The following is a 72,089-nucleotide window of genomic DNA, read 5'->3' on the forward strand; positions in this document are numbered from 1 at the left end:
GTAAAAGTAGAAGTACTCAGATCTTGTAGTAAAATTAGAAGTAATAAGATCTTGTAGTAACAGTAGAAGTACTCAGATCTTGTAGTAAATGTAGAAGTACTCAGATCTTGTACTTGAGTAAATGTAGAAGTACTCAGATCTTGTAGTAAAAGTAGAAGTACTCAGATCTTGTAGTAGAAGTAGAAGTACTCAGATATTGTAGTAAATGTAGAAGTACTCAGATCTTGTACTTGAGTAAATGAATAAGTACTCAGATCTTGTACTTGAGTAAATGTAGAAGTACTCAGATCTTGTAGTAAATGTAGAAGTACTCAGATCTTGTAATTTAGTAAATGAAGAAGTACTCAGATCTTGTACTTGAGTAAATGTAGAAGTACTCAGATCTTGTAGTAAATGTAGAAGTACTCAGATCTTTTAGTAAATGTAGAAGTACTCAGAGATTGTACTTGAGTAAAAGTGGAAGTACTCAGATCTTGTAGTAAAATTAGAAGTACTCAGATCTTGTAGTACATGTAGAAGTACTCAGATCTTGTACTTGAGTAAATGAAGAAGTACTCAGATCTTGTACTTGAGTAAATGTAGAAGTACTCAGATCCTGTTGTAAATGTAGAAGTACTCAGATCTTGTACTTGAGTAAAAGTAGAAGTACTAAGATCTTGTATTAAAAATAGAAGTACTCAGATCTTGTACCTGAGTAAATGAAGAAGTACTCAGATATTGTACTTGAGTAAATGTAGAAGTACTCAGATCTTATTGTAAATGTAGAAGTACTCAGATTTCGTACTTGAGTAAATGTAGAAGTACTCAGATCTTGTAGTAGAAGTAGAAGTACTCAGATATTGTAGTAAATGTAGAAGTACTCAGATCTTGTACTTGAGTAAATGAATAAGTACTCAGATCTTGTACTTGAGTAAATGTAGAAGTACTCAGATCTTGTAGTAAATGTAGAAGTACTCAGATCTTGTAATTTAGTAAATGAAGAAGTACTCAGATCTTGTACTTGAGTAAATGTAGAAGTACTCAGATCTTGTAGTAAATGTAGAAGTACTCAGATCTTTTAGTAAATGTAGAAGTACTCAGAGATTGTACTTGAGTAAAAGTGGAAGTACTCGGATCTTGTAGTAAAATTAGAAGTACTCAGATCTTGTAGTACATGTAGAAGTACTCAGATCTTGTACTTGAGTAAATGAAGAAGTACTCAGATCTTGTACTTGAGTAAATGTAGAAGTACTCAGATCCTGTTGTAAATGTAGAAGTACTCAGATCTTGTACTTGAGTAAAAGTAGAAGTACTAAGATCTTGTATTAAAAATAGAAGTACTCAGATCTTGTACCTGAGTAAATGAAGAAGTACTCAGATATTGTACTTGAGTAAATGTAGAAGTACTCAGATCTTATTGTAAATGTAGAAGTACTCAGATTTCGTACTTGAGTAAATGTAGATGTACTCAGATCTTGTAGTAAAAGTGAGTACTCAGATATTTTACTTGAGTAAAAGTAGAAGTACTCAGATCTTGTAGAACAATTAGAAGTAATAAGATCTTGTAGTAAATGTAGAAGTACTCAGATCTTGTAGTAAATGTAGAAGTACTCAGATATTGTACTTGAGTAAAAGTAGAAGTACTCAGATATTGTACTTGAGTAAAAGTAGAAGTACTCAGATCTTGTAGTAAAAGTAGAAGTACTCAGATCTTGTAGTAAAAGTAGAAGTACTCAGATCTTGTAGTAAATGTAGAAGTACTCAGATCTTGTAGTACATGTAGAAGTACTCAGATCTTGTACTTGAGTAAATGAAGAAGTACTCAGATATTGTACTTGAGTAAAAGTAGAAGTCCTCAAATCTTGTAGTAAAAGTAGAAGTACTCAGATATTGTACTTGAGTAAAAGTAGAAGTACTCAGATCTTGTAGTAAAAGTAGAAGTACTCAGATCTTGTAGTAAAATTAGAAGTAATAAGATCTTGTAGTAACAGTAGAAGTACTCAGATCTTGTAGTAAATGTAGAAGTACTCAGATCTTGTACTTGAGTAAATGTAGAAGTACTCAGATCTTGTAGTAACAGTAGAAGTACTCAGATCTTGTAGTAAATGTAGAAGTACTCAGATCTTGTACTTGAGTAAATGTAGAAGTACTCAGATCTTGTAGTAAATGTAGAAGTACTCAGATCTTGTAATTTAGTAAATGAAGAAGTACTCAGTTCTTGTACTTGAGTAAATGTAGAAGTACTCAGATCTTGTAGTAAATGTAGAAGTACTCAGATATTGTACTTGAGTAAAAGTAGAAGTACTCAGATCTTGTAGTAAAAGTAGAAGTACTCAGATCTTGTACTTGAGTAAAAGTAGAAGTACTCAGATCTTGTAGTAAAAGTAGAAGTACTCAGATATTTGGTTCGAGTAAAAGTAGAAGTACTCAGATCTTGTAGTAAAAGTAGAAGTACTCAGATCTTGTAGTAAATGTAAAAGTACTCAGATCTTGTACTTGAGTAAATGAAGAATTACTCAGATCTTGTACTTGAGTAAATGTAGAAGTACTCAGATCTTGTACTAAATGTAGAAGTACTCAGATATTGTACTTGAGTAAAAGTAGAAGTACTCAGATCTTGTAGTAAAAGTAGAAGTACTCAGATCTTGTAGTAAATCTAGAAGTACTCAGATCTTGTACTTGAGTAAATGTAGAAGTACTCAGATCTTGTAGTAAAAGTAGAAATACTCAGATATTGTACTTGAGTAAAAGTAGAAGTACTCAGATCTTGTAGTAAATGTAGAAGTACTCAGATCTTGTACTTGAGTAAATGAAGAAGTACTCAGATATTGTACTTGAGTAAATGAAGAAGTACTCAGATCTTGTAGTAAATGTAGAAGTACTCAGATATTGTACTTGAGTAAAAGTAGAAGTACTCAGATCTTGTAGTAAAAGTAGAAGTACTCAGATCTTGTAGTAAATGTAGAAGTACTCAGATCTTGTAGTACATGTAGAAGTACTCAGATCTTGTACTTGAGTAAATGAAGAAGTACTCAGATATTGTACTTGAGTAAATGTAGAAGTACTCAGATCTTGTAGTAAAAGTAGAAGTACTCAGATTTTGTACTTGAGTAAAAGTAGAAGTACTCAGATCTTGTAGTAAAAGTAGAAGTACTCAGATATTATGTTTGAGTAAAAGTAGAAGTACTCAGATCTTGTATTAAAAGTAGAAGTACTCAGATCTTATAGTAAATGTAGAAGTACTCAGATATTGTACTTGAGTAAATGAAGAAGTACTCAGATCTTGTACTTGAGTAAATGTAGAAGTACTCAGATCTTGTAGTAAATGTAGAAGTACTCAGATATTGTACTTGAGTAAAAGTAGAAGTACTCAGATCTTGTAGTAAAAGTAGAAGTACTCAGATATTGTAGTAAATGTAGAAGTACTCAGATCTTGTACTTGAGTAAACGTAGAAGTACTCAGATCTTGTAGTAAATGTAGAAGTACTCAGATCTTGTAGTAAATGTAGAAGTACTCAGATCTTGTACTTGAGTAAATGAAGAAATACTCAGATATTGTACTTGAGTAAATGTAGAAGTACTCAGATCTTGTAGTAAATGTAGAAGTACTCAGATCTTGTACTTGAGTAAATGTAGAAGTACTCAGATCTTGTAGTAAAAGTAGAAGTACTCAGATATTGTACTTGAGTAAAAGTAAAAGTACTCAAATCTTGTAGTAAAAGTAGAAGTACTCAGATATTGTACTTGAGTAAAAGTAGAAGTACTCAGATCTTGTAGTAAAAGTAGAAGTACTCAGATCTTGTTGTAAAATTAGAAGTACTCAGATCTTGTAGTAAAACTACTCAGATATTGTAGTAAATGTAGAAGTACTCAGATCTTGTAGTAAATGTAGAAGTACTCAGATCTTGTACTTGAGTAAATGTAGAAGTACTCAGATCTTGTAGTAAAAGTAGAAGTACTCAGATCTTGTAGTAAAAGTAGAAGTACTCAGATATTGTAGTAAATGTAGAAGTACTCAGATATTGTACTTGAGTAAATGAAGAAGTACTAAGATATTGTACTTGAGTAAATGTAGAAGTACTCAGATCTTGTACTTGAGTAAAAGTAGAAGTACTCAAATCTTGTACTTGAGTAAATGTAGAAGTACTCAGATCTTGTAGTAAATGTAGAAGTACTCAGATCTTGTACTTGAGTAAATGTAGAAGTACTCAGATCTTGTAGTAAACGTAGAAGTATTCAGATCTTGTACTTGAGTAAAAGTAGAAGTACTCGGATCTTGTAGTAAAAGTAGAAGTACTCAGATCTTGTTGTAAAATTAGAAGTACTCAGATCTTGTAGTAAAAGTAAAAGTACTCAGATCTTGTAGTAAATGTAGAAGTACTCAGATCTTGTACTTGAGTAAATGTAGAAGTACTCAGATCTTGTAGTAAAAGTAGAAGTACTCAGATCTTGTAGTAAAAGTAGAAGTACTCAGATATTGTAGTAAATGTAGAAGTACTCAGATATTGTACTTGAGTAAATGAAGAAGTACTCAGATATTGTACTTGAGTAAATGTAGAATTACTCAGATCTTGTAGTAAAAGTAGAAGTACTCAAATCTTGTACTTGAGTAAATGTAGAAGTACTCAGATCTTGTAGTAAATGTAGAAGTACTCAGATCTTGTACTTGAGTAAATGTAGAAGTACTCAGATCTTGTAGTAAACGTAGAAGTATTCAGATCTTGTACTTGAGTAAAAGTAGAAGTACTCAGATCTTGTAGTAAAAGTAGAAGTACTCAGATATTGTACTTGAGTAAAAGTAGAAGTACTCAGATCTTGTAGTAAAAGTAGAAGTACTCAGATCTTGTAGTAAATGTAGAAGTACTCAGATCTTGTAATTGAGTAAATGAAGAAGTACTCAGATCTTGTACTCAGATCTTGTAGTAAATGTAGAAGTACTCAGATCTTGTACTTGAGTAAATGTAGAAGTACTCAGATATTATACTTGAGTAAAAGTAGATGTACTCAGATATTTTAGTAAAAGTAGAAGTACTCAAATCTTGTACTTGATTAAAAGTAGAAGTACTCAGATATTGTAGTAAAAGTAGAAGTACTCAGATCTTGTAGTACATGTAGAAGTACTCAGATCTTGTACTTGAGTAAATGAAGAAGTACTCAGATATTGTACTTGAGTAAATGTAGAAGTACTCAGATCTTGTAGTAAAAGTAGAAGTACTCAGATCTTGTACTTGAGTAAAAGTAGAAGTACTCAGATCTTGTAGTAAAAGTAGAAGTACTCAGATATTGTGTTTGAGTAAAAGTAGAAGTACTCAGATCTTGTAGTAAAAGTAGAAGTTCTCAGATCTTGTAGTAAATGTAGAAGTACTCAGATCTTGTACTTGAGTAAATGAAGAAGTACTCAGATCTTGAACTTGAGTAAATGTAGAAGTACTCAGATCTTGTAGTAAATATAGAAGTACTCAGATATTGTACTTGAGTAAAAGTAGAAGTACTCAGATCTTGTAGTAAAAGTAGAAGTACTCAGATCTTGTAGTAAATGTAGAAGTACTCAGATCTTGAACTTGAGTAAATGAAGAAATACTCAGATCTTGTACTTGAGTAAATGTAGAAGTACTCAGATCTTGTAGTAAAAGTAGAAGTACTCAGATCTTGTACTTGAGTAAAAGTAGAAGTCCTCAAATCTTGTAGTAAAAGTAGAAGTACTCAGATATTGTACTTGAGTAAAAGTAGAAGTACTCAGATCTTGTACTAAAAGTAGAAGTACTCAGATCTTGTAGTAAAATTAGAAGTAATAAGATCTTGTAGTAACAGTAGAAGTACTCAGATCTTGTAGTAAATGTAGAAGTACTCAGATCTTGTACTTGAGTAAATGTAGAAGTACTCAGATCTTGTAGTAAAAGTAGAAGTACTCAGATCTTGTAGTAGAAGTAGAAGTACTCAGATATTGTAGTAAATGTAGAAGTACTCAGATCTTGTACTTGAGTAAATGAAGAAGTACTCAGATCTTGTACTTGAGTAAATGTAGAAGTACTCAGATCTTGTAGTAAATGTAGAAGTACTCAGATCTTGTAATTTAGTAAATGAAGAAGTACTCAGATCTTGTACTTGAGTAAATGTAGAAGTACTCAGATCTTGTAGTAAATGTAGAAGTACTCAGATCTTTTAGTAAATGTAGAAGTACTCAGATATTGTACTTGAGTAAAAGTGGAAGTACTCGGATCTTGTAGTAAAATTAGAAGTACTCAGATCTTGTAGTAAATGTAAAAGTACTCAGATCTTGTACTTGAGTAAATGTAGAAGTACTCAGATCTTGTAGTAAAAGTGGAAGTACTCAGATATTATACTTGAGTAAAAGTAGAAGTACTCAGATCTTGTAGTAAAAGTAGAAGTACTCAGATCTTGTAGTAAATGTAGAAGTACTCAGATCTTGGACTTGAGTAAATGTAGAAGTACTCAGATCTTGTAGTAAAAGTAGAAGTACTCAGATATTATACTTGAGTAAAAGTAGAAGTACTCAGATCTTGTAGTAAAAGTAGAAGTACTCAGATCTTGTAGTAAATGTAGAAGCATTCAGATCTTGTACTTGAGTAAATGTAGAAGTACTCAGATCTTGTAGTAAAAGTAGAAGTACTCAGATATTGTACTTGAGTAAAAGTAGAAGTACTCAGATCTTGTAGTAAATGTAGAAGTATTCAGATCTTTTACTTGAGTAAAAGTAGAAGTACTCAGATCTTGTAGTAAACGTAGAAGTACAAGATCTTGTACTTGAGTAAAAGTAGAAGTAATCAGATCTTGTAGTACATGTAGAAGTACTCAGATCTTGTACTTGAGTAAATGAAGAAGTACTCAGATATTGTACTTGAGTAAATGTAGAAGTAGTCAGATCTTGTAGTAAAAGTAGAAGTACTCAGATCTTGTACTTGAGTAAAAGTAGAAGTACTCAGATCTTGTAGTAAAAGTAGAAGTACTCAGATATTATGTTTGAGTAAAAGTAGAAGTACTCAGATCTTGTAGTAAATGTAGAAGTACTCAGATATTGTACTTGAGTAAATGAAGAAGTACTCAGATCGTGTAAACGAGTAAATGTAGAAGTACTCAGATCTTGTAGTAAATGTAGAAGTACTCAGATAATGTACTTGAGTAAAAGTAGAAGTACTCAGATCTTGTAGTAAAAGTAGAAGTACTCAAATATTGTAGTAAATGTAGAAGTACTCAGATCTTGTACTTGAGTAAATGTAGAAGTACTCAGATCTTGTAGTAAATGTAGAAGTACTCAGATCTTGTACTTGAGTAAATGAAGAAATACTCAGATCTTGTACTTGAGTAAATGTAGAAGTACTCAGATCTTGTAGTAAATGTAGAAGTACTCAGATCTTGTACTTGAGTAAATGTAGAAGTACTCAGATCTTGTACTTGAGTAAAAGTAAAAGTACTCAAATCTTGTAGTAAAATAGAAGTACTCAGATATTGTACTTGAGTAAAAGTAGAAGTACTCAGATCTTGTAGTAAAAGTAGAAGTACTCAGATCTTGTACTTGAGTAAAAGTACTCAAATCTTGTAGTAATATAGAAGTACTCAGATATTGTACTTGAGTAAAAGTAGAAGTACTCAGATCTTGTAGTAAAAGTAGAAGTACTCAGATCTTGTAGTAAATGTAGAAGTACTCAGATCTTGTACTTGAGTAAATGTAGAAGTACTCAGATCTTGTACTTGAGTAAAAGTAAAAGTACTCAAATCTTGTAGTAAAAGTAGAAGTACTCAGATATTGTACTTGAGTAAAAGTAGAAGTACTCAGATCTTGTAGTAAAAGTAGAAGTACTCAGATCTTGTAGTAAAATTAGAAGTACTCAGATCTTGTAGTAAAAGTAGAAGTACTCAGATCTTGTAGTAAATGTAGAAGTACTCAGATCTTGTACTTGAGTAAATGTAAAAGTACTAAGATCTTGTATTAAAAGTAGAAGTACTCAGATCTTGTTGAGTAAATGAAGAAGTACTCAGATCTTGTACTTGAGTAAATGTAGAAGTACTCAGATTTTGTTGTAAATGTAGAAGTACTCAGATTTTGTACTTGAGTAAATGTAGAAGTACTCAGATCTTGCAGTAAAAGTAGAAGTACTCAGATCTTGTACTTGAGTAAAAGTAGAAGTACTCAGATCTTGTAGTAAAAGTAGAAGTACTCAGATCTTGTAGTAAAAGTAGAAGTACTCAGATATTGTACTTGAGTAAAAGTAGAAGTACTCAGATCTTGTAGTAAAAGTAGAAGTACTCAGATATTGTACTTGAGTAAAAGTAGAAGTACTCAGATCTTGTAGTAAAAGTAGAAGTACTCAGATCTTGTACTGGATTAAAAGTAGAAGTACTCAGATCTTGTAGTAAAAGTAGAAGTACTCAGATCTTGTAGTACATTTAGAAGTACTCAGATATTGTACTTGAGTAAATGAAGAAGTACTCAGATATTGTACTTGAGTAAATGTAGAAGTACTCAGATCTTGTAGTAAAAGTAGAAGTACTCAGATCTTGTACTTGTTTAAAAGTAGAAGTACTCAGATCTTGTAGTAAAAGTAGAAGTACTCAGATATTGTGTTTGAGTAAAAGTAGAAGTACTCAGATCTTGTAGTAAAAGTAGAAGTACTCAGATCTTGTAGTAAATGTAGAAGTACTCAGATCTTGTACTTGAGTAAATGAAGAAGTACTCAGATCTTGTACTTGAGTAAATGTAGAAGTACTCAGATATTGTAGTAAATGTAGAAGTACTCAGATATTGTACTTGAGTAAAAGTAGAAGTACTCAGATCTTGTAGTAAAAGTAGAAGTACTCAGATCTTGTAGTAAATGTAGAAGTACTCAGATATTGTACTTGAGTAAAAGTAGAAGTACTCAGATCTTGTAGTAAAATTAGAAGTACTCAGATCTTGTAGTAAATGTAGAAGTACTCAGATCTTGTAGTACATGTAGAAGTACTCAGATCTTGTACTTGAGTAAATGAAGAAGTACTCAGATATTGTACTTGAGTAAATGTAGAAGTACTCAGATCTTGTAGTAAAATTAGAAGTACTCAGATCTTGTACTTGAGTAAAAGTAGAAGTACTCAGATCTTGTAGTAAATGTAGAAGTACTCAGATCTTGTACTTGAGTAAATGAAGAAGTACTCAGATCTTGTACTTGAGTAAATGTAGAAGTACTCAGATCTTGTACTTGAGTAAAAGTAGAAGTACTCAGATCTTGTAGTAAAAGTAGAAGTACTCAGATATTATGTTTGAGTAAAAGTAGAAGTACTCAGATCTTGTAGTAAAAGTAGAAGTACTCAGATCTTGTAGTAAATGTAGAAGTACTCAGATCTTGTACTTGAGTAAATGAAGAAGTACTCAGATCTTGTACTTGAGTAAATGTAGAAGTACTCAGATCTTGTAGTAAATGTAGAAGTACTCAGATCTTGTACTTGAGTAAATGTAGAAGTACTCAGATCTTGTAGTAAAAGTAGAAGTACTCAGATATTGTACTTGAGTAAAAGTAAAAGTACTCAAATCTTGTAGTAAAAGTAGAAGTACTCAGATATTGTACTTGAGTAAAAGTAGAAGTACTCAGATCTTGTAGTAAAAGTAGAAGTACTCAGATCTTGTTGTAAAATTAGAAGTACTCAGATCTTGTAGTAAAAGTAAAAGTACTCAGATCTTGTAGTAAATGTAGAAGTACTCAGATATTGTACTTGAGTAAAAGTAGAAGTACTCAGATATTGTACTTGAGTAAATGTAGAAGTACTCAGATCTTGTTGTAAATGTAGAAGTACTCAGATTTCGTACTTGAGTAAATGTAGATGTACTCAGATCTTGTAGTAAAAGTAGAAGTACTCAGATATTATGTTTGAGTAAAAGTAGAAGTACTCAGATCTTGTAGTAAAAGTAGAAGTACTCAGATCTTGTAGTAAATGTAGAAGTACTCAGATATTGTACTAGAGTATATGAAGAAGTACTCAGATCTTGTACTTGAGTAAATGTAGAAGTACTCAGATCTTGTAGTAAATGTAGAAGTACTCAGATATTGTACTTGAGTAAAAGTAGAAGTACTCAGATCTTGTAGTAAAAGTAGAAGTACTCAGATATTGTAGTAAATGTAGAAGTACTCAGATCTTGTACTTGAGTAAACGTAGAAGTACTCAGATCTTGTAGTAAATGTAGAAGTACTCAGATCTTGTAGTAAATGTAGAAGTACTCAGATCTTGTACTTGAGTAAATGAAGAAATACTCAGATATTGTACTTGAGTAAATATAGAAGTACTCAGATCTTGTAGTAAATGTAGAAGTACTCAGATCTTGTAGTAAAAGTAGAAGTACTCAGATATTGTACTTGAGTAAAAGTAGAAGTACTCAGATCTTCTAGTAGAAGTACTCAGATCTTGTACTTGAGTAAATGAAGAAGTACTCAGATCTTGTACTTGAGTAAATGTAGAAGTACTCAGATCTTGTTGTAAATGTAGAAGTACTCAGATATTGTAGTAAAAGTAGAAGTACTCAGATCTTGTACTTGAGTAAAAGTAGAAGTACTCAGATATTGTAGTAAAAGTAGAAATACTCAGATCTTGTAGTAAAAGTAGAAGTACTCAGATATTGTACTTGAGTAAAAGTAGAAGTACTCAGATATTGTAGTAAAAGTAGAAATACTCAGATATTGTACTTGAGTAAAAGTAGAAGTACTCAGATCTTGTAGTAAAAGTAGAAGTACTCAGATCTTGTAATGGATTAAAAGTAGAAGTACTCAGATCTTGTAGTAAAAGTAGAAGTACTCAGATATTGTACTTGAGTAAAAGTAGAAGTACTCAGATCTTGTACTTGAGTAAATGAAGAAGTACTCAGATCTTGTACTTGAGTAAATGTAGAAGTACTCAGATCGTGTAGTAAATGTAGAAGTACTCAGATATTGTACTTGAGTAAAAGTAGAAGTACTCAGATCTTGTAGTAAAAGTAGAAGTACTCAGATCTTGTAGTAAATGTAGAAGTACTCAGATCTTGTAGTACATGTAGAAGTACTCAGATCTTGTACTTGAGTAAATGAAGAAGTACTCAGATATTGTACTTGAGTAAATGTAGAAGTACTCAGATCTTGTAGTTAAAGTAGAAGTACTCAGATCTTGTACTTGAGTAAAAGTAGAAGTACTCAGATCTTGTAGTAAATGTAGAAGTACTCAGATCTTGTACTTGAGAAAATGTAGAAGTACTCAGATCCTGTTGTAAATGTAGAAGTACTCAGATCTTGTACTTGAGTAAAAGTAGAAGTACTAAGATTTTGTATTAAAAATAGAAGTACTCAGATATTGTACTTGAGTAAATGAAGAAGTACTCAGATCTTGTACTTGAGTAAATGTAGAAGTACTCAGATTTTGTTGTAAATGTAGAAGTACTCAGATTTCGTACTTGAGTAAATATAGATGTACTCAGATCTTGTAGTAAAAGTAGAAGTACTCAGATATTGTAGTAAAAGTAGAAGTACTCAGATCTTGTAGTAAATGTAGAAGTACTCAGATCTTGTACTTGAGTAAATGAAGAAGTACTCAGATCTTGTACTTGAGTAAATGTAGAAGTACTCAGATCTTGTAGTAAATGTAGAAGTACTCAGATATTGTACTTGAGTAAAAGTAGAAGTACTCAGATATTGTACTTGAGTAAAAGTAGAAGTACTCAGATCTTGTAGTAAAAGTAGAAGTACTCAGATCTTGTAGTAAATGTAGAAGTACTCAGATCTTGTACTTGAGTAAATGTAGAAGTACTCTGATCTTGTAGTAAAAGTAGAAGTACTCAGATCTTATACTTGGGTAAAAGTAGAAGTACTCAGATCTTGTAGTAAAAGTAGAAGTACCCAGATCTTGTAGTAAATGTAGAAGTACTCAGATCTTGAACTTGAGTAAATGAAGAAATACTCAGATCTTGTACTTGAGTAAATGTAGAAGTACTCAGATCTTGTAGTAAAAGTAGAAGTACTCAGATCTTGTGCTTGAGTAAAAGTAGAAGTCCTCAAATCTTGTAGTAAAAGTAGAAGTACTCAGATATTGTAGTTGAGTAAAAGTAGAAGTACTCAGATCTTGTAGTAAAAGTAGAAGTACTCAGATCTTGTAGTACAATTAGAAGTAATAAGATCTTGTAGTAACAGTAGAAGTACTCAGATCTTGTAGTAAATGTAGAAGTACTCAGATCTTGTACTTGAGTAAATGTAGAAGTACTCAGATATTGTAGTAAATGTAGAAGTACTCAGATATTGTACTTGAGTAAATGAAGAAGTACTCAGATCTTGTACTTGAGTAAATGTAGAAGTACTCAGATCTTGTAGTAAATGTAGAAGTACTCAGATCTTGTAATTTAGTAAATGAAGAAGTACTCAGATCTTGTACTTGAGTAAATGTAGAAGTACTCAGATCTTGTAGTAAATGTAGAAGTACTCAGAGATTGTACTTGAGTAAAAGTGGAAGTACTCGGATCTTGTAGTAAAATTAGAAGTACTCAGATCTTGTAGTACATGTAGAAGTACTCAGATCTTGTACTTGAGTAAATGAAGAAGTACTCAGATCTTGTACTTGAGTAAATGTAGAAGTACTCAGATCCTGTTGTAAATGTAGAAGTACTCAGATCTTGTACTTGAGTAAAAGTAGAAGTACTAAGATCTTGTATTAAAAATAGAAGTACTCAGATCCTGTACCTGAGTAAATGAAGAAGTACTCAGATATTGTACTTGAGTAAATGTAGAAGTACTCAGATCTTATTGTAAATGTAGAAGTACTCAGATTTCGTACTATAGTAAAAGTAGAAGTACTCAGATCTTGTAGTAAAAGTAGAAGTACTCAGATCTTGTAGTAAAAGTGAGTACTCAGATATTTTACTTGAGTAAAAGTAGAAGTACTCAGATATTGTACTTGAGTAAATGTAGAAGTACTCAGATCTTGAACTTGAGTAAATGAAGAAATACTCAGATCTTGTACTTGAGTAAATGTAGAAGTACTCAGATCTTGTAGTAAAAGTAGAAGTACTCAGATATTGTACTTGAGTAAAAGTAGAAGTCCTCAAATCTTGTAGTAAAAGTAGAAGTACTCAGATATTGTACTTGAGTAAAAGTAGAAGTACTCAGATCTTGTAGTAAAAGTAGAAGTACTCAGATCTTGTAGTAAAATTAGAAGTAATAAGATCTTGTAGTAACAGTAGAAGTACTCAGATCTTGTAGTAAATGTAGAAGTACTCAGATATTGTACTTGAGTAAATGTAGAAGTACTCAGATCTTGTAGTAAAAGTAGAAGTACTCAGATCTTGTAGTAGAAGTAGAAGTACTCAGATATTGTAGTAAATGTAGAAGTACTCAGATCTTGTACTTGAGTAAATGAAGAAGTACTCAGATCTTGTACTTGAGTAAATGTAGAAGTACTCAGATCTTGTAGTAAATGTAGAAGTACTCAGATCTTGTAATTTAGTAAATGAAGAAGTACTCAGATCTTGTACTTGAGTAAATGTAGAAGTACTCAGATCTTGTAGTAAATGTAGAAGTACTCAGATATTGTACTTGAGTAAAAGTAGAAGTACTCAGATCTTGTAGTAAAAGTAGAAGTACTCAGATCTTGTACTTGAGTAAAAGTAGAAGTACTCAGATCTTGTAGTAAAAGTAGAAGTACTCAGATATTTGGTTCGAGTAAAAGTAGAAGTACTCAGATCTTGTAGTAAAAGTAGAATTACTCAGATCTTGTACTTGAGTAAATGTAGAAGTACTCAGATCTTGTACTAAATGTAGAAGTACTCAGATATTGTACTTGAGTAAAAGTAGAAGTACTCAGATCTTGTAGTAAAAGTAGAAGTACTCAGATCTTGTAGTAAATCTAGAAGTACTCAGATCTTGTACTTGAGTAAATGTAGAAGTACTCAGATCTTGTAGTAAAAGTAGAAGTACTCAGATATTGTACTTGAGTAAAAGTAGAAGTACTCAGATCTTGTAGTAAATGTAGAAGTACTCAGATATTGTACTTGAGTAAATGAAGAAGTACTCAGATCTTGTACTTGAGTAAATGAAGAAGTACTCAGATCTTGTAGTAAATGTAGAAGTACTCAGATATTGTACTTGAGTAAAAGTAGAAGTACTCAGATCTTGTAGTAAAAGTAGAAGTACTCAGATCTTGTAGTAAATGTAGAAGTACTCTGATCTTGTAGTACATGTAGAAGTATTCAGATCTTGTACTTGAGTAAATGAAGTACTCAGATATTGTACTTGAGTAAATGTAGAAGTACTCAGATCTTGTAGTAAAGTAGAAGTACTCAGATCTTGTACTTGAGTAAAAGTAGAAGTACTCAGATCTTGTAGTAAAAGTAGAAGTACTCAGATATTATGTTTGAGTAAAAGTAGAAGTACTCAGATCTTGTAGTAAAAGTAGAAGTACTCAGATCTTGTAGTAAATGTAGAAGTACTCAGATATTGTACTTGAGTAAATGAAGAAGTACTCAGATCTTGTACTTGAGTAAATGTAGAAGTACTCAGATCTTGTAGTAAATGTAGAAGTACTCAGATATTGTACTTGAGTAAAAGTAGAAGTACTCAGATCTTGTAGTAAAAGTAGAAGTACTCAGATATTGTAGTAAATGTACAGTACTTCTACTTTTACTCAAGTACAATATCTGAGTACTTCTACATTTACTACAAGATCTGAGTACTTCTACATTTACTCAAGTACAAGATTTGAGTACTTCTACTTTTACTACAAGATCTGAGTACTTCTACATTTACTCAAGTACAATATCTGAGTACTTCTTCATTTACTCAAGTACAATATCTGAGTACTTCTACATTTACTACAATATCTGAGTACTTCTACTTTTACTACAAGATCTGAGTACTTCTACTTTTACTACAAGATCTGAGTACTTCTACATTTACTCAAGTACAAGATCTGAGTACTTCTACATTTACTACAAGATCTGAGTACTTTTACTTTTACTACAAGATCTGAGTACTTCTAATTTTACAACAAGATCTGAGTACTTCTACTTTTACTACAAGATCTGAGTACTTCTACTTTTACTCAAGTACAAGATCTGAATACTTCTACGTTTACTACAAGATCTGAGTACTTCTACATTTACTCAAGTACAAGATCTGAGTACTTCTACATTTACTACAAGATCTGAGTACTTCTACATTTACTCAAGTACAAGATTTGAGTACTTCTACTTTTACTCAAGTACAAGATCTGAGTACTTCTACATTTACTCAAGTACAATATCTGAGTACTTCTTCATTTACTCAAGTACAATATCTGAGTACTTCTACATTTACTACAATATCTGAGTACTTCAGATCTTGTACTTGAGTAAACGTAGAAGTACTCAGATCTTGTAGTAAATGTAGAAGTACTCAGATATTGTAGTAAATGTAGAAGTACTCAGATCTTGTACTTGAGTAAATGAAGAAATACTCAGATATTGTACTTGAGTAAATGTAGAAGTACTCAGATCTTGTAGTAAATGTAGAAGTACTCAGATCTTGTACTTGAGTAAATGTAGAAGTACTCAGATCTTGTAGTAAAAGTAGAAGTACTCAGATATTGTACTTGAGTAAAAGTAAAAGTACTCAAATCTTGTAGTAAAAGTAGAAGTACTCAGATATTGTACTTGAGTAAAAGTAGAAGTACTCAGATCTTGTATTAAAAATAGAAGTACTCAGATCTTGTACTTGAGTAAATGAAGAAGTACTCAGATCTTGTACTTGAGTAAATGTAGAAGTACTCAGATCTTGTTGTAAATGTAGAAGTACTCAGATTTCGTACTTGAGTAAATGTAGATGTACTCAGATCTTGTAGTAAAAGTAGAAGTACTCAGATATTATGTTTGAGTAAAAGTAGAAGTACTCAGATCTTGTAATAAAAGTAGAAGTACTCAGATCTTGTAGTAAATGTAGAAGTACTCAGATATTGTACTTGAGTAAATGAAGAAGTACTCAGATCTTGTACTTGAGTAAAAGTAGAAGTACTCAGATCTTGTAGTAAAATTAGAAGTACTCAGATATTGTAGTAAATGTAGAAGTACTCAGATCTTGTACTTGAGTAAACGTAGAAGTACTCAGATCTTGTAGTAAATGTAGAAGTACTCAGATCTTGTAGTAAATGTAGAAGTACTCAGATCTTGTACTTGAGTAAATGAAGAAATACTCAGATATTGTACTTGAGTAAATGTAGAAGTACTCAGATCTTGTAGTAAATGTAGAAGTACTCAGATCTTGTAGTAAAAGTAGAAGTACTCAGATATTGTACTTGAGTAAAAGTAGAAGTACTCAGATCTTCTAGTAGAAGTACTCAGATCTTGTACTTGAGTAAATGAAGAAGTACTCAGATCTTGTACTTGAGTAAATGTAGAAGTACTCAGATCTTGTTGTAAATGTAGAAGTACTCAGATCTTGTAGTAAAAGTAGAAGTACTCAGATCTTGTACTTGAGTAAAAGTAGAAGTACTCAGATATTGTAGTAAAAGTAGAAATACTCAGATCTTGTAGTAAAAGTAGAAGTACTCAGATATTGTACTTGAGTAAAAGTAGAAGTACTCAGATATTGTACTAAAAGTAGAAATACTCAGATATTGTACTTGAGTAAAAGTAGAAGTACTCAGATATTGTAGTAAAAGTAGAAGTACTCAGATCTTGTAATGGATTAAAAGTAGAAGTACTCAGATCTTGTAGTAAAATTAGAAGTACTCAGATCTTGTAGTACATGTAGAAGTACTCAGATATTGTACTTGAGTCAATAAGAAGTACTCAGATATTGTACTTGAGTAAATGTAGAAGTACTCAGATCTTGTAGTAAAAGTAGAAGTACTCAGATCTTGTACTTGTGTAAAAGTAGAAGTACTCAGATCTTGTAGTAAAAGTAGAAGTACTCAGATATTGTGTTTGAGTAAAAGTAGAAGTACTCAGATCTTGTAGTAAAAGTAGAAGTACTCAGATCTTGTAGTAAATGTAGAAGTACTCAGATCTTGTACTTGAGTAAATGAAGAAGTACTCAGATCTTGTACTTGAGTAAATGTAGAAGTACTCAGATCTTGTAGTAAAAGTAGAAGTACTCAGATCTTGTACTTGAGTAAAAGTAGAAGTACTCAGATATTATGTTTGAGTAAAAGTAGAAGTACTCAGATCTTGTAGTAAAAGTAGAAGTACTCAGATCTTGTAGTAAATGTAGAAGTACTCAGATATTGTACTTGAGTAAATGAAGAAGTACTCAGATCTTGTACTTGAGTAAATGTAGAAGTACTCAGATCTTGTAGTAAATGTAGAAGTAGTCAGATATTGTACTTGAGTAGAAGTAGAAGTACTCAGATCTTGTAGTAAAAGTAGAAGTACTCAGATATTGTAGTAAATGTAGAAGTACTCAGATCTTGTACTTGAGTAAACGTAGAAGTACTCAGATCTTGTAGTAAATGTAGAAGTACTCAGATCTTGTAGTAAATGTAGAAGTACTCAGATCTTGTACTTGAGTAAATGAAGAAATACTCAGATATTGTACTTGAGTAAATGTAGAAGTACTCAGATCTTGTAGTAAATGTAGAAGTACTCAGATCTTGTACTTGAGTAAATGTAGAAGTACTCAGATCTTGTAGTAAAAGTAGAGGTACTCAGATATTGTACTTGAGTAAAAGTAGAAGTACTCAGATCTTGTAGTAAAAGTAGAAGTACTCAGATCTTGTTGTAAAATTAGAAGTACTCAGATCTTGTAGTAAATGTAGAAGTACTCAGATCTTGTACTTGAGTAAATGTAGAAGTACTCAGATCTTGTAGTAAAAGTAGAAGTACTCAGATCTTGTAGTAAAAGTAGAAGTACTCAGATATTGTAGTAAATGTAGAAGTACTCAGATATTGTACTTGAGTAAATGAAGAAGTACTCAGATATTGTACTTGAGTAAATGTAGAAGTACTCAGATCTTGTACTTGAGTAAAAGTAGAAGTACTCAAATCTTGTACTTGAGTAAATGTAGAAGTACTCAGATCTTGTAGTAAATGTAGAAGTACTCAGATCTTGTACTTGAGTAAATGTAGAAGTACTCAGATCTTGTAGTAAACGTAGAAGTATTCAGATCTTGTACTTGAGTAAAAGTAGAAGTACTCAGATCTTGTAGTAAAAGTAGAAGTACTCAGATCTTGTTGTAAAATTAGAAGTACTCAGATCTTGTAGTAAAAGTAAAAGTACTCAGATCTTGTAGTAAATGTAGAAGTACTCAGATCTTGTACTTGAGTAAATGTAGAAGTACTCAGATCTTGTAGTAAAAGTAGAAGTACTCAGATCTTGTAGTAAAAGTAGAAGTACTCAGATATTGTAGTAAATGTAGAAGTACTCAGATATTGTACTTGAGTAAATGAAGAAGTACTCAGATATTGTACTTGAGTAAATGTAGAAGTACTCAGATCTTGTAGTAAAAGTAGAAGTACTCAGATATTTGGTTCGAGTAAAAGTAGAAGTACTCAGATCTTGTAGTAAAAGTAGAAGTACTCAGATCTTGTAGTAAATGTAAAAGTACTCAGATCTTGTACTTGAGTAAATGAAGAATTACTCAGATCTTGTACTTGAGTAAATGTAGAAGTACTCAGATCTTGTACTAAATGTAGAAGTACTCAGATATTGTACTTGAGTAAAAGTAGAAGTACTCAGATCTTGTAGTAAAAGTAGAAGTACTCAGATCTTGTAGTAAATCTAGAAGTACTCAGATCTTGTACTTGAGTAAATGTAGAAGTACTCAGATCTTGTAGTAAAAGTAGAAGTACTCAGATATTGTACTTGAGTAAAAGTAGAAGTACTCAGATCTTGTAGTAAATGTAGAAGTACTCAGATATTGTACTTGAGTAAATGAAGAAGTACTCAGATCTTGTAGTAAATGTAGAAGTACTCAGATATTGTACTTGAGTAAAAGTAGAAGTACTCAGATCTTGTAGTAAAAGTAGAAGTACTCAGATCTTGTAGTAAATGTAGAAGTACTCAGATCTTGTAGTACATGTAGAAGTACTCAGATCTTGTACTTGAGTAAATGAAGAAGTACTCAGATATTGTACTTGAGTAAATGTAGAAGTACTCAGATCTTGTAGTAAAGTAGAAGTACTCAGATCTTGTACTTGAGTAAATGAAGAAGTACTCAGATATTGTACTTGAGTAAATGTAGAAGTACTCAGATCTTGTAGTAAAGTAGAAGTACTCAGATCTTGTACTTGAGTAAAAGTAGAAGTACTCAGATATTATGTTTGAGTAAAAGTAGAAGTACTCAGATCTTGTAGTAAAAGTAGAAGTACTCAGATCTTGTAGTAAATGTAGAAGTACTCAGATATTGTACTTGAGTAAATGAAGAAGTACTCAGATCTTGTACTTGAGTAAATGTAGAAGTACTCAGATCTTGTAGTAAATGTAGAAGTAGTCAGATATTGTACTTGAGTAGAAGTAGAAGTACTCAGATCTTGTAGTAAAAGTAGAAGTACTCAGATATTGTAGTAAATGTAGAAGTACTCAGATCTTGTACTTGAGTAAACGTAGAAGTACTCAGATCTTGTAGTAAATGTAGAAGTACTCAGATCTTGTAGTAAATGTAGAAGTACTCAGATCTTGTACTTGAGTAAATGAAGAAATACTCAGATATTGTACTTGAGTAAATGTAGAAGTACTCAGATCTTGTAGTAAATGTAGAAGTACTCAGATCTTGTACTTGAGTAAATGTAGAAGTACTCAGATCTTGTAGTAAAAGTAGAGGTACTCAGATATTGTACTTGAGTAAAAGTAGAAGTACTCAGATCTTGTAGTAAAAGTAGAAGTACTCAGATCTTGTTGTAAAATTAGAAGTACTCAGATCTTGTAGTAAATGTAGAAGTACTCAGATCTTGTACTTGAGTAAATGTAGAAGTACTCAGATCTTGTAGTAAAAGTAGAAGTACTCAGATCTTGTAGTAAAAGTAGAAGTACTCAGATATTGTAGTAAATGTAGAAGTACTCAGATATTGTACTTGAGTAAATGAAGAAGTACTCAGATATTGTACTTGAGTAAATGTAGAAGTACTCAGATCTTGTACTTGAGTAAAAGTAGAAGTACTCAAATCTTGTACTTGAGTAAATGTAGAAGTACTCAGATCTTGTAGTAAATGTAGAAGTACTCAGATCTTGTACTTGAGTAAATGTAGAAGTACTCAGATCTTGTAGTAAACGTAGAAGTATTCAGATCTTGTACTTGAGTAAAAGTAGAAGTACTCAGATCTTGTAGTAAAAGTAGAAGTACTCAGATCTTGTTGTAAAATTAGAAGTACTCAGATCTTGTAGTAAAAGTAAAAGTACTCAGATCTTGTAGTAAATGTAGAAGTACTCAGATCTTGTACTTGAGTAAATGTAGAAGTACTCAGATCTTGTAGTAAAAGTAGAAGTACTCAGATCTTGTAGTAAAAGTAGAAGTACTCAGATATTGTAGTAAATGTAGAAGTACTCAGATATTGTACTTGAGTAAATGAAGAAGTACTCAGATATTGTACTTGAGTAAATGTAGAAGTACTCAGATCTTGTAGTAAAAGTAGAAGTACTCAAATCTTGTACTTGAGTAAATGTAGAAGTACTCAGATCTTGTAGTAAATGTAGAAGTACTCAGATATTGTACTTGAGTAAAAGTAGAAGTACTCAGATATTGTACTTGAGTAAATGTAGAAGTACTCAGATCTTGTAGTAAAAGTAGAAGTACTCAGATCTTGTACTTGAGTAAAAGTAGAAGTACTCAGATCTTGTATTAAAAATAGAAGTACTCAGATCTTGTACATGAGTAAATGAAGAAGTACTCAGATCTTGTACTTGAGTAAATGTAGAAGTACTCAGATCTTGTTGTAAATGTAGAAGTACTCAGATTTCGTACTTGAGTAAATGTAGATGTACTCAGATCTTGTAGTAAAAGTAGAAGTACTCAGATATTATGTTTGAGTAAAAGTAGAAGTACTCAGATCTTGTAGTAAAAGTAGAAGTACTCAGATCTTGTAGTAAATGTAGAAGTACTCAGATCTTGTAGTAAATGTAGAAGTACTCAGATCTTGTACTTGAGTAAATGAAGAAATACTCAGATATTGTACTTGAGTAAATATAGAAGTACTCAGATCTTGTAGTAAATGTAGAAGTACTCAGATCTTGTAGTAAAAGTAGAAGTACTCAGATATTGTACTTGAGTAAAAGTAGAAGTACTCAGATCTTCTAGTAGAAGTACTCAGATCTTGTACTTGAGTAAATGAAGAAGTACTCAGATCTTGTACTTGAGTAAATGTAGAAGTACTCAGATCTTGTTGTAAATGTAGAAGTTCTCAGATATTGTAGTAAAAGTAGAAGTACTCAGATCTTGTACTTGAGTAAAAGTAGAAGTACTCAGATCGTGTAGTAAAAGTAGAAGTACTCAGATATTGTACTTGAGTAAAAGTAGAAGTACTCAGATATTGTAGTAAAAGTAGAAATACTCAGATATTGTACTTGAGTAAAAGTAGAAGTACTCAGATCTTGTAGTAAAAGTAGAAGTACTCAGATCTTGTAATGGATTAAAAGTAGAAGTACTCAGATCTTGTAGTAAAAGTAGAAGTACTCAGATCTTGTAGTAAATGTAGAAGTACTCAGATCTTGTACTTGAGTAAATGAAGAAGTACTCAGATCTTGTACTTGAGTAAATGTAGAAGTACTCAGATCGTGTAGTAAATGTAGAAGTACTCAGATATTGTACTTGAGTAAAAGTAGAAGTACTCAGATCTTGTAGTAAAAGTAGAAGTACTCAGATCTTGTAGTAAATGTAGAAGTACTCAGATCTTGTAGTACATGTAGAAGTACTCAGATCTTGTACTTGAGTAAATGAAGAAGTACTCAGATATTGTACTTGAGTAAATGTAGAAGTACTCAGATCTTGTAGTTAAAGTAGAAGTACTCAGATCTTGTACTTGAGTAAAAGTAGAAGTACTCAGATCTTGTAGTAAATGTAGAAGTACTCAGATCTTGTACTTGAGAAAATGTAGAAGTACTCAGATCCTGTTGTAAATGTAGAAGTACTCAGATCTTGTACTTGAGTAAAAGTAGAAGTACTAAGATTTTGTATTAAAAATAGAAGTACTCAGATATTGTACTTGAGTAAATGAAGAAGTACTCAGATCTTGTACTTGAGTAAATGTAGAAGTACTCAGATCTTGTTGTAAATGTAGAAGTACTCAGATTTCGTACTTGAGTAAATGTAGATGTACTCAGATCTTGTAGTAAAAGTAGAAGTACTCAGATCTTGTACTTGAGTAAATGTAGAAGTACTCAGATCTTGTAGTAAAAGTAGAAGTACTCAGATCTTGTTGTAAAATTAGAAGTACTCAGATCTTGTAGTAAATGTAGAAGTACTCAGATCTTGTACTTGAGTAAATGTAGAAGTACTCAGATCTTGTAGTAAAAGTAGAAGTACTCAGATCTTGTAGTAAAAGTAGAAGTACTCAGATATTGTAGTAAATGTAGAAGTACTCAGATATTGTACTTGAGTAAATGAAGAAGTACTCAGATATTGTACTTGAGTAAATGTAGAAGTACTCAGATCTTGTACTTGAGTAAAAGTAGAAGTACTCAAATCTTGTACTTGAGTAAATGTAGAAGTACTCAGATCTTGTAGTAAATGTAGAAGTACTCAGATCTTGTACTTGAGTAAATGTAGAAGTACTCAGATCTTGTAGTAAACGTAGAAGTATTCAGATCTTGTACTTGAGTAAAAGTAGAAGTACTCAGATCTTGTAGTAAAAGTAGAAGTACTCAGATCTTGTTGTAAAATTAGAAGTACTCAGATCTTGTAGTAAAAGTAAAAGTACTCAGATCTTGTAGTAAATGTAGAAGTACTCAGATCTTGTACTTGAGTAAATGTAGAAGTACTCAGATCTTGTAGTAAAAGTAGAAGTACTCAGATCTTGTAGTAAAAGTAGAAGTACTCAGATATTGTAGTAAATGTAGAAGTACTCAGATATTGTACTTGAGTAAATGAAGAAGTACTCAGATATTGTACTTGAGTAAATGTAGAAGTACTCAGATCTTGTAGTAAAAGTAGAAGTACTCAAATATTGTACTTGAGTAAATGTAGAAGTACTCAGATCTTGTAGTAAATGTAGAAGTACTCAGATATTGTACTTGAGTAAAAGTAGAAGTACTCAGATATTGTACTTGAGTAAATGTAGAAGTACTCAGATCTTGTAGTAAAAGTAGAAGTACTCAGATCTTGTACTTGAGTAAAAGTAGAAGTACTCAGATCTTGTATTAAAAATAGAAGTACTCAGATCTTGTACATGAGTAAATGAAGAAGTACTCAGATCTTGTACTTGAGTAAATGTAGAAGTACTCAGATCTTGTTGTAAATGTAGAAGTACTCAGATTTCGTACTTGAGTAAATGTAGATGTACTCAGATCTTGTAGTAAAAGTAGAAGTACTCAGATATTATGTTTGAGTAAAAGTAGAAGTACTCAGATCTTGTAGTAAAAGTAGAAGTACTCAGATCTTGTAGTAAATGTAGAAGTACTCAGATCTTGTAGTAAATGTAGAAGTACTCAGATCTTGTACTTGAGTAAATGAAGAAATACTCAGATATTGTACTTGAGTAAATATAGAAGTACTCAGATCTTGTAGTAAATGTAGAAGTACTCAGATCTTGTAGTAAAAGTAGAAGTACTCAGATATTGTACTTGAGTAAAAGTAGAAGTACTCAGATCTTCTAGTAGAAGTACTCAGATCTTGTACTTGAGTAAATGAAGAAGTACTCAGATCTTGTACTTGAGTAAATGTAGAAGTACTCAGATCTTGTTGTAAATGTAGAAGTTCTCAGATATTGTAGTAAAAGTAGAAGTACTCAGATCTTGTACTTGAGTAAAAGTAGAAGTACTCAGATCGTGTAGTAAAAGTAGAAGTACTCAGATATTGTACTTGAGTAAAAGTAGAAGTACTCAGATATTGTAGTAAAAGTAGAAATACTCAGATATTGTACTTGAGTAAAAGTAGAAGTACTCAGATCTTGTAGTAAAAGTAGAAGTACTCAGATCTTGTAATGGATTAAAAGTAGAAGTACTCAGATCTTGTAGTAAAAGTAGAAGTACTCAGATCTTGTAGTAAATGTAGAAGTACTCAGATCTTGTACTTGAGTAAATGAAGAAGTACTCAGATCTTGTACTTGAGTAAATGTAGAAGTACTCAGATCGTGTAGTAAATGTAGAAGTACTCAGATATTGTACTTGAGTAAAAGTAGAAGTACTCAGATCTTGTAGTAAAAGTAGAAGTACTCAGATCTTGTAGTAAATGTAGAAGTACTCAGATCTTGTAGTACATGTAGAAGTACTCAGATCTTGTACTTGAGTAAATGAAGAAGTACTCAGATATTGTACTTGAGTAAATGTAGAAGTACTCAGATCTTGTAGTTAAAGTAGAAGTACTCAGATCTTGTACTTGAGTAAAAGTAGAAGTACTCAGATCTTGTAGTAAATGTAGAAGTACTCAGATCTTGTACTTGAGAAAATGTAGAAGTACTCAGATCCTGTTGTAAATGTAGAAGTACTCAGATCTTGTACTTGAGTAAAAGTAGAAGTACTAAGATTTTGTATTAAAAATAGAAGTACTCAGATATTGTACTTGAGTAAATGAAGAAGTACTCAGATCTTGTACTTGAGTAAATGTAGAAGTACTCAGATCTTGTTGTAAATGTAGAAGTACTCAGATTTCGTACTTGAGTAAATGTAGATGTACTCAGATCTTGTAGTAAAAGTAGAAGTACTCAGATATTGTAGTAAAAGTAGAAGTACTCAGATCTTGTAGTAAATGTAGAAGTACTCAGATCTTGTACTTGAGTAAATGAAGAAGTACTCAGATCTTGTACTTGAGTAAATGTAGAAGTACTCAGATCTTGTAGTAAATGTAGAAGTACTCAGATATTTTACTTGAGTAAAAGTAGAAGTACTCAGATATTGTACTTGAGTAAAAGTAGAAGTACTCTGATCTTGTAGTAAAAGTAGAAGTACTCAGATCTTATACTTGGGTAAAAGTAGAAGTACGCAGATCTTGTAGTAAAAGTAGAAGTACCCAGATCTTATACTTGGGTAAAAGTAGAAGTACTCAGATCTTGTAGTAAAAGTAGAAGTACTCAGATCTTGTAGTATAAGGAAGTACTCAGATCTTGTACTTGAGTAAATGTAGAAGTACTCTGATCTTGTAGTAAAAGTAGAAGTACTCAGATCTTATACTTGGGTAAAAGTAGAAGTACGCAGATCTTGTAGTAAAAGTAGAAGTACCCAGATCTTGTAGTAAATGTAGAAGTACTCAGATCTTGAACTTGAGTAAATGAAGAAATACTCAGATCTTGTACTTGAGTAAATGTAGAAGTACTCAGATCTTGTAGTAAAAGTAGAAGTACTCAGATCTTGTGCTTGAGTAAAAGTAGAAGTCCTCAAATCTTGTAGTAAAAGTAGAAGTACTCAGATATTGTAGTAACAGTAGAAGTACTCAGATCTTGTGCTTGAGTAAAAGTAGAAGTACTCAGATCTTGTAGTAAAAGTAGAAGTACTCAGATCTTGTAGTAAAATTAGAAGTAATAAGATCTTGTAGTAACAGTAGAAGTACTCAGATCTTGTAGTAAATGTAGAAGTACTCAGATCTTGTACTTGAGTAAATGTAGAAGTACTCAGATATTGTAGTAAATGTAGAAGTACTCAGATCTTGTACTTGAGTAAATGAAGAAGTACTCAGATCTTGTACTTGAGTAAATGTAGAAGTACTCAGATCTTGTAGTAAATGTAGAAGTACTCAGATCTTGTAATTTAGTAAATGAAGAAGTACTCAGATCTTGTACTTGAGTAAATGTAGAAGTACTCAGATCTTGTAGTAAATGTAGAAGTACTCAGATATTGTACTTGAGTAAATGTAGAAGTACTCAGATCTTGTAGTTAAAGTAGAAGTACTCAGATCTTGTACTTGAGTAAAAGTAGAAGTACTCAGATCTTGTAGTAAATGTAGAAGTACTCAGATCTTGTACTTGAGAAAATGTAGAAGTACTCAGATCCTGTTGTAAATGTAGAAGTACTCAGATCTTGTACTTGAGTAAAAGTAGAAGTACTAAGATTTTGTATTAAAAATAGAAGTACTCAGATATTGTACTTGAGTAAATGAAGAAGTACTCAGATCTTGTACTTGAGTAAATGTAGAAGTACTCAGATCTTGTTGTAAATGTAGAAGTACTCAGATTTCGTACTTGAGTAAATGTAGATGTACTCAGATCTTGTAGTAAAAGTAGAAGTACTCAGATATTGTAGTAAAAGTAGAAGTACTCAGATCTTGTAGTAAATGTAGAAGTACTCAGATCTTGTACTTGAGTAAATGAAGAAGTACTCAGATCTTGTACTTGAGTAAATGTAGAAGTACTCAGATCTTGTAGTAAATGTAGAAGTACTCAGATATTGTACTTGAGTAAAAGTAGAAGTACTCAGATATTGTACTTGAGTAAAAGTAGAAGTACTCAGATCTTGTAGTAAAAGTAGAAGTACTCAGATCTTGTAGTAAATGTAGAAGTACTCAGATCTTGTACTTGAGTAAATGTAGAAGTACTCTGATCTTGTAGTAAAAGTAGAAGTACTCAGATCTTATACTTGGGTAAAAGTAGAAGTACTCAGATCTTGTAGTAAAAGTAGAAGTACCCAGATCTTGTAGTAAATGTAGAAGTACTCAGATCTTGAACTTGAGTAAATGAAGAAATACTCAGATCTTGTACTTGAGTAAATGTAGAAGTACTCAGATCTTGTAGTAAAAGTAGAAGTACTCAGATCTTGTGCTTGAGTAAAAGTAGAAGTCCTCAAATCTTGTAGTAAAAGTAGAAGTACTCAGATATTGTAGTAACAGTAGAAGTACTCAGATCTTGTGCTTGAGTAAAAGTAGAAGTACTCAGATCTTGTAGTAAAAGTAGAAGTACTCAGATCTTGTAGTAAAATTAGAAGTAATAAGATATTGTAGTAACAGTAGAAGTACTCAGATCTTGTAGTAAATGTAGAAGTACTCAGATCTTGTACTTGAGTAAATGTAGAAGTACTCAGATATTGTAGTAAATGTAGAAGTACTCAGATCTTGTACTTGAGTAAATGAAGAAGTACTCAGATCTTGTACTTGAGTAAATGTAGAAGTACTCAGATCTTGTAGTAAATGTAGAAGTACTCAGATCTTGTAATTTAGTAAATGAAGAAGTACTCAGATCTTGTACTTGAGTAAATGTAGAAGTACTCAGATCTTGTAGTAAATGTAGAAGTACTCAGAGATTGTACTTGAGTAAAAGTGGAAGTACTCGGATCTTGTAGTAAAAGTAGAAGTACTCAGATCTTGTACTTGAGTAAAAGTAGAAGTCCTCAAATCTTGTAGTAAAAGTAGAAGTACTCAGATATTGTACTTGAGTAAATGAAGAAGTACTCAGATCTTGTACTTGAGTAAATGTAGAAGTACTCAGATCTTGTTGTAAATGTAGAAGTACTCAGCTCTTGTAGTAAAAGTAGAAGTACTCAGATCTTGTAGTAAAAGTAGAAGTACTCAGATCTTGTAGTAAAAGAAGAAGTACTCAGATATTTTACTTGAGTAAAAGTAGAAGTACTCAGATATTGTAGTAAAAGTAGAAGTACTCAGATCTTGTAGTAAATGTAGAAGTACTCAGATCTTGTACTTGAGTAAAAGTAGAAGTACTCTGATCTTGTAGTAAAAGTAGAAGTACTCAGATCTTATACTTGGGTAAAAGTAGAAGTACTCAGATCTTGTAGTAAAAGTAGAAGTACTCAGATCTTGTAGTAAATGTAGAAGTACTCAGATCTTGAACTTGAGTAAATGAAGAAATACTCAGATCTTGTACTTGAGTAAATGTAGAAGTACTCAGATCTTGTAGTAAAAGTAGAAGTACTCAGATCTTGTACTTGAGTAAAAGTAGAAGTCCTCAAATCTTGTAGTAAAAGTAGAAGTACTCAGATATTGTAGTTGAGTAAAAGTAGAAGTACTCAGATCTTGTAGTAAAAGTAGAAGTACTCAGATATTGTAGTAAAATTAGAAGTAATAAGATCTTGTAGTAACAGTAGAAGTACTCAGATCTTGTAGTAAATGTAGAAGTACTCAGATCTTGTACTTGAGTAAATGTAGAAGTACTCAGATCTTGTAGTAAAAGTAGAAGTACTCAGATCTTGTAGTAGAAGTAGAAGTACTCAGATATTGTAGTAAATGTAGAAGTACTCAGATCTTGTACTTGAGTAAATGAATAAGTACTCAGATCTTGTACTTGAGTAAATGTAGAAGTACTCAGATCTTGTAGTAAATGTAGAAGTACTCAGATCTTGTAATTTAGTAAATGAAGAAGTACTCAGATCTTGTACTTGAGTAAATGTAGAAGTACTCAGATCTTGTAGTAAATGTAGAAGTACTCAGATCTTTTAGTAAATGTAGAAGTACTCAGAGATTGTACTTGAGTAAAAGTGGAAGTACTCGGATCTTGTAGTAAAATTAGAAGTACTCAGATCTTGTAGTACATGTAGAAGTACTCAGATCTTGTACTTGAGTAAATGAAGAAGTACTCAGATCTTGTACTTGAGTAAATGTAGAAGTACTCAGATCCTGTTGTAAATGTAGAAGTACTCAGATCTTGTACTTGAGTAAAAGTAGAAGTACTAAGATCTTGTATTAAAAATAGAAGTACTCAGATCTTGTACCTGAGTAAATGAAGAAGTACTCAGATATTGTACTTGAGTAAATGTAGAAGTACTCAGATCTTATTGTAAATGTAGAAGTACTCAGATTTCATACTTGAGTAAATGTAGATGTACTCAGATCTTGTAGTAAAAGTAGAAGTACTCAGATCTTGTAGTAAAATTAGAAGTAATAAGATCTTGTAGTAACAGTAGAAGTACTCAGATCTTGTAGTAAATGTAGAAGTACTCAGATCTTGTACTTGAGTAAATGTAGAAGTACTCAGATCTTGTAGTAAAAGTAGAAGTACTCAGATCTTGTAGTAGAAGTAGAAGTACTCAGATATTGTAGTAAATGTAGAAGTACTCAGATCTTGTACTTGAGTAAATGAATAAGTACTCAGATCTTGTACTTGAGTAAATGTAGAAGTACTCAGATCTTGTAGTAAATGTAGAAGTACTCAGATCTTGTAATTTAGTAAATGAAGAAGTACTCAGATCTTGTACTTGAGTAAATGTAGAAGTACTCAGATCTTGTAGTAAATGTAGAAGTACTCAGATCTTTTAGTAAATGTAGAAGTACTCAGAGATTGTACTTGAGTAAAAGTGGAAGTACTCAGATCTTGTAGTAAAATTAGAAGTACTCAGATCTTGTAGTACATGTAGAAGTACTCAGATCTTGTACTTGAGTAAATGAAGAAGTACTCAGATCTTGTACTTGAGTAAATGTAGAAGTACTCAGATCCTGTTGTAAATGTAGAAGTACTCAGATCTTGTACTTGAGTAAAAGTAGAAGTACTAAGATCTTGTATTAAAAATAGAAGTACTCAGATCTTGTACCTGAGTAAATGAAGAAGTACTCAGATATTGTACTTGAGTAAATGTAGAAGTACTCAGATCTTATTGTAAATGTAGAAGTACTCAGATTTCGTACTTGAGTAAATGTAGAAGTACTCAGATCTTGTAGTAGAAGTAGAAGTACTCAGATATTGTAGTAAATGTAGAAGTACTCAGATCTTGTACTTGAGTAAATGAATAAGTACTCAGATCTTGTACTTGAGTAAATGTAGAAGTACTCAGATCTTGTAGTAAATGTAGAAGTACTCAGATCTTGTAATTTAGTAAATGAAGAAGTACTCAGATCTTGTACTTGAGTAAATGTAGAAGTACTCAGATCTTGTAGTAAATGTAGAAGTACTCAGATCTTTTAGTAAATGTAGAAGTACTCAGAGATTGTACTTGAGTAAAAGTGGAAGTACTCGGATCTTGTAGTAAAATTAGAAGTACTCAGATCTTGTAGTACATGTAGAAGTACTCAGATCTTGTACTTGAGTAAATGAAGAAGTACTCAGATCTTGTACTTGAGTAAATGTAGAAGTACTCAGATCCTGTTGTAAATGTAGAAGTACTCAGATCTTGTACTTGAGTAAAAGTAGAAGTACTAAGATCTTGTATTAAAAATAGAAGTACTCAGATCTTGTACCTGAGTAAATGAAGAAGTACTCAGATATTGTACTTGAGTAAATGTAGAAGTACTCAGATCTTATTGTAAATGTAGAAGTACTCAGATTTCGTACTTGAGTAAATGTAGATGTACTCAGATCTTGTAGTAAAAGTGAGTACTCAGATATTTTACTTGAGTAAAAGTAGAAGTACTCAGATCTTGTAGAACAATTAGAAGTAATAAGATCTTGTAGTAAATGTAGAAGTACTCAGATCTTGTAGTAAATGTAGAAGTACTCAGATATTGTACTTGAGTAAAAGTAGAAGTACTCAGATATTGTACTTGAGTAAAAGTAGAAGTACTCAGATCTTGTAGTAAAAGTAGAAGTACTCAGATCTTGTAGTAAAAGTAGAAGTACTCAGATCTTGTAGTAAATGTAGAAGTACTCAGATCTTGTAGTACATGTAGAAGTACTCAGATCTTGTACTTGAGTAAATGAAGAAGTACTCAGATATTGTACTTGAGTAAAAGTAGAAGTCCTCAAATCTTGTAGTAAAAGTAGAAGTACTCAGATATTGTACTTGAGTAAAAGTAGAAGTACTCAGATCTTGTAGTAAAAGTAGAAGTACTCAGATCTTGTAGTAAAATTAGAAGTAATAAGATCTTGTAGTAACAGTAGAAGTACTCAGATCTTGTAGTAAATGTAGAAGTACTCAGATCTTGTACTTGAGTAAATGTAGAAGTACTCAGATCTTGTAGTAACAGTAGAAGTACTCAGATCTTGTAGTAAATGTAGAAGTACTCAGATCTTGTACTTGAGTAAATGTAGAAGTACTCAGATCTTGTAGTAAATGTAGAAGTACTCAGATCTTGTAATTTAGTAAATGAAGAAGTACTCAGTTCTTGTACTTGAGTAAATGTAGAAGTACTCAGATCTTGTAGTAAATGTAGAAGTACTCAGATATTGTACTTGAGTAAAAGTAGAAGTACTCAGATCTTGTAGTAAAAGTAGAAGTACTCAGATCTTGTACTTGAGTAAAAGTAGAAGTACTCAGATCTTGTAGTAAAAGTAGAAGTACTCAGATATTTGGTTCGAGTAAAAGTAGAAGTACTCAGATCTTGTAGTAAAAGTAGAAGTACTCAGATCTTGTAGTAAATGTAAAAGTACTCAGATCTTGTACTTGAGTAAATGAAGAATTACTCAGATCTTGTACTTGAGTAAATGTAGAAGTACTCAGATATTGTACTAAATGTAGAAGTACTCAGATATTGTACTTGAGTAAAAGTAGAAGTACTCAGATCTTGTAGTAAAAGTAGAAGTACTCAGATCTTGTAGTAAATCTAGAAGTACTCAGATCTTGTACTTGAGTAAATGTAGAAGTACTCAGATCTTGTAGTAAAAGTAGAAGTACTCAGATATTGTACTTGAGTAAAAGTAGAAGTACTCAGATCTTGTAGTAAATGTAGAAGTACTCAGATCTTGTACTTGAGTAAATGAAGAAGTACTCAGATATTGTACTTGAGTAAATGAAGAAGTACTCAGATCTTGTAGTAAATGTAGAAGTACTCAGATATTGTACTTGAGTAAAAGTAGAAGTACTCAGATCTTGTAGTAAAAGTAGAAGTACTCAGATCTTGTAGTAAATGTAGAAGTACTCAGATCTTGTAGTACATGTAGAAGTACTCAGATCTTGTACTTGAGTAAATGAAGAAGTACTCAGATATTGTACTTGAGTAAATGTAGAAGTACTCAGATCTTGTAGTAAAAGTAGAAGTACTCAGATTTTGTACTTGAGTAAAAGTAGAAGTACTCAGATCTTGTAGTAAAAGTAGAAGTACTCAGATATTATGTTTGAGTAAAAGTAGAAGTACTCAGATCTTGTATTAAAAGTAGAAGTACTCAGATCTTATAGTAAATGTAGAAGTACTCAGATATTGTACTTGAGTAAATGAAGAAGTACTCAGATCTTGTACTTGAGTAAATGTAGAAGTACTCAGATCTTGTAGTAAATGTAGAAGTACTCAGATATTGTACTTGAGTAAAAGTAGAAGTACTCAGATCTTGTAGTAAAAGTAGAAGTACTCAGATATTGTAGTAAATGTAGAAGTACTCAGATCTTGTACTTGAGTAAACGTAGAAGTACTCAGATCTTGTAGTAAATGTAGAAGTACTCAGATCTTGTAGTAAATGTAGAAGTACTCAGATCTTGTACTTGAGTAAATGAAGAAATACTCAGATATTGTACTTGAGTAAATGTAGAAGTACTCAGATCTTGTAGTAAATGTAGAAGTACTCAGATCTTGTACTTGAGTAAATGTAGAAGTACTCAGATCTTGTAGTAAAAGTAGAAGTACTCAGATATTGTACTTGAGTAAAAGTAAAAGTACTCAAATCTTGTAGTAAAAGTAGAAGTACTCAGATATTGTACTTGAGTAAAAGTAGAAGTACTCAGATCTTGTAGTAAAAGTAGAAGTACTCAGATCTTGTTGTAAAATTAGAAGTACTCAGATCTTGTAGTAAAAGTACTCAGATATTGTAGTAAATGTAGAAGTACTCAGATCTTGTAGTAAATGTAGAAGTACTCAGATCTTGTACTTGAGTAAATGTAGAAGTACTCAGATCTTGTAGTAAAAGTAGAAGTACTCAGATCTTGTAGTAAAAGTAGAAGTACTCAGATATTGTAGTAAATGTAGAAGTACTCAGATATTGTACTTGAGTAAATGAAGAAGTACTAAGATATTGTACTTGAGTAAATGTAGAAGTACTCAGATCTTGTACTTGAGTAAAAGTAGAAGTACTCAAATCTTGTACTTGAGTAAATGTAGAAGTACTCAGATCTTGTAGTAAATGTAGAAGTACTCAGATCTTGTACTTGAGTAAATGTAGAAGTACTCAGATCTTGTAGTAAACGTAGAAGTATTCAGATCTTGTACTTGAGTAAAAGTAGAAGTACTCGGATCTTGTAGTAAAAGTAGAAGTACTCAGATCTTGTTGTAAAATTAGAAGTACTCAGATCTTGTAGTAAAAGTAAAAGTACTCAGATCTTGTAGTAAATGTAGAAGTACTCAGATCTTGTACTTGAGTAAATGTAGAAGTACTCAGATCTTGTAGTAAAAGTAGAAGTACTCAGATCTTGTAGTAAAAGTAGAAGTACTCAGATATTGTAGTAAATGTAGAAGTACTCAGATATTGTACTTGAGTAAATGAAGAAGTACTCAGATATTGTACTTGAGTAAATGTAGAATTACTCAGATCTTGTAGTAAAAGTAGAAGTACTCAAATCTTGTACTTGAGTAAATGTAGAAGTACTCAGATCTTGTAGTAAATGTAGAAGTACTCAGATCTTGTACTTGAGTAAATGTAGAAGTACTCAGATCTTGTAGTAAACGTAGAAGTATTCAGATCTTGTACTTGAGTAAAAGTAGAAGTACTCAGATCTTGTAGTAAAAGTAGAAGTACTCAGATATTGTACTTGAGTAAAAGTAGAAGTACTCAGATCTTGTAGTAAAAGTAGAAGTACTCAGATCTTGTAGTAAATGTAGAAGTACTCAGATCTTGTAATTGAGTAAATGAAGAAGTACTCAGATCTTGTACTTGAGTAAATGTAGAAGTACTCAGATCTTGTAGTAAATGTAGAAGTACTCAGATCTTGTACTTGAGTAAATGTAGAAGTACTCAGATATTATACTTGAGTAAAAGTAGATGTACTCAGATATTTTAGTAAAAGTAGAAGTACTCAAATCTTGTACTTGATTAAAAGTAGAAGTACTCAGATATTGTAGTAAAAGTAGAAGTACTCAGATCTTGTAGTACATGTAGAAGTACTCAGATCTTGTACTTGAGTAAATGAAGAAGTACTCAGATATTGTACTTGAGTAAATGTAGAAGTACTCAGATCTTGTAGTAAAAGTAGAAGTACTCAGATCTTGTACTTGAGTAAAAGTAGAAGTACTCAGATCTTGTAGTAAAAGTAGAAGTACTCAGATATTGTGTTTGAGTAAAAGTAGAAGTACTCAGATCTTGTAGTAAAAGTAGAAGTTCTCAGATCTTGTAGTAAATGTAGAAGTACTCAGATCTTGTACTTGAGTAAATGAAGAAGTACTCAGATCTTGAACTTGAGTAAATGTAGAAGTACTCAGATCTTGTAGTAAATATAGAAGTACTCAGATATTGTACTTGAGTAAAAGTAGAAGTACTCAGATCTTGTAGTAAAAGTAGAAGTACTCAGATCTTGTAGTAAATGTAGAAGTACTCAGATCTTGAACTTGAGTAAATGAAGAAATACTCAGATCTTGTACTTGAGTAAATGTAGAAGTACTCAGATCTTGTAGTAAAAGTAGAAGTACTCAGATCTTGTACTTGAGTAAAAGTAGAAGTCCTCAAATCTTGTAGTAAAAGTAGAAGTACTCAGATATTGTACTTGAGTAAAAGTAGAAGTACTCAGATCTTGTACTAAAAGTAGAAGTACTCAGATCTTGTAGTAAAATTAGAAGTAATAAGATCTTGTAGTAACAGTAGAAGTACTCAGATCTTGTAGTAAATGTAGAAGTACTCAGATCTTGTACTTGAGTAAATGTAGAAGTACTCAGATCTTGTAGTAAAAGTAGAAGTACTCAGATCTTGTAGTAGAAGTAGAAGTACTCAGATATTGTAGTAAATGTAGAAGTACTCAGATCTTGTACTTGAGTAAATGAAGAAGTACTCAGATCTTGTACTTGAGTAAATGTAGAAGTACTCAGATCTTGTAGTAAATGTAGAAGTACTCAGATCTTGTAATTTAGTAAATGAAGAAGTACTCAGATCTTGTACTTGAGTAAATGTAGAAGTACTCAGATCTTGTAGTAAATGTAGAAGTACTCAGATCTTTTAGTAAATGTAGAAGTACTCAGATATTGTACTTGAGTAAAAGTGGAAGTACTCGGATCTTGTAGTAAAATTAGAAGTACTCAGATCTTGTAGTAAATGTAAAAGTACTCAGATCTTGTACTTGAGTAAATGTAGAAGTACTCAGATCTTGTAGTAAAAGTGGAAGTACTCAGATATTATACTTGAGTAAAAGTAGAAGTACTCAGATCTTGTAGTAAAAGTAGAAGTACTCAGATCTTGTAGTAAATGTAGAAGTACTCAGATCTTGGACTTGAGTAAATGTAGAAGTACTCAGATCTTGTAGTAAAAGTAGAAGTACTCAGATATTATACTTGAGTAAAAGTAGAAGTACTCAGATCTTGTAGTAAAAGTAGAAGTACTCAGATCTTGTAGTAAATGTAGAAGCATTCAGATCTTGTACTTGAGTAAATGTAGAAGTACTCAGATCTTGTAGTAAAAGTAGAAGTACTCAGATATTGTACTTGAGTAAAAGTAGAAGTACTCAGATCTTGTAGTAAATGTAGAAGTATTCAGATCTTTTACTTGAGTAAAAGTAGAAGTACTCAGATCTTGTAGTAAACGTAGAAGTACAAGATCTTGTACTTGAGTAAAAGTAGAAGTAATCAGATCTTGTAGTACATGTAGAAGTACTCAGATCTTGTACTTGAGTAAATGAAGAAGTACTCAGATATTGTACTTGAGTAAATGTAGAAGTAGTCAGATCTTGTAGTAAAAGTAGAAGTACTCAGATCTTGTACTTGAGTAAAAGTAGAAGTACTCAGATCTTGTAGTAAAAGTAGAAGTACTCAGATATTATGTTTGAGTAAAAGTAGAAGTACTCAGATCTTGTAGTAAATGTAGAAGTACTCAGATATTGTACTTGAGTAAATGAAGAAGTACTCAGATCGTGTAAACGAGTAAATGTAGAAGTACTCAGATCTTGTAGTAAATGTAGAAGTACTCAGATAATGTACTTGAGTAAAAGTAGAAGTACTCAGATCTTGTAGTAAAAGTAGAAGTACTCAAATATTGTAGTAAATGTAGAAGTACTCAGATCTTGTACTTGAGTAAATGTAGAAGTACTCAGATCTTGTAGTAAATGTAGAAGTACTCAGATCTTGTACTTGAGTAAATGAAGAAATACTCAGATCTTGTACTTGAGTAAATGTAGAAGTACTCAGATCTTGTAGTAAATGTAGAAGTACTCAGATCTTGTACTTGAGTAAATGTAGAAGTACTCAGATCTTGTACTTGAGTAAAAGTAAAAGTACTCAAATCTTGTAGTAAAATAGAAGTACTCAGATATTGTACTTGAGTAAAAGTAGAAGTACTCAGATCTTGTAGTAAAAGTAGAAGTACTCAGATCTTGTACTTGAGTAAAAGTACTCAAATCTTGTAGTAATATAGAAGTACTCAGATATTGTACTTGAGTAAAAGTAGAAGTACTCAGATCTTGTAGTAAAAGTAGAAGTACTCAGATCTTGTAGTAAATGTAGAAGTACTCAGATCTTGTACTTGAGTAAATGTAGAAGTACTCAGATCTTGTACTTGAGTAAAAGTAAAAGTACTCAAATCTTGTAGTAAAAGTAGAAGTACTCAGATATTGTACTTGAGTAAAAGTAGAAGTACTCAGATCTTGTAGTAAAAGTAGAAGTACTCAGATCTTGTAGTAAAATTAGAAGTACTCAGATCTTGTAGTAAAAGTAGAAGTACTCAGATCTTGTAGTAAATGTAGAAGTACTCAGATCTTGTACTTGAGTAAATGTAAAAGTACTAAGATCTTGTATTAAAAGTAGAAGTACTCAGATCTTGTTGAGTAAATGAAGAAGTACTCAGATCTTGTACTTGAGTAAATGTAGAAGTACTCAGATTTTGTTGTAAATGTAGAAGTACTCAGATTTTGTACTTGAGTAAATGTAGAAGTACTCAGATCTTGCAGTAAAAGTAGAAGTACTCAGATCTTGTACTTGAGTAAAAGTAGAAGTACTCAGATCTTGTAGTAAAAGTAGAAGTACTCAGATCTTGTAGTAAAAGTAGAAGTACTCAGATATTGTACTTGAGTAAAAGTAGAAGTACTCAGATCTTGTAGTAAAAGTAGAAGTACTCAGATATTGTACTTGAGTAAAAGTAGAAGTACTCAGATCTTGTAGTAAAAGTAGAAGTACTCAGATCTTGTACTGGATTAAAAGTAGAAGTACTCAGATCTTGTAGTAAAAGTAGAAGTACTCAGATCTTGTAGTACATTTAGAAGTACTCAGATATTGTACTTGAGTAAATGAAGAAGTACTCAGATATTGTACTTGAGTAAATGTAGAAGTACTCAGATCTTGTAGTAAAAGTAGAAGTACTCAGATCTTGTACTTGTTTAAAAGTAGAAGTACTCAGATCTTGTAGTAAAAGTAGAAGTACTCAGATATTGTGTTTGAGTAAAAGTAGAAGTACTCAGATCTTGTAGTAAAAGTAGAAGTACTCAGATCTTGTAGTAAATGTAGAAGTACTCAGATCTTGTACTTGAGTAAATGAAGAAGTACTCAGATCTTGTACTTGAGTAAATGTAGAAGTACTCAGATATTGTAGTAAATGTAGAAGTACTCAGATATTGTACTTGAGTAAAAGTAGAAGTACTCAGATCTTGTAGTAAAAGTAGAAGTACTCAGATCTTGTAGTAAATGTAGAAGTACTCAGATATTGTACTTGAGTAAAAGTAGAAGTACTCAGATCTTGTAGTAAAATTAGAAGTACTCAGATCTTGTAGTAAATGTAGAAGTACTCAGATCTTGTAGTACATGTAGAAGTACTCAGATCTTGTACTTGAGTAAATGAAGAAGTACTCAGATATTGTACTTGAGTAAATGTAGAAGTACTCAGATCTTGTAGTAAAATTAGAAGTACTCAGATCTTGTACTTGAGTAAAAGTAGAAGTACTCAGATCTTGTAGTAAATGTAGAAGTACTCAGATCTTGTACTTGAGTAAATGAAGAAGTACTCAGATCTTGTACTTGAGTAAATGTAGAAGTACTCAGATCTTGTACTTGAGTAAAAGTAGAAGTACTCAGATCTTGTAGTAAAAGTAGAAGTACTCAGATATTATGTTTGAGTAAAAGTAGAAGTACTCAGATCTTGTAGTAAAAGTAGAAGTACTCAGATCTTGTAGTAAATGTAGAAGTACTCAGATCTTGTACTTGAGTAAATGAAGAAGTACTCAGATCTTGTACTTGAGTAAATGTAGAAGTACTCAGATCTTGTAGTAAATGTAGAAGTACTCAGATCTTGTACTTGAGTAAATGTAGAAGTACTCAGATCTTGTAGTAAAAGTAGAAGTACTCAGATATTGTACTTGAGTAAAAGTAAAAGTACTCAAATCTTGTAGTAAAAGTAGAAGTACTCAGATATTGTACTTGAGTAAAAGTAGAAGTACTCAGATCTTGTAGTAAAAGTAGAAGTACTCAGATCTTGTTGTAAAATTAGAAGTACTCAGATCTTGTAGTAAAAGTAAAAGTACTCAGATCTTGTAGTAAATGTAGAAGTACTCAGATATTGTACTTGAGTAAATGTAGAAGTACTCAGATCTTGTAGTAAAAGTAGAAGTACTCAGATCTTGTAGTAAAAGTAGAAGTACTCAGATATTGTAGTAAATGTAGAAGTACTCAGATATTGTACTTGAGTAAATGAAGAAGTACTCAGATATTTTACTTGAGTAAATGTAGAAGTACTCAGATCTTGTAGTAAAAGTAGAAGTACTCAAATCTTGTACTTGAGTAAATGTAGAAGTACTCAGATCTTGTAGTAAATGTAGAAGTACTCAGATCTTGTACTTGAGTAAATGTAGAAGTACTCAGATCTTGTAGTAAACGTAGAAGTAGTCAGACCTTGTACTTGAGTAAAAGTAGAAGTACTCAGATCTTGTAGTAAAAGTAGAAGTACTCAGATATTGTACTTGAGTAAAAGTAGAAGTACTCAGATCTTGTAGTAAAAGTAGAAGTACTCAGATCTTGTAATTGAGTAAATGAAGAAGTACTCAGATCTTGTACTGGAGTAAATGTAGAAGTACTCAGATCTTGTACTTGAGTAAATGTAGAAGTACTCAGATATTATACTTGAGTAAAAGTAGATGTACTCAGATATTTTAGTAAAAGTAGAAGTACTCAAATCTTGTACTTGATTAAAAGTAGAAGTACTCAGATCTTGTAGTAAAAGTAGAAGTACTCAGATCTTGTAGTACATTTAGAAGTACTCAGATCTTGTACTTGAGTAAATGAAGAAGTACTCAGATCTTGTACTTGAGTAAATGTAGAAGTACTCAGATCTTGTACTTGAGTAAAAGTAGAAGTACCCAGATCTTGTAGTAAAACTAGAAGTACTCAGATATTGTGTTTGAGTAAAAGTAGAAGTACTCAGATCTTGTAGTAAAAGTAGAAGTTCTCAGATCTTGTAGTAAATGTAGAAGTACTCAGATCTTGTACTTGAGTAAATGAAGAAGTACTCAGATCTTGAACTTGAGTAAATGTAGAAGTACTCAGATCTTGTTGTAAATATAGAAGTACTCAGATATTGTACTTGAGTAAAAGTAGAAGTACTCAGATCTTGTAGTAAAAGTAGAAGTACTCAGATCTTGTAGTAAATGTAGAAGTACTCAGATCTTGTACTTGAGTAAATGTAGAAGTACTCTGATCTTGTAGTAAAAGTAGAAGTACTCAGATCTTATACTTGGGTAAAAGTAGAAGTACTCAGATCTTGTAGTAAAAGTAGAAGTACTCAGATCTTGTAGTAAATGTAGAAGTACTCAGATCTTGAACTTGAGTCAATGAAGAAATACTCAGATATTTTACTTGAGTAAATGTAGAAGTACTCAGATCTTGTAGTAAAAGTAGAAGTACTCAAATCTTGTACTTGAGTAAATGTAGAAGTACTCAGATCTTGTAGTAAAAGTAGAAGTACTCAGATCTTGTAGTAAAAGTAGAAGTACTCAGATATTGTAGTAAATGTAGAAGTACTCAGATATTGTACTTGAGTAAATTAAGAAGTACTCAGATATTTTACTTGAGTAAATGTAGAAGTACTCAGATCTTGTAGTAAAAGTAGAAGTACTCAAATCTTGTACTTGAGTAAATGTAGAAGTACTCAGATCTTGTAGTAAATGTAGAAGTACTCAGATCTTGTACTTGAGTAAATGTAGAAGTACTCAGATCTTGTAGTAAACGTAGAAGTAGTCAGACCTTGTACTTGAGTAAAAGTAGAAGTACTCAGATCTTGTAGTAAAAGTAGAAGTACTCAGATATTGTACTTGAGTAAAAGTAGAAGTACTCAGATCTTGTAGTAAAAGTAGAAGTACTCAGATCTTGTAATTGAGTAAATGAAGAAGTACTCAGATCTTGTAGTAAACGTAGAAGTAGTCAGACCTTGTACTTGAGTAAAAGTAGAAGTACTCAGATCTTGTAGTAAAAGTAGAAGTACTCAGATATTGTACTTGAGTAAAAGTAGAAGTACTCAGATCTTGTACTGGAGTAAATGTAGAAGTACTCAGATCGTGTAGTAAATGTAGAAGTACTCAGATCTTGTACTTGAGTAAATGTAGAAGTACTCAGATATTATACTTGAGTAAAAGTAGATGTACTCAGATATTTTAGTAAAAGTAGAAGTACTCAAATCTTGTACTTGATTAAAAGTAGAAGTACTCAGATCTTGTAGTAAAAGTAGAAGTACTCAGATCTTGTAGTACATTTAGAAGTACTCAGATCTTGTACTTGAGTAAATGAAGAAGTACTCAGATATTGTACTTGAGTAAATGTAGAAGTACTCAGATCTTGTAGTAAATATAGAAGTACTCAGATATTGTACTTGAGTAAAAGTAGAAGTACTCAGATCTTGTAGTAAAAGTAGAAGTACTCAGATCTTGTAGTAAATGTAGAAGTACTCAGATCTTGTACTTGAGTAAATGTAGAAGTACTCTGATCTTGTAGTAAAAGTAGAAGTACTCAGATCTTATACTTGGGTAAAAGTAGAAGTACTCAGATCTTGTAGTAAAAGTAGAAGTACTCAGATCTTGTAGTAAATGTAGAAGTACTCAGATCTTGAACTTGAGTCAATGAAGAAATACTCAGATCTTGTACTTGAGTAAATGTAGAAGTACTCAGATCTTGTAGTAAAAGTAGAAGTACTCAGATCTTGTACTTGAGTAAAAGTAGAAGTCCTCAAATCTTGTAGTAAAAGTAGAAGTACTCAGATATTGTACTTGAGTAAATGAAGAAGTACTCAGATCTTGTACTTGAGTAAATGTAGAAGTACTCAGATCTTGTTGTAAATGTAGAAGTACTCAGATTTTGTAGTAAAAGTAGAAGTACTCAGATCTTGTACTTGAGTAAAAGTAGAAGTACTCAGATCTTGTAGTAAAAGTAGAAGTACTCAGATATTATGTTTGAGTAAAAGTAGAAGTACTCAGATCTTGTAGTAAAAGTAGAAGTACTCAGATCTTGTAGTAAATGTAGAAGTACTCAGATATTGTACTTGAGTAAATGAAGAAGTACTCAGATCTTGTACTTGAGTAAATGTAGAAGTACTCAGATCTTGTAGTAAATGTAGAAGTACTCAGATCTTGTACTTGAGTAAAAGTAGAAGTACTCAGATCTTGTAGTAAAGTAGAAGTACTCAGATATTGTAGTAAATGTAGAAGTACTCAGATCTTGTACTTGAGTAAATGTAGAAGTACTCAGATCTTGTAGTAAAAGTAGAAGTACTCAGATCTTGTAGTAAATGTAGAAGTACTCAGATCTTGTACTTGAGTAAATGAAGAAATACTCAGATATTGTACTTGAGTAAATGAAGAAGTACTCAGATATTGTACTTGAGTAAAAGTAAAAGTACTCAAATCTTGTAGTAAAAGTAGAAGTACTCAGATATTGTACTTGAGTAAAAGTAGAAGTACTCAGATCTTGTAGTAAAAGTAGAAGTACTCAGATCTTGTTGTAAAATTAGAAGTAGCCTACTCAGATCTTGTAGTAAAAGTAAAAGTACTCAGATCTTGTAGTAAATGTAGAAGTACTCAGATCTTGTACTTGAGTAAATGTAGAAGTACTCAGATCTTGTAGTAAAAGTAGAAGTACTCAGATCTTGTAGTAAAAGTAGAAGTACTCAGATATTGTAGTAAATGTAGAAGTACTCAGATATTGTACTTGAGTAAATGAAGAAGTACTCAGATATTTTACTTGAGTAAATGTAGAAGTACTCAGATCTTGTAGTAAAAGTAGAAGTACTCAAATCTTGTACTTGAGTAAATGTAGAAGTACTCAGATCTTGTAGTAAATGTAGAAGTACTCAGATCTTGTACTTGAGTAAATGTAGAAGTACTCAGATCTTGTAGTAAACGTAGAAGTAGTCAGACCTTGTACTTGAGTAAAAGTAGAAGTACTCAGATCTTGTAGTAAAAGTAGAAGTACTCAGATATTATACTTGAGTAAAAGTAGATGTACTCAGATATTTTAGTAAAAGTAGAAGTACTCAAATCTTGTACTTGATTAAAAGTAGAAGTACTCAGATCTTGTAGTAAAAGTAGAAGTACTCAGATCTTGTAGTACATTTAGAAGTACTCAGATCTTGTACTTGAGTAAATGAAGAAGTACTCAGATATTGTACTTGAGTAAATGTAGAAGTACTCAGATCTTGTACTTGAGTAAAAGTAGAAGTACCCAGATCTTGTAGTAAAACTAGAAGTACTCAGATATTGTGTTTGAGTAAATGTAGAAGTACTCAGATCTTGTAGTAAAAGTAGAAGTACTCAAATCTTGTACTTGAGTAAATGTAGAAGTACTCAGATCTTGTAGTAAATGTAGAAGTACTCAGATCTTGTACTTGAGTAAATGTAGAAGTACTCAGATCTTGTAGTAAACGTAGAAGTAGTCAGACCTTGTACTTGAGTAAAAGTAGAAGTACTCAGATCTTGTAGTAAAAGTAGAAGTACTCAGATATTGTACTTGAGTAAAAGTAGAAGTACTCAGATCTTGTAGTAAAAGTAGAAGTACTCAGATCTTGTAGTAAATGTAGAAGTACTCAGATCTTGTACTTGAGTAAATGTAGAAGTACTCAGATCTTGTAGTAAATGTAGAAGTACTCAGATCTTGTACTTGAGTAAATGTAGAAGTACTCAGATATTATACTTGAGTAAAAGTAGATGTACTCAGATATTTTAGTAAAAGTAGAAGTACTCAAATCTTGTACTTGATTAAAAGTAGAAGTACTCAGATCTTGTAGTAAAAGTAGAAGTACTCAGATCTTGTAGTACATTTAGAAGTACTCAGATCTTGTACTTGAGTAAATGAAGAAGTACTCAGATATTGTACTTGAGTAAATGTAGAAGTACTCAGATCTTGTACTTGAGTAAAAGTAGAAGTACCCAGATATTGTAGTAAAACTAGAAGTACTCAGATATTGTGTTTGAGTAAAAGTAGAAGTACTCAGATCTTGTAGTAAAAGTAGAAGTTCTCAGATCTTTTAGTAAATGTAGAAGTACTCAGATCTTGTACTTGAGTAAATGAAGAAATACTCAGATATTGTACTTGAGTAAATGTAGAAGTACTCAGATCTTGTAGTAAATGTAGAAGTACTCAGATCTTGTACTTGAGTAAATGTAGAAGTACTCAGATCTTGTAGTAAAAGTAGAAGTACTCAGATATTGTACTTGAGTAAAAGTAAAAGTACTCAAATCTTGTAGTAAAAGTAGAAGTACTCAGATATTGTACTTGAGTAAAAGTAGAAGTACTCAGATCTTGTAGTAAAAGTAGAAGTACTCAGATCTTGTTGTAAAATTAGAAGTAATCAGATCTTGTAGTAAAAGTAAAAGTACTCAGATCTTGTAGTAAATGTAGAAGTACTCAGATCTTGTAGTAAATGTAGAAGTACTCAGATCTTGTACTTGAGTAAATGTAGAAGTACTCAGATCTTGTAGTAAAAGTAGAAGTACTCAGATCTTGTAGTAAAAGTAGAAGTACTCAGATATTGTAGTAAATGTAGAAGTACTCAGATATTGTACTTGAGTAAATGAAGAAGTACTAAGATATTGTACTTGAGTAAATGTAGAAGTACTCAGATCTTGTACTTGAGTAAAAGTAGAAGTACTCAAATCTTGTACTTGAGTAAATGTAGAAGTACTCAGATCTTGTAGTAAATGTAGAAGTACTCAGATCTTGTACTTGAGTAAATGTAGAAGTACTCAGATCTTGTAGTAAACGTAGAAGTATTCAGATCTTGTACTTGAGTAAAAGTAGAAGTACTCGGATCTTGTAGTAAAAGTACTCAGATCTTGTTGTAAAATTAGAAGTACTCAGATCTTGTAGTAAAAGTAAAAGTACTCAGATCTTGTAGTAAATGTAGAAGTACTCAGATATTGTACTTGAGTAAATGTAGAAGTACTCAGATCTTGTAGTAAAAGTAGAAGTACTCAGATCTTGTAGTAAAAGTAGAAGTACTCAGATATTGTAGTAAATGTAGAAGTACTCAGATATTGTACTTGAGTAAATGAAGAAGTACTCAGATATTGTACTTGAGTAAATGTAGAATTACTCAGATCTTGTAGTAAAAGTAGAAGTACTCAAATCTTGTACTTGAGTAAATGTAGAAGTACTCAGATCTTGTAGTAAATGTAGAAGTACTCAGATCTTGTACTTGAGTAAATGTAGAAGTACTCAGATCTTGTAGTAAACGTAGAAGTATTCAGATCTTGTACTTGAGTAAAAGTAGAAGTACTCAGATCTTGTAGTAAAAGTAGAAGTACTCAGATATTGTACTTGAGTAAAAGTAGAAGTACTCAGATCTTGCAGTAAAAGTAGAAGTACTCAGATCTTGTAGTAAATGTAGAAGTACTCAGATCTTGTAATTGAGTAAATGAAGAAGTACTCAGATCTTGTACTTGAGTAAATGTAGAAGTACTCAGATCTTGTAGTAAATGTAGAAGTACTCAGATATTGTACTTGAGTAAATGTAGAAGTACTCAGATATTATACTTGAGTAAAAGTAGATGTACTCAGATATTTTAGTAAAAGTAGAAGTACTCAAATCTTGTACTTGATTAAAAGTAGAAGTACTCAGATATTGTAGTAAAAGTAGAAGTACTCAGATCTTGTAGTACATGTAGAAGTACTCAGATCTTGTACTTGAGTAAATGAAGAAGTACTCAGATATTGTACTTGAGTAAATGTAGAAGTACTCAGATCTTGTAGTAAAAGTAGAAGTACTCAGATCTTGTACTTGAGTAAAAGTAGAAGTACTCAGATCTTGTAGTAAATGTAGAAGTACTCAGATCTTGTACTTGAGTAAATGAAGAAGTACTCAGATCTTGAACTTGAGTAAATGTAGAAGTACTCAGATCTTGTAGTAAATATAGAAGTACTCAGATATTGTACTTGAGTAAAAGTAGAAGTACTCAGATCTTGTAGTAAAAGTAGAAGTACTCAGATCTTGTAGTAAATGTAGAAGTACTCAGATCTTGTACTTGAGTAAATGTAGAAGTACTCTGATCTTGTAGTAAGAGTAGAAGTACTCAGATCTTATACTTGGGTAAAAGTAGAAGTACTCAGATCTTGTAGTAAAAGTAGAAGTACTCAGATTTTGTAGTAAATGTAGAAGTACTCAGATCTTGAACTTGAGTAAATGAAGAAATACTCAGATCTTGTACTTGAGTAAATGTAGAAGTACTCAGATCTTGTAGTAAAAGTAGAAGTACTCAGATCTTGTACTTGAGTAAAAGTAGAAGTCCTCAAATCTTGTAGTAAAAGTAGAAGTACTCAGATATTGTACTTGAGTAAAAGTAGAAGTACTCAGATCTTGTAGTAAAAGTAGAAGTACTCAGATCTTGTAGTAAAATTAGAAGTAATAAGATCTTGTAGTAACAGTAGAAGTACTCAGATCTTGTAGTAAATGTAGAAGTACTCAGATCTTGTACTTGAGTAAATGTAGAAGTACTCAGATCTTGTAGTAAAAGTAGAAGTACTCAGATCTTGTAGTAGAAGTAGAAGTACTCAGATATTGTAGTAAATGTAGAAGTACTCAGATCTTGTACTTGAGTAAATGAAGAAGTACTCAGATCTTGTACTTGAGTAAATGTAGAAGTACTCAGATCTTGTAGTAAATGTAGAAGTACTCAGATCTTGTAATTTAGTAAATGAAGAAGTACTCAGATCTTGTACTTGAGTAAATGTAGAAGTACTCAGATCTTGTAGTAAAAGTAGAAGTTCTCAGATCTTTTAGTAAATGTAGAAGTACTCAGATCTTGTACTTGAGTAAATGAAGAAATACTCAGATATTGTACTTGAGTAAATGTAGAAGTACTCAGATCTTGTAGTAAATGTAGAAGTACTCAGATCTTGTACTTGAGTAAATGTAGAAGTACTCAGATCTTGTAGTAAAAGTAGAAGTACTCAGATATTGTACTTGAGTAAAAGTAAAAGTACTCAAATCTTGTAGTAAAAGTAGAAGTACTCAGATATTGTACTTGAGTAAAAGTAGAAGTACTCAGATCTTGTAGTAAAAGTAGAAGTACTCAGATCTTGTTGTAAAATTAGAAGTAATCAGATCTTGTAGTAAAAGTAAAAGTACTCAGATCTTGTAGTAAATGTAGAAGTACTCAGATCTTGTAGTAAATGTAGAAGTACTCAGATCTTGTACTTGAGTAAATGTAGAAGTACTCAGATCTTGTAGTAAAAGTAGAAGTACTCAGATCTTGTAGTAAAAGTAGAAGTACTCAGATCTTGTAGTAAATGTAGAAGTACTCAGATCTTGTAATTTAGTAAATGAAGAAGTACTCAGATCTTGTACTTGAGTAAATGTAGAAGTACTCAGATCTTGTAGTAAATGTAGAAGTACTCAGATCTTTTAGTAAATGTAGAAGTACTCAGATATTGTACTTGAGTAAAAGTGGAAGTACTCGGATCTTGTAGTAAAATTAGAAGTACTCAGATCTTGTAGTAAATGTAAAAGTACTCAGATCTTGTACTTGAGTAAATGTAGAAGTACTCAGATCTTGTAGTAAAAGTAGAAGTTCTCAGATCTTGTAGTAAATGTAGAAGTACTCAGATCTTGTACTTGAGTAAATGAAGAAGTACTCAGATCTTGAACTTGAGTAAATGTAGAAGTACTCAGATCTTGTAGTAAATATAGAAGTACTCAGATATTGTACTTGAGTAAAAGTAGAAGTACTCAGATCTTGTAGTAAAAGTAGAAGTACTCAGATCTTGTAGTAAATGTAGAAGTACTCAGATCTTGTACTTGAGTAAATGTAGAAGTACTCTGATCTTGTAGTAAGAGTAGAAGTACTCAGATCTTATACTTGGGTAAAAGTAGAAGTACTCAGATCTTGTAGTAAAAGTAGAAGTACTCAGATCTTGTAGTAAATGTAGAAGTACTCAGATCTTGAACTTGAGTAAATGAAGAAATACTCAGATCTTGTACTTGAGTAAATGTAGAAGTACTCAGATCTTGTAGTAAAAGTAGAAGTACTCAGATCTTGTACTTGAGTAAAAGTAGAAGTCCTCAAATCTTGTAGTAAAAGTAGAAGTACTCAGATATTGTACTTGAGTAAAAGTAGAAGTACTCAGATCTTGTAGTAAAAGTAGAAGTACTCAGATCTTGTAGTAAAATTAGAAGTAATAAGATCTTGTAGTAACAGTAGAAGTACTCAGATCTTGTAGTAAATGTAGAAGTACTCAGATCTTGTACTTGAGTAAATGTAGAAGTACTCAGATCTTGTAGTAAAAGTAGAAGTACTCAGATCTTGTAGTAGAAGTAGAAGTACTCAGATATTGTAGTAAATGTAGAAGTACTCAGATCTTGTACTTGAGTAAATGAAGAAGTACTCAGATCTTGTACTTGAGTAAATGTAGAAGTACTCAGATCTTGTAGTAAATGTAGAAGTACTCAGATCTTGTAATTTAGTAAATGAAGAAGTACTCAGATCTTGTACTTGAGTAAATGTAGAAGTACTCAGATCTTGTAGTAAATGTAGAAGTACTCAGATCTTTTAGTAAATGTAGAAGTACTCAGATATTGTACTTGAGTAAAAGTGGAAGTACTCGGATCTTGTAGTAAAATTAGAAGTACTCAGATCTTGTAGTAAATGTAAAAGTACTCAGATCTTGTACTTGAGTAAATGTAGAAGTACTCAGATCTTGTAGTAAAAGTGGAAGTACTCAGATATTATACTTGAGTAAATGTAGAAGTACTCAGATCTTGTAGTAAAAGTAGAAGTACTCAGATCTTGTAGTAAATGTAGAAGTACTCAGATCTTGGACTTGAGTAAATGTAGAAGTACTCAGATCTTGTAGTAAAAGTAGAAGTACTCAGATCTTGTAGTAAAAGTAGAAGTACTCAGATCTTGTAGTAAATGTAGAAGCATTCAGATCTTGTACTTGAGTAAATGTAGAAGTACTCAGATCTTGTAGTAAACGTAGAAGTACAAGATCTTGTACTTGAGTAAAAGTAGAAGTACTCAGATCTTGTAATAAAAGTAGAAGTACTCAGATCTTGTACTTGATTAAAAGTAGAAGTACTCAGATCTTGTAGTAAAAGTAGAAGTACTCAGATCTTGTAGTAAAAGTAGAAGTAATCAGATCTTGTAGTACATGTAGAAGTACTCAGATCTTGTACTTGAGTAAATGAAGAAGTACTCAGATATTGTACTTGAGTAAATGTAGAAGTAGTCAGATCTTGTTGTAAAAGTAGAAGTACTCAGATCTTGTACTTGAGTAAAAGTAGAAGTACTCAGATCTTGTAGTAAAAGTAGAAGTACTCAGATATTATGTTTGAGTAAAAGTAGAAGTACTCAGATCTTGTAGTAAATGTAGAAGTACTCAGATATTGTAGTAAATGTAGAAGTACTCAGATCTTGTACTTGAGTAAATGTAGAAGTACTCAGATCTTGTAGTAAATGTAGAAGTACTCAGATCTTGTACTTGAGTAAATGAAGAAATACTCAGAGCTTGTACTTGAGTAAATGTAGAAGTACTCAGATCTTGTAGTAAATGTAGAAGTACTCAGATCTTGTACTTGAGTAAAAGTAAAAGTACTCAAATCTTGTAGTAAAATAGAAGTACTCAGATATTGTACTTGAGTAAAAGTAGAAGTACTCAGATCTTGTAGTAAAAGTAGAAGTACTCAGATCTTGTACTTGAGTAAAAGTAAAAGTACTCAAATCTTGTAGTAAAATAGAAGTACTCAGATATTGTACTTGAGTAAAAGTAGAAGTACTCAGATCTTGTAGTAAAAGTAGAAGTACTCAGATCTTGTAGTAAAATTAGAAGTACTCAGATCTTGTAGTAAATGTAAAAGTACTCAGATCTTGTACTTGAGTAAATGTAGAAGTACTCAGATCTTGTAGTAAAAGTGGAAGTACTCAGATATTATACTTGAGTAAAAGTAGAAGTACTCAGATCTTGTAGTAAAAGTAGAAGTACTCAGATCTTGTAGTAAATGTAGAAGTACTCAGATCTTGGACTTGAGTAAATGTAGAAGTACTCAGATCTTGTAGTAAAAGTAGAAGTACTCAGATATTATACTTGAGTAAAAGTAGAAGTACTCAGATCTTGTAGTAAAAGTAGAAGTACTCAGATCTTGTAGTAAATGTAGAAGCATTCAGATCTTGTACTTGAGTAAATGTAGAAGTACTCAGATCTTGTAGTAAAAGTAGAAGTACTCAGATCTTGTACTTGAGTAAAAGTAGAAGTACTCAGATCTTGTAGTAAATGTAGAAGTACTCAGATCTTTTACTTGAGTAAAAGTAGAAGTACTCAGATCTTGTAGTAAACGTAGAAGTACAAGATCTTGTACTTGAGTAAAAGTAGAAGTACTCAGATCTTGTAATAAAAGTAGAAGTACTCAGATCTTGTACTTGATTAAAGGTAGAAGTACTCAGATCTTGTAGTAAAAGTAGAAGTACTCAGATCTTGTAGTCAAAGTAGAAGTAATCAGATCTTGTAGTACATAAATAAAGAAGTACTCAGATCTTGTACTTGAGTAAATGAAGAAGTACTCAGATATTGTACTTGAGTAAATGTAGAAGTAGTCAGATCTTGTTGTAAAAGTAGAAGTACTCAGATCTTGTACTTGAGTAAAAGTAGAAGTACTCAGATCTTGTAGTAAAAGTAGAAGTACTCAGATATTATGTTTGAGTAAAAGTAGAAGTACTCAGATCTTGTAGTAAATGTAGAAGTACTCAGATATTGTACTTGAGTAAATGAAGAAGTACTCAGATCGTGTACTTGAGTAAATGTAGAAGTACTCAGATCTTGTAGTAAATGTAGAAGTACTCAGATAATGTACTTGAGTAAAAGTAGAAGTACTCAGATCTTGTAGTAAAAGTAGAAGTACTCAGATATTGTAGTAAATGTAGAAGTACTCAGATCTTGTACTTGAGTAAATGTAGAAGTACTCAGATCTTGTAGTAAATGTAGAAGTACTCAGATCTTGTACTTGAGTAAATGAAGAAATACTCAGATCTTGTACTTGAGTAAATGTAGAAGTACTCAGATCTTGTAGTAAATGTAGAAGAACTCAGATCTTGTACTTGAGTAAATGTAGAAGTACTCAGATCTTGTACTTGAGTAAAAGTAAAAGTACTCAAATCTTGTAGTAAAATAGAAGTACTCAGATATTGTACTTGAGTAAAAGTAGAAGTACTCAGATCTTGTAGTAAAAGTAGAAGTACTCAGATCTTGTACTTGAGTAAAAGTAAAAGTACTCAAATCTTGTAGTAAAATAGAAGTACTCAGATATTGTACTTGAGTAAAAGTAGAAGTACTCAGATCTTGTAGTAAAAGTAGAAGTACTCAGATCTTGTAGTAAAAGTAGAAGTACTCAGATCTTGTACTTGAGTAAATGTAGAAGTACTCAGATCTTGTACTTGAGTAAAAGTAAAAGTACTCAAATCTTGTAGTAAAAGTAGAAGTACTCAGATATTGTACTTGAGTAAAAGTAGAAGTACTCAGATCTTGTAGTAAAAGTAGAAGTACTCAGATCTTGTAGTAAAATTAGAAGTACTCAGATCTTGTAGTAAAATTAGAAGTACTCAGATCTTGTAGTAAAAGTAGAAGTACTCAGATCTTGTAGTAAATGTAGAAGTACTCAGATCTTGTACTTGAGTAAATGTAAAAGTACTAAGATCTTGTATTAAAAGTAGAAGTACTCAGATCTTGTTGAGTAAATGAAGAAGTACTCAGATCTTGTACTTGAGTAAATGTAGAAGTACTCAGATTTTGTTGTAAATGTAGAAGTACTCAGATTTTGTACTTGAGTAAATGTAGAAGTACTCAGATCTTGCAGTAAAAGTAGAAGTACTCAGATCTTGTACTTGAGTAAAAGTAGAAGTACTCAGATCTTGTAGTAAAAGTAGAAGTACTCAGATCTTGTAGTAAAAGTAGAAGTACTCAGATCTTGTAGTAAATGTAGAAGTACTCAGATCTTGTAGTAAAAGTAGAAGTACTCAGATATTGTACTTGAGTAAAAGTAGAAGTACTCAGATCTTGTAGTAAAAGTAGAAGTACTCAGATCTTGTACTGGATTAAAAGTAGAAGTACTCAGATCTTGTAGTAAAAGTAGAAGTACTCAGATATTGTAGTACATTTAGAAGTACTCAGATATTGTACTTGAGTAAATGAAGAAGTACTCAGATATTGTACTTGAGTAAATGTAGAAGTACTCAGATCTTGTAGTAAAAGTAGAAGTACTCAGATCTTGTACTTGTGTAAAAGTAGAAGTACTCAGATCTTGTAATAAAAGTAGAAGTACTCAGATATTGTGTTTGAGTAAAAGTAGAAGTACTCAGATCTTGTAGTAAAAGTAGAAGTACTCAGATCTTGTAGTAAATGTAGAAGTACTCAGATCTTGTACTTGAGTAAATGAAGAAGTACTCAGATCTTGTACTTGAGTAAATGTAGAAGTACTCAGATATTGTAGTAAATGTAGAAGTACTCAGATATTGTACTTGAGTAAAAGTAGAAGTACTCAGATCTTGTAGTAAAAGTAGAAGTACTCAGATCTTGTAGTAAATGTAGAAGTACTCAGATATTGTACTTGAGTAAAAGTAGAAGTACTCAGATCTTGTAGTAAAAGTAGAAGTACTCAGATCTTGTAGTAAATGTAGAAGTACTCAGATCTTGTAGTACATGTAGAAGTACTCAGATCTTGTACTTGAGTAAATGAAGAAGTACTCAGATATTGTACTTGAGTAAATGTAGAAGTACTCAGATCTTGTAGTAAAATTAGAAGTACTCAGATCTTGTACTTGAGTAAAAGTAGAAGTACTCAGATCTTGTAGTAAATGTAGAAGTACTCAGATCTTGTACTTGAGTAAATGAAGAAGTACTCAGATCTTGTACTTGAGTAAATGTAGAAGTACTCAGATCTTGTACTTGAGTAAAAGTAAAAGTACTCAAATCTTGTAGTAAAATAGAAGTACTCAGATATTGTACTTGAGTAAAAGTAGAAGTACTCAGATCTTGTAGTAAAAGTAGAAGTACTCAGATCTTGTACTTGAGTAAAAGTAAAAGTACTCAAATCTTGTAGTAAAAGTAGAAGTACTCAGATATTGTACTTGAGTAAAAGTAGAAGTACTCAGATCTTGTAGTAAAAGTAGAAGTACTCAGATCTTGTAGTAAAATTAGAAGTACTCAGATCTTGTAGTAAAATTAGAAGTACTCAGAACTTGTAGTAAAAGTAGAAGTACTCAGATCTTGTAGTAAATGTAGAAGTACTCAGATCTTGTACTTGAGTAAATGTAAAAGTACTAAGATCTTGTATTAAAAGTAGAAGTACTCAGATCTTGTTGAGTAAATGAAGAAGTACTCAGATCTTGTACTTGAGTAAATGTAGAAGTACTCAGATTTTGTTGTAAATGTAGAAGTACTCAGATGTTGTACTTGAGTAAATGTAGAAGTACTCAGATCTTGCAGTAAAAGTAGAAGTACTCAGATCTTGTACTTGAGTAAAAGTAGAAGTACTCAGATCTTGTGGTAAAAGTAGAAGTACTCAGATCTTGTAGTAAAAGTAGAAGTACTCAGATCTTGTAGTAAATGTAGAAGTACTCAGATCTTGTAGTAAAAGTAGAAGTACTCAGATATTGTACTTGAGTAAAAGTAGAAGTACTCAGATCTTGTAGTAAAAGTAGAAGTACTCAGATCTTGTACTGGATTAAAAGTAGAAGTACTCAGATCTTGTAGTAAAAGTAGAAGTACTCAGATCTTGTAGTACATTTAGAAGTACTCAGATATTGTACTTGAGTAAATGAAGAAGTACTCAGATATTGTACTTGAGTAAATGTAGAAGTACTCAGATCTTGTAGTAAAAGTAGAAGTACTCAGATCTTGTAGTAAATGTAGAAGTACTCAGATATTGTACTTGAGTAAAAGTAGAAGTACTCAGATCTTGTAGTAAAAGTAGAAGTACTCAGATCTTGTAGTAAATGTAGAAGTACTCAGATCTTGTAGTACATGTAGAAGTACTCAGATCTTGTACTTGAGTAAATGAAGAAGTACTCAGATATTGTACTTGAGTAAATGTAGAAGTACTCAGATCTTGTAGTAAAATTAGAAGTACTCAGATCTTGTACTTGAGTAAAAGTAGAAGTACTCAGATCTTGTAGTAAATGTAGAAGTACTCAGATCTTGTACTTGAGTAAATGAAGAAGTACTCAGATCTTGTACTTGAGTAAATGTAGAAGTACTCAGATCTTGTACTTGAGTAAAAGTAAAAGTACTCAAATCTTGTAGTAAAATAGAAGTACTCAGATATTGTACTTGAGTAAAAGTAGAAGTACTCAGATCTTGTAGTAAAAGTAGAAGTACTCAGATCTTGTACTTGAGTAAAAGTAAAAGTACTCAAATCTTGTAGTAAAAGTAGAAGTACTCAGATATTGTACTTGAGTAAAAGTAGAAGTACTCAGATCTTGTAGTAAAAGTAGAAGTACTCAGATCTTGTAGTAAAATTAGAAGTACTCAGATCTTGTAGTAAAATTAGAAGTACTCAGATCTTGTAGTAAAAGTAGAAGTACTCAGATCTTGTAGTAAATGTAGAAGTACTCAGATCTTGTACTTGAGTAAATGTAAAAGTACTAAGATCTTGTATTAAAAGTAGAAGTACTCAGATCTTGTTGAGTAAATGAAGAAGTACTCAGATCTTGTACTTGAGTAAATGTAGAAGTACTCAGATTTTGTTGTAAATGTAGAAGTACTCAGATGTTGTACTTGAGTAAATGTAGAAGTACTCAGATCTTGCAGTAAAAGTAGAAGTACTCAGATCTTGTACTTGAGTAAAAGTAGAAGTACTCAGATCTTGTAGTAAAAGTAGAAGTACTCAGATCTTGTAGTAAAAGTAGAAGTACTCAGATCTTGTAGTAAATGTAGAAGTACTCAGATCTTGTAGTAAAAGTAGAAGTACTCAGATATTGTACTTGAGTAAAAGTAGAAGTACTCAGATCTTGTAGTAAAAGTAGAAGTACTCAGATCTTGTACTGGATTAAAAGTAGAAGTACTCAGATCTTGTAGTAAAAGTAGAAGTACTCAGATCTTGTAGTACATTTAGAAGTACTCAGATATTGTACTTGAGTAAATGAAGAAGTACTCAGATATTGTACTTGAGTAAATGTAGAAGTACTCAGATCTTGTAGTAAAAGTAGAAGTACTCAGATCTTGTACTTGTGTAAAAGTAGAAGTACTCAGATCTTGTAGTAAAAGTAGAAGTACTCAGATATTGTGTTTGAGTAAAAGTAGAAGTACTCAGATCTTGTAGTAAAAGTAGAAGTACTCAGATCTTGTAGTAAATGTAGAAGTACTCAGATCTTGTACTTGAGTAAATGAAGAAGTACTCAGATCTTGTACTTGAGTAAATGTAGAAGTACTCAGATATTGTAGTAAATGTAGAAGTACTCAGATATTGTACTTGAGTAAAAGTAGAAGTACTCAGATCTTGTAGTAAAAGTAGAAGTACTCAGATCTTGTAGTAAATGTAGAAGTACTCAGATATTGTACTTGAGTAAAAGTAGAAGTACTCAGATCTTGTAGTAAAAGTAGAAGTACTCAGATCTTGTAGTAAATTTAGAAGTACTCAGATCTTGTAGTACATGTAGAAGTACTCAGATCTTGTACTTGAGTAAATGAAGAAGTACTCAGATCTTGTACTTGAGTAAATGAAGAAGTACTCAGATCTTGTACTTGAGTAAATGTAGAAGTACTCAGATCTTGTACTTGAGTAAAAGTAGAAGTACTCAGATCTTGTAGTAAAAGTAGAAGTACTCAGATATTATGTTTGAGTAAAAGTAGAAGTACTCAGATCTTGTACTTGAGTAAATGTAGAAGTACTCAGATCTTGTAGTAAATGTAGAAGTACTCAGATCTTGTACTTGAGTAAATGTAGAAGTACTCAGATCTTGTAGTAAAAGTAGAAGTACTCAGATATTGTAGTAAAAGTAGAAGTACTCAGATCTTGTAGTAAATGTAGAAGTACTCAGATCTTGTACTTGAGTAAATGTAAAAGTACTAAGATCTTGTATTAAAAGTAGAAGTACTCAGATCTTGTTGAGTAAATGAAGAAGTACTCAGATCTTGTACTTGAGTAAATGTAGAAGTACTCAGATTTTGTTGTAAATGTAGAAGTACTCAGATTTTGTACTTGAGTAAATGTAGAAGTACTCAGATCTTGCAGTAAAAGTAGAAGTACTCAGATCTTGTACTTGAGTAAAAGTAGAAGTACTCAGATCTTGTAGTAAAAGTAGAAGTACTCAGATCTTGTAGTAAAAGTAGAAGTACTCAGATCTTGTAGTAAATGTAGAAGTACTCAGATCTTGTAGTAAAAGTAGAAGTACTCAGATATTGTACTTGAGTAAAAGTAGAAGTACTCAGATCTTGTAGTAAAAGTAGAAGTACTCAGATCTTGTACTGGATTAAAAGTAGAAGTACTCAGATCTTGTAGTAAAAGTAGAAGTACTCAGATTTTGTAGTACATTTAGAAGTACTCAGATATTGTACTTGAGTAAATGAAGAAGTACTCAGATATTGTACTTGAGTAAATGTAGAAGTACTCAGATCTTGTAGTAAAAGTAGAAGTACTCAGATCTTGTACTTGTGTAAAAGTAGAAGTACTCAGATCTTGTAGTAAAAGTAGAAGTACTCAGATATTGTGTTTGAGTAAAAGTAGAAGTACTCAGATCTTGTAGTAAAAGTAGAAGTACTCAGATCTTGTAGTAAATGTAGAAGTACTCAGATCTTGTACTTGAGTAAATGAAGAAGTACTCAGATCTTGTACTTGAGTAAATGTAGAAGTACTCAGATATTGTAGTAAATGTAGAAGTACTCAGATATTGTACTTGAGTAAAAGTAGAAGTACTCAGATCTTGTAGTAAAAGTAGAAGTACTCAGATCTTGTAGTAAATGTAGAAGTACTCAGATATTGTACTTGAGTAAAAGTAGAAGTACTCAGATCTTGCAGTAAAAGTAGAAGTACTCAGATCTTGTAGTAAATGTAGAAGTACTCAGATCTTGTAGTACATGTAGAAGTACTCAGATCTTGTACTTGAGTAAATGAAGAAGTACTCAGATATTGTAGTAAAATTAGAAGTACTCAGATCTTGTACTTGAGTAAAAGTAGAAGTACTCAGATCTTGTAGTAAATGTAGAAGTACTCAGATCTTGTACTTGAGTAAATGAAGAAGTACTCAGATCTTGTACTTGAGTAAATGTAGAAGTACTCAGATCTTGTACTTGAGTAAAAGTAGAAGTACTCAGATCTTGTAGTAAAAGTAGAAGTACTCAGATATTATGTTTGAGTAAAAGTAGAAGTACTCAGATCTTGTAGTAAAAGTAGAAGTACTCAGATCTTGTAGTAAATGTAGAAGTACTCAGATCTTGTACTTGAGTAAATGAAGAAGTACTCAGATCTTGTACTTGAGTAAATGTAGAAGTACTCAGATCTTGTAGTAAATGTAGAAGTACTCAGATCTTGTACTTGAGTAAATGTAGAAGTACTCAGATCTTGTAGTAAAAGTAGAAGTACTCAGATATTGTACTTGAGTAAAAGTAAAAGTACTCAAATCTTGTAGTAAAAGTAGAAGTACTCAGATATTGTACTTGAGTAAAAGTAGAAGTACTCAGATCTTGTAGTAAAAGTAGAAGTACTCAGATCTTGTTGTAAAATTAGAAGTACTCAGATCTTGTAGTAAAAGTAAAAGTACTCAGATCTTGTAGTAAATGTAGAAGTACTCAGATCTTGTACTTGAGTAAATGTAGAAGTACTCAGATCTTGTAGTAAAAGTAGAAGTACTCAGATCTTGTAGTAAAAGTAGAAGTACTCAGATATTGTAGTAAATGTAGAAGTACTCAGATATTGTACTTGAGTAAATGAAGAAGTACTCAGATATTTTACTTGAGTAAATGTAGAAGTACTCAGATCTTGTAGTAAATGTAGAAGTACTCAGATTTTGTACTTGAGTAAATGTAGAAGTACTCAGATCTTGCAGTAAAAGTAGAAGTACTCAGATCTTGTACTTGAGTAAAAGTAGAAGTACTCAGATCTTGTAGTAAAAGTAGAAGTACTCAGATCTTGTAGTAAAAGTAGAAGTACTCAGATCTTGTAGTAAATGTAGAAGTACTCAGATCTTGTAGTAAAAGTAGAAGTACTCAGATATTGTACTTGAGTAAAAGTAGAAGTACTCAGATCTTGTAGTAAAAGTAGAAGTACTCAGATCTTGTACTGGATTAAAAGTAGAAGTACTCAGATCTTGTAGTAAAAGTAGAAGTACTCAGATATTGTAGTACATTTAGAAGTACTCAGATATTGTACTTGAGTAAATGTAGAAGTACTCAGATCTTGTAGTAAAAGTAGAAGTACTCAGATCTTGTACTTGTGTAAAAGTAGAAGTACTCAGATCTTGTAGTAAAAGTAGAAGTACTCAGATATTGTGTTTGAGTAAAAGTAGAAGTACTCAGATCTTGTAGTAAAAGTAGAAGTACTCAGATCTTGTAGTAAATGTAGAAGTACTCAGATCTTGTACTTGAGTAAATGAAGAAGTACTCAGATCTTGTACTTGAGTAAATGTAGAAGTACTCAGATATTGTAGTAAATGTAGAAGTACTCATATATTGTACTTGAGTAAAAGTAGAAGTACTCAGATCTTGTAGTAAAAGTAGAAGTACTCAGATCTTGTAGTAAATGTAGAAGTACTCAGATATTGTACTTGAGTAAAAGTAGAAGTACTCAGATCTTGTAGTAAAAGTAGAAGTACTCAGATCTTGTAGTAAATTTAGAAGTACTCAGATCTTGTAGTACATGTAGAAGTACTCAGATCTTGTACTTGAGTAAATGAAGAAGTACTCAGATCTTGTACTTGAGTAAATGAAGAAGTACTCAGATCTTGTACTTGAGTAAATGTAGAAGTACTCAGATCTTGTACTTGAGTAAAAGTAGAAGTACTCAGATCTTGTAGTAAAAGTAGAAGTACTCAGATATTATGTTTGAGTAAAAGTAGAAGTACTCAGATCTTGTACTTGAGTAAATGTAGAAGTACTCAGATCTTGTAGTAAATGTAGAAGTACTCAGATCTTGTACTTGAGTAAATGTAGAAGTACTCAGATCTTGTAGTAAAAGTAGAAGTACTCAGATATTGTAGTAAAAGTAGAAGTACTCAGATCTTGTAGTAAATGTAGAAGTACTCAGATCTTGTACTTGAGTAAATGTAAAAGTACTAAGATCTTGTATTAAAAGTAGAAGTACTAAGATCTTGTTGAGTAAATGAAGAAGTACTCAGATCTTGTACTTGAGTAAATGTAGAAGTACTCAGATTTTGTTGTAAATGTAGAAGTACTCAGATTTTGTACTTGAGTAAATGTAGAAGTACTCAGATCTTGCAGTAAAAGTAGAAGTACTCAGATATTGTACTTGAGTAAAAGTAGAAGTACTCAGATCTTGTAGTAAAAGTAGAAGTACTCAGATCTTGTAGTAAAAGTAGAAGTACTCAGATCTTGTAGTAAATGTAGAAGTACTCAGATCTTGTAGTAAAAGTAGAAGTACTCAGATATTGTACTTGAGTAAAAGTAGAAGTACTCAGATCTTGTAGTAAAAGTAGAAGTACTCAGATCTTGTACTGGATTAAAACTAGAAGTACTCAGATCTTGTAGTAAAAGTAGAAGTACTCAGATTTTGTAGTACATTTAGAAGTACTCAGATATTGTACTTGAGTAAATGAAGAAGTACTCAGATATTGTACTTGAGTAAATGTAGAAGTACTCAGATCTTGTAGTAAAAGTAGAAGTACTCAGATCTTGTACTTGTGTAAAAGTAGAAGTACTCAGATCTTGTAGTAAAAGTAGAAGTACTCAGATATTGTGTTTGAGTAAAAGTAGAAGTACTCAGATCTTGTAGTAAAAGTAGAAGTACTCAGATCTTGTAGTAAATGTAGAAGTACTCAGATCTTGTACTTGAGTAAATGAAGAAGTACTCAGATCTTGTACTTGAGTAAATGTAGAAGTACTCAGATATTGTAGTAAATGTAGAAGTACTCAGATATTGTACTTGAGTAAAAGTAGAAGTACTCAGATCTTGTAGTAAAAGTAGAAGTACTCAGATCTTGTAGTAAATGTAGAAGTACTCAGATATTGTACTTGAGTAAAAGTAGAAGTACTCAGATCTTGTAGTAAAAGTAGAAGTACTCAGATCTTGTAGTAAATGTAGAAGTACTCAGATCTTGTAGTACATGTAGAAGTACTCAGATCTTGTACTTGAGTAAATGAAGAAGTACTCAGATATTGTACTTGAGTAAATGTAGAAGTACTCAGATCTTGTAGTAAAATTAGAAGTACTCAGATCTTGTACTTGAGTAAAAGTAGAAGTACTCAGATCTTGTAGTAAATGTAGAAGTACTCAGATCTTGTACTTGAGTAAATGAAGAAGTACTCAGATCTTGTACTTGAGTAAATGTAGAAGTACTCAGATCTTGTACTTGAGTAAAAGTAGAAGTACTCAGATCTTGTAGTAAAAGTAGAAGTACTCAGATATTATGTTTGAGTAAAAGTAGAAGTACTCAGATCTTGTAGTAAAAGTAGAAGTACTCAGATCTTGTAGTAAATGTAGAAGTACTCAGATCTTGTACTTGAGTAAATGAAGAAGTACTCAGATCTTGTACTTGAGTAAATGTAGAAGTACTCAGATCTTGTAGTAAATGTAGAAGTACTCAGATCTTGTACTTGAGTAAATGTAGAAGTACTCAGATATTGTAGTAAATGTAGAAGTACTCATATATTGTACTTGAGTAAAAGTAGAAGTACTCAGATCTTGTAGTAAAAGTAGAAGTACTCAGATCTTGTAGTAAATGTAGAAGTACTCAGATATTGTACTTGAGTAAAAGTAGAAGTACTCAGATCTTGTAGTAAAAGTAGAAGTACTCAGATCTTGTAGTAAATTTAGAAGTACTCAGATCTTGTAGTACATGTAGAAGTACTCAGATCTTGTACTTGAGTAAATGAAGAAGTACTCAGATCTTGTACTTGAGTAAATGAAGAAGTACTCAGATCTTGTACTTGAGTAAATGTAGAAGTACTCAGATCTTGTACTTGAGTAAAAGTAGAAGTACTCAGATCTTGTAGTAAAAGTAGAAGTACTCAGATATTATGTTTGAGTAAAAGTAGAAGTACTCAGATCTTGTACTTGAGTAAATGTAGAAGTACTCAGATCTTGTAGTAAATGTAGAAGTACTCAGATCTTGTACTTGAGTAAATGTAGAAGTACTCAGATCTTGTAGTAAAAGTAGAAGTACTCAGATATTGTAGTAAAAGTAGAAGTACTCAGATCTTGTAGTAAATGTAGAAGTACTCAGATCTTGTACTTGAGTAAATGTAAAAGTACTAAGATCTTGTATTAAAAGTAGAAGTACTAAGATCTTGTTGAGTAAATGAAGAAGTACTCAGATCTTGTACTTGAGTAAATGTAGAAGTACTCAGATTTTGTTGTAAATGTAGAAGTACTCAGATTTTGTACTTGAGTAAATGTAGAAGTACTCAGATCTTGCAGTAAAAGTAGAAGTACTCAGATATTGTACTTGAGTAAAAGTAGAAGTACTCAGATCTTGTAGTAAAAGTAGAAGTACTCAGATCTTGTAGTAAAAGTAGAAGTACTCAGATCTTGTAGTAAATGTAGAAGTACTCAGATCTTGTAGTAAAAGTAGAAGTACTCAGATATTGTACTTGAGTAAAAGTAGAAGTACTCAGATCTTGTAGTAAAAGTAGAAGTACTCAGATCTTGTACTGGATTAAAAGTAGAAGTACTCAGATCTTGTAGTAAAAGTAGAAGTACTCAGATTTTGTAGTACATTTAGAAGTACTCAGATATTGTACTTGAGTAAATGAAGAAGTACTCAGATATTGTACTTGAGTAAATGTAGAAGTACTCAGATCTTGTAGTAAAAGTAGAAGTACTCAGATCTTGTACTTGTGTAAAAGTAGAAGTACTCAGATCTTGTAGTAAAAGTAGAAGTACTCAGATATTGTGTTTGAGTAAAAGTAGAAGTACTCAGATCTTGTAGTAAAAGTAGAAGTACTCAGATCTTGTAGTAAATGTAGAAGTACTCAGATCTTGTACTTGAGTAAATGAAGAAGTACTCAGATCTTGTACTTGAGTAAATGTAGAAGTACTCAGATATTGTAGTAAATGTAGAAGTACTCAGATATTGTACTTGAGTAAAAGTAGAAGTACTCAGATCTTGTAGTAAAAGTAGAAGTACTCAGATCTTGTAGTAAATGTAGAAGTACTCAGATATTGTACTTGAGTAAAAGTAGAAGTACTCAGATCTTGTAGTAAAAGTAGAAGTACTCAGATCTTGTAGTAAATGTAGAAGTACTCAGATCTTGTAGTACATGTAGAAGTACTCAGATCTTGTACTTGAGTAAATGAAGAAGTACTCAGATATTGTACTTGAGTAAATGTAGAAGTACTCAGATCTTGTAGTAAAATTAGAAGTACTCAGATCTTGTACTTGAGTAAAAGTAGAAGTACTCAGATCTTGTAGTAAATGTAGAAGTACTCAGATCTTGTACTTGAGTAAATGAAGAAGTACTCAGATCTTGTACTTGAGTAAATGTAGAAGTACTCAGATCTTGTACTTGAGTAAAAGTAGAAGTACTCAGATCTTGTAGTAAAAGTAGAAGTACTCAGATATTATGTTTGAGTAAAAGTAGAAGTACTCAGATCTTGTAGTAAAAGTAGAAGTACTCAGATCTTGTAGTAAATGTAGAAGTACTCAGATCTTGTACTTGAGTAAATGAAGAAGTACTCAGATCTTGTACTTGAGTAAATGTAGAAGTACTCAGATCTTGTAGTAAATGTAGAAGTACTCAGATCTTGTACTTGAGTAAATGTAGAAGTACTCAGATCTTGTAGTAAAAGTAGAAGTACTCAGATATTGTACTTGAGTAAAAGTAAAAGTACTCAAATCTTGTAGTAAAAGTAGAAGTACTCAGATATTGTACTTGAGTAAAAGTAGAAGTACTCAGATCTTGTAGTAAAAGTAGAAGTACTCAGATCTTGTTGTAAAATTAGAAGTACTCAGATCTTGTAGTAAAAGTAAAAGTACTCAGATCTTGTAGTAAATGTAGAAGTACTCAGATCTTGTACTTGAGTAAATGTAGAAGTACTCAGATCTTGTAGTAAAAGTAGAAGTACTCAGATCTTGTAGTAAAAGTAGAAGTACTCAGATATTGTAGTAAATGTAGAAGTACTCAGATATTGTACTTGAGTAAATGAAGAAGTACTCAGATATTTTACTTGAGTAAATGTAGAAGTACTCAGATCTTGTAGTAAATGTAGAAGTACTCAGATCTTGTACTTGAGTAAATGTAGAAGTACTCAGATCTTTTAGTAAACGTAGAAGTAGTCAGACCTTGTACTTGAGTAAAAGTAGAAGCACTCAGATATTGTACTTGAGTAAAAGTAGAAGTACTCAGATCTTGTAGTAAAAGTAGAAGTACTCAGATCTTGTAGTAAATGTAGAAGTACTCAGATCTTGTAATTGAGTAAATGAAGAAGTACTCAGATCTTGTACTGGAGTAAATGTAGAAGTACTCAGATCGTGTAGTAAATGTAGAAGTACTCAGATCTTGTACTTGAGTAAATGTAGAAGTACTCAGATCTTGTACTGGATTAAAAGTAGAAGTACTCAGATCTTGTAGTAAAAGTAGAAGTACTCAGATTTTGTAGTACATTTAGAAGTACTCAGATATTGTACTTGAGTAAATGAAGAAGTACTCAGATATTGTACTTGAGTAAATGTAGAAGTACTCAGATCTTGTAGTAAAAGTAGAAGTACTCAGATCTTGTACTTGTGTAAAAGTAGAAGTACTCAGATCTTGTAGTAAAAGTAGAAGTACTCAGATATTGTGTTTGAGTAAAAGTAGAAGTACTCAGATCTTGTAGTAAAAGTAGAAGTACTCAGATCTTGTAGTAAATGTAGAAGTACTCAGATCTTGTACTTGAGTAAATGAAGAAGTACTCAGATCTTGTACTTGAGTAAATGTAGAAGTACTCAGATATTGTAGTAAATGTAGAAGTACTCAGATATTGTACTTGAGTAAAAGTAGAAGTACTCAGATCTTGTAGTAAAAGTAGAAGTACTCAGATCTTGTAGTAAATGTAGAAGTACTCAGATATTGTACTTGAGTAAAAGTAGAAGTACTCAGATCTTGTAGTAAAAGTAGAAGTACTCAGATCTTGTAGTAAATGTAGAAGTACTCAGATCTTGTAGTACATGTAGAAGTACTCAGATCTTGTACTTGAGTAAATGAAGAAGTACTCAGATATTGTACTTGAGTAAATGTAGAAGTACTCAGATCTTGTAGTAAAATTAGAAGTACTCAGATCTTGTACTTGAGTAAAAGTAGAAGTACTCAGATCTTGTAGTAAATGTAGAAGTACTCAGATCTTGTACTTGAGTAAATGAAGAAGTACTCAGATCTTGTACTTGAGTAAATGTAGAAGTACTCAGATCTTGTACTTGAGTAAAAGTAGAAGTACTCAGATCTTGTAGTAAAAGTAGAAGTACTCAGATATTATGTTTGAGTAAAAGTAGAAGTACTCAGATCTTGTAGTAAAAGTAGAAGTACTCAGATCTTGTAGTAAATGTAGAAGTACTCAGATCTTGTACTTGAGTAAATGAAGAAGTACTCAGATCTTGTACTTGAGTAAATGTAGAAGTACTCAGATCTTGTAGTAAATGTAGAAGTACTCAGATCTTGTACTTGAGTAAATGTAGAAGTACTCAGATCTTGTAGTAAAAGTAGAAGTACTCAGATATTGTACTTGAGTAAAAGTAAAAGTACTCAAATCTTGTAGTAAAAGTAGAAGTACTCAGATATTGTACTTGAGTAAAAGTAGAAGTACTCAGATCTTGTAGTAAAAGTAGAAGTACTCAGATCTTGTTGTAAAATTAGAAGTACTCAGATCTTGTAGTAAAAGTAAAAGTACTCAGATCTTGTAGTAAATGTAGAAGTACTCAGATCTTGTACTTGAGTAAATGTAGAAGTACTCAGATCTTGTAGTAAAAGTAGAAGTACTCAGATCTTGTAGTAAAAGTAGAAGTACTCAGATATTGTAGTAAATGTAGAAGTACTCAGATATTGTACTTGAGTAAATGAAGAAGTACTCAGATATTTTACTTGAGTAAATGTAGAAGTACTCAGATCTTGTAGTAAATGTAGAAGTACTCAGATCTTGTACTTGAGTAAATGTAGAAGTACTCAGATCTTTTAGTAAACGTAGAAGTAGTCAGACCTTGTACTTGAGTAAAAGTAGAAGCACTCAGATATTGTACTTGAGTAAAAGTAGAAGTACTCAGATCTTGTAGTAAAAGTAGAAGTACTCAGATCTTGTAGTAAATGTAGAAGTACTCAGATCTTGTAATTGAGTAAATGAAGAAGTACTCAGATCTTGTACTGGAGTAAATGTAGAAGTACTCAGATCGTGTAGTAAATGTAGAAGTACTCAGATCTTGTACTTGAGTAAATGTAGAAGTACTCAGATATTATACTTGAGTAAAAGTAGATGTACTCAGATATTTTAGTAAAAGTAGAAGTACTCAAATCTTGTACTTGATTAAAAGTAGAAGTACTCAGATCTTGTAGTAAAAGTAGAAGTACTCAGATCTTGTAGTACATTTAGAAGTACTCAGATCTTGTACTTGAGTAAATGAAGAAGTACTCAGATATTGTACTTGAGTAAATGTAGAAGTACTCAGATCTTGTACTTGAGTAAAAGTAGAAGTACCCAGATCTTGTAGTAAAACTAGAAGTACTCAGATATTGTGTTTGAGTAAAAGTAGAAGTACTCAGATCTTGTAGTAAAAGTAGAAGTTCTCAGATCTTGTAGTAAATGTAGAAGTACTCAGATCTTGTACTTGAGTAAATGAAGAAGTACTCAGATCTTGAACTTGAGTAAATGTAGAAGTACTCAGATCTTGTAGTAAATATAGAAGTACTCAGATATTGTACTTGAGTAAAAGTAGAAGTACTCAGATCTTGTAGTAAAAGTAGAAGTACTCAGATCTTGTAGTAAATGTAGAAGTACTCAGATCTTGTACTTGAGTAAATGTAGAAGTACTCTGATCTTGTAGTAAAAGTAGAAGTACTCAGATCTTATACTTGGGTAAAAGTAGAAGTACTCAGATCTTGTAGTAAAAGTAGAAGTACTCAGATCTTGTAGTAAATGTAGAAGTACTCAGATCTTGAACTTGAGTCAATGAAGAAATACTCAGATCTTGTACTTGAGTAAATGTAGAAGTACTCAGATCTTGTAGTAAAAGTAGAAGTACTCAGATCTTCTACTTGAGTAAAAGTAGAAGTCCTCAAATCTTGTAGTAAAAGTAGAAGTACTCAGATATTGTACTTGAGTAAATGAAGAAGTACTCAGATCTTGTACTTGAGTAAATGTAGAAGTACTCAGATCTTGTTGTAAATGTAGAAGTACTCAGATTTTGTAGTAAAAGTAGAAGTACTCAGATCTTGTACTTGAGTAAAAGTAGAAGTACTCAGATCTTGTAGTAAAAGTAGAAGTACTCAGATATTATGTTTGAGTAAAAGTAGAAGTACTCAGATCTTGTAGTAAAAGTAGAAGTACTCAGATCTTGTAGTAAATGTAGAAGTACTCAGATATTGTACTTGAGTAAATGAAGAAGTACTCAGATATTGTACTTGAGTAAATGTAGAAGTACTCAGATCTTGTAGTAAATGTAGAAGTACTCAGATCTTGTACTTGAGTAAAAGTAGAAGTACTCAGATCTTGTAGTAAAGTAGAAGTACTCAGATATTGTAGTAAATGTAGAAGTACTCAGATCTTGTACTTGAGTAAAATTAGAAGTACTCAGATCTTGTAGTAAAAGTAAAAGTACTCAGATCTTGTACTTGAGTAAAAGTAGAAGTACTCAGATCTTGTAGTAAATGTAGAAGTACTCAGATCTTGTACTTGAGTAAATGAAGAAGTACTCAGATCTTGTACTTGAGTAAATGTAGAAGTACTCAGATCTTGTACTTGAGTAAAAGTAGAAGTACTCAGATCTTGTAGTAAAAGTAGAAGTACTCAGATATTATGTTTGAGTAAAAGTAGAAGTACTCAGATCTTGTAGTAAAAGTAGAAGTACTCAGATCTTGTAGTAAATGTAGAAGTACTCAGATCTTGTACTTGAGTAAATGAAGAAGTACTCAGATCTTGTACTTGAGTAAATGTAGAAGTACTCAGATCTTGTAGTAAATGTAGAAGTACTCAGATCTTGTACTTGAGTAAATGTAGAAGTACTCAGATCTTGTAGTAAAAGTAGAAGTACTCAGATATTGTACTTGAGTAAAAGTAAAAGTACTCAAATCTTGTAGTAAAAGTAGAAGTACTCAGATATTGTACTTGAGTAAAAGTAGAAGTACTCAGATCTTGTAGTAAAAGTAGAAGTACTCAGATCTTGTTGTAAAATTAGAAGTACTCAGATCTTGTAGTAAAAGTAAAAGTACTCAGATCTTGTAGTAAATGTAGAAGTACTCAGATCTTGTACTTGAGTAAATGTAGAAGTACTCAGATCTTGTAGTAAAAGTAGAAGTACTCAGATCTTGTAGTAAAAGTAGAAGTACTCAGATATTGTAGTAAATGTAGAAGTACTCAGATATTGTACTTGAGTAAATGAAGAAGTACTCAGATATTTTACTTGAGTAAATGTAGAAGTACTCAGATCTTGTAGTAAATGTAGAAGTACTCAGATTTTGTACTTGAGTAAATGTAGAAGTACTCAGATCTTGCAGTAAAAGTAGAAGTACTCAGATCTTGTACTTGAGTAAAAGTAGAAGTACTCAGATCTTGTAGTAAAAGTAGAAGTACTCAGATCTTGTAGTAAAAGTAGAAGTACTCAGATCTTGTAGTAAATGTAGAAGTACTCAGATCTTGTAGTAAAAGTAGAAGTACTCAGATATTGTACTTGAGTAAAAGTAGAAGTACTCAGATCTTGTAGTAAAAGTAGAAGTACTCAGATCTTGTACTGGATTAAAAGTAGAAGTACTCAGATCTTGTAGTAAAAGTAGAAGTACTCAGATATTGTAGTACATTTAGAAGTACTCAGATATTGTACTTGAGTAAATGTAGAAGTACTCAGATCTTGTAGTAAAAGTAGAAGTACTCAGATCTTGTACTTGTGTAAAAGTAGAAGTACTCAGATCTTGTAGTAAAAGTAGAAGTACTCAGATATTGTGTTTGAGTAAAAGTAGAAGTACTCAGATCTTGTAGTAAAAGTAGAAGTACTCAGATCTTGTAGTAAATGTAGAAGTACTCAGATCTTGTACTTGAGTAAATGAAGAAGTACTCAGATCTTGTACTTGAGTAAATGTAGAAGTACTCAGATATTGTAGTAAATGTAGAAGTACTCATATATTGTACTTGAGTAAAAGTAGAAGTACTCAGATCTTGTAGTAAAAGTAGAAGTACTCAGATCTTGTAGTAAATGTAGAAGTACTCAGATATTGTACTTGAGTAAAAGTAGAAGTACTCAGATCTTGTAGTAAAAGTAGAAGTACTCAGATCTTGTAGTAAATTTAGAAGTACTCAGATCTTGTAGTACATGTAGAAGTACTCAGATCTTGTACTTGAGTAAATGAAGAAGTACTCAGATCTTGTACTTGAGTAAATGAAGAAGTACTCAGATCTTGTACTTGAGTAAATGTAGAAGTACTCAGATCTTGTACTTGAGTAAAAGTAGAAGTACTCAGATCTTGTAGTAAAAGTAGAAGTACTCAGATATTATGTTTGAGTAAAAGTAGAAGTACTCAGATCTTGTACTTGAGTAAATGTAGAAGTACTCAGATCTTGTAGTAAATGTAGAAGTACTCAGATCTTGTACTTGAGTAGATGTAGAAGTACTCAGATCTTGTAGTAAAAGTAGAAGTACTCAGATATTGTAGTAAAAGTAGAAGTACTCAGATCTTGTAGTAAATGTAGAAGTACTCAGATCTTGTACTTGAGTAAATGTAAAAGTACTAAGATCTTGTATTAAAAGTAGAAGTACTAAGATCTTGTTGAGTAAATGAAGAAGTACTCAGATCTTGTACTTGAGTAAATGTAGAAGTACTCAGATTTTGTTGTAAATGTAGAAGTACTCAGATTTTGTACTTGAGTAAATGTAGAAGTACTCAGATCTTGCAGTAAAAGTAGAAGTACTCAGATATTGTACTTGAGTAAAAGTAGAAGTACTCAGATCTTGTAGTAAAAGTAGAAGTACTCAGATCTTGTAGTAAAAGTAGAAGTACTCAGATCTTGTAGTAAATGTAGAAGTACTCAGATCTTGTAGTAAAAGTAGAAGTACTCAGATATTGTACTTGAGTAAAAGTAGAAGTACTCAGATCTTGTAGTAAAAGTAGAAGTACTCAGATCTTGTACTGGATTAAAACTAGAAGTACTCAGATCTTGTAGTAAAAGTAGAAGTACTCAGATTTTGTAGTACATTTAGAAGTACTCAGATATTGTACTTGAGTAAATGAAGAAGTACTCAGATATTGTACTTGAGTAAATGTAGAAGTACTCAGATCTTGTAGTAAAAGTAGAAGTACTCAGATCTTGTACTTGTGTAAAAGTAGAAGTACTCAGATCTTGTAGTAAAAGTAGAAGTACTCAGATATTGTGTTTGAGTAAAAGTAGAAGTACTCAGATCTTGTAGTAAAAGTAGAAGTACTCAGATCTTGTAGTAAATGTAGAAGTACTCAGATCTTGTACTTGAGTAAATGAAGAAGTACTCAGATCTTGTACTTGAGTAAATGTAGAAGTACTCAGATATTGTAGTAAATGTAGAAGTACTCAGATATTGTACTTGAGTAAAAGTAGAAGTACTCAGATCTTGTAGTAAAAGTAGAAGTACTCAGATCTTGTAGTAAATGTAGAAGTACTCAGATATTGTACTTGAGTAAAAGTAGAAGTACTCAGATCTTGTAGTAAAAGTAGAAGTACTCAGATCTTGTAGTAAATGTAGAAGTACTCAGATCTTGTAGTACATGTAGAAGTACTCAGATCTTGTACTTGAGTAAATGAAGAAGTACTCAGATATTGTACTTGAGTAAATGTAGAAGTACTCAGATCTTGTAGTAAAATTAGAAGTACTCAGATCTTGTACTTGAGTAAAAGTAGAAGTACTCAGATCTTGTAGTAAATGTAGAAGTACTCAGATCTTGTACTTGAGTAAATGAAGAAGTACTCAGATCTTGTACTTGAGTAAATGTAGAAGTACTCAGATCTTGTACTTGAGTAAAAGTAGAAGTACTCAGATCTTGTAGTAAAAGTAGAAGTACTCAGATATTATGTTTGAGTAAAAGTAGAAGTACTCAGATCTTGTAGTAAAAGTAGAAGTACTCAGATCTTGTAGTAAATGTAGAAGTACTCAGATCTTGTACTTGAGTAAATGAAGAAGTACTCAGATCTTGTACTTGAGTAAATGTAGAAGTACTCAGATCTTGTAGTAAATGTAGAAGTACTCAGATCTTGTACTTGAGTAAATGTAGAAGTACTCAGATATTGTAGTAAATGTAGAAGTACTCATATATTGTACTTGAGTAAAAGTAGAAGTACTCAGATCTTGTAGTAAAAGTAGAAGTACTCAGATCTTGTAGTAAATGTAGAAGTACTCAGATATTGTACTTGAGTAAAAGTAGAAGTACTCAGATCTTGTAGTAAAAGTAGAAGTACTCAGATCTTGTAGTAAATTTAGAAGTACTCAGATCTTGTAGTACATGTAGAAGTACTCAGATCTTGTACTTGAGTAAATGAAGAAGTACTCAGATCTTGTACTTGAGTAAATGAAGAAGTACTCAGATCTTGTACTTGAGTAAATGTAGAAGTACTCAGATCTTGTACTTGAGTAAAAGTAGAAGTACTCAGATCTTGTAGTAAAAGTAGAAGTACTCAGATATTATGTTTGAGTAAAAGTAGAAGTACTCAGATCTTGTACTTGAGTAAATGTAGAAGTACTCAGATCTTGTAGTAAATGTAGAAGTACTCAGATCTTGTACTTGAGTAAATGTAGAAGTACTCAGATCTTGTAGTAAAAGTAGAAGTACTCAGATATTGTAGTAAAAGTAGAAGTACTCAGATCTTGTAGTAAATGTAGAAGTACTCAGATCTTGTACTTGAGTAAATGTAAAAGTACTAAGATCTTGTATTAAAAGTAGAAGTACTAAGATCTTGTTGAGTAAATGAAGAAGTACTCAGATCTTGTACTTGAGTAAATGTAGAAGTACTCAGATTTTGTTGTAAATGTAGAAGTACTCAGATTTTGTACTTGAGTAAATGTAGAAGTACTCAGATCTTGCAGTAAAAGTAGAAGTACTCAGATATTGTACTTGAGTAAAAGTAGAAGTACTCAGATCTTGTAGTAAAAGTAGAAGTACTCAGATCTTGTAGTAAAAGTAGAAGTACTCAGATCTTGTAGTAAATGTAGAAGTACTCAGATCTTGTAGTAAAAGTAGAAGTACTCAGATATTGTACTTGAGTAAAAGTAGAAGTACTCAGATCTTGTAGTAAAAGTAGAAGTACTCAGATCTTGTACTGGATTAAAAGTAGAAGTACTCAGATCTTGTAGTAAAAGTAGAAGTACTCAGATTTTGTAGTACATTTAGAAGTACTCAGATATTGTACTTGAGTAAATGAAGAAGTACTCAGATATTGTACTTGAGTAAATGTAGAAGTACTCAGATCTTGTAGTAAAAGTAGAAGTACTCAGATCTTGTACTTGTGTAAAAGTAGAAGTACTCAGATCTTGTAGTAAAAGTAGAAGTACTCAGATATTGTGTTTGAGTAAAAGTAGAAGTACTCAGATCTTGTAGTAAAAGTAGAAGTACTCAGATCTTGTAGTAAATGTAGAAGTACTCAGATCTTGTACTTGAGTAAATGAAGAAGTACTCAGATCTTGTACTTGAGTAAATGTAGAAGTACTCAGATATTGTAGTAAATGTAGAAGTACTCAGATATTGTACTTGAGTAAAAGTAGAAGTACTCAGATCTTGTAGTAAAAGTAGAAGTACTCAGATCTTGTAGTAAATGTAGAAGTACTCAGATATTGTACTTGAGTAAAAGTAGAAGTACTCAGATCTTGTAGTAAAAGTAGAAGTACTCAGATCTTGTAGTAAATGTAGAAGTACTCAGATCTTGTAGTACATGTAGAAGTACTCAGATCTTGTACTTGAGTAAATGAAGAAGTACTCAGATATTGTACTTGAGTAAATGTAGAAGTACTCAGATCTTGTAGTAAAATTAGAAGTACTCAGATCTTGTACTTGAGTAAAAGTAGAAGTACTCAGATCTTGTAGTAAATGTAGAAGTACTCAGATCTTGTACTTGAGTAAATGAAGAAGTACTCAGATCTTGTACTTGAGTAAATGTAGAAGTACTCAGATCTTGTACTTGAGTAAAAGTAGAAGTACTCAGATCTTGTAGTAAAAGTAGAAGTACTCAGATATTATGTTTGAGTAAAAGTAGAAGTACTCAGATCTTGTAGTAAAAGTAGAAGTACTCAGATCTTGTAGTAAATGTAGAAGTACTCAGATCTTGTACTTGAGTAAATGAAGAAGTACTCAGATCTTGTACTTGAGTAAATGTAGAA

This window comes from Notothenia rossii (assembly GCF_949606895.1).
Source record: "Notothenia rossii genome assembly, contig: scaffold_24, whole genome shotgun sequence".
NCBI classification, from domain to species: domain Eukaryota; kingdom Metazoa; phylum Chordata; class Actinopteri; order Perciformes; family Nototheniidae; genus Notothenia; species Notothenia rossii.